This window comes from Ipomoea nil, unplaced genomic scaffold, assembly GCF_001879475.1.
Source record: "Ipomoea nil cultivar Tokyo-kokei standard unplaced genomic scaffold, Asagao_1.1 scaffold2653, whole genome shotgun sequence".
Lineage (NCBI taxonomy): Eukaryota > Viridiplantae > Streptophyta > Magnoliopsida > Solanales > Convolvulaceae > Ipomoea > Ipomoea nil.
The window spans coordinates 4,651,707-4,723,795 of NW_017619081.1; the positions used below are offsets into that span (position 1 = coordinate 4,651,707).

The 72,089-nt window shown below is 36.2% G+C and overlaps 8 protein-coding genes across 9 annotated transcripts; 7 read left to right on the top strand and 1 right to left on the bottom strand.

Annotated features, from left to right (window-relative positions):
• Window positions 1–365: 365 nt before the first annotated feature.
• On the top strand, window positions 366–1,064 carry LOC109154763 (protein FAR1-RELATED SEQUENCE 5-like). Its single transcript, XM_019302491.1, has one exon. The coding sequence runs from the start codon at window positions 366–368 to the stop codon at window positions 1,062–1,064; it is 699 nt and encodes a 232-aa protein (XP_019158036.1).
• An 18,295-nt stretch (window positions 1,065–19,359) lies between these two features.
• LOC109154764 (putative pentatricopeptide repeat-containing protein At1g12700, mitochondrial) lies at window positions 19,360–19,962 on the top strand. The gene has a single exon (XM_019302492.1). The coding sequence runs from the start codon at window positions 19,360–19,362 to the stop codon at window positions 19,960–19,962; it is 603 nt and encodes a 200-aa protein (XP_019158037.1).
• Window positions 19,959–20,672, top strand: LOC109154765 (putative pentatricopeptide repeat-containing protein At3g16710, mitochondrial). Its single transcript, XM_019302493.1, has one exon. The coding sequence runs from the start codon at window positions 19,959–19,961 to the stop codon at window positions 20,670–20,672; it is 714 nt and encodes a 237-aa protein (XP_019158038.1).
• A 446-nt stretch (window positions 20,673–21,118) lies between these two features.
• Window positions 21,119–27,154, bottom strand: LOC109154784 (HIPL1 protein-like). The gene is made up of 8 exons (XM_019302506.1): window positions 27,056–27,154; window positions 26,821–26,987; window positions 26,537–26,694; window positions 24,972–25,760; window positions 23,248–23,464; window positions 22,979–23,157; window positions 22,161–22,402; window positions 21,119–21,622 (listed from the first exon to the last, which is right to left on the bottom strand). The coding sequence occupies exons 2-8, from the start codon at window positions 26,918–26,920 to the stop codon at window positions 21,214–21,216; spliced, it is 2,094 nt and encodes a 697-aa protein (XP_019158051.1). The 5' UTR covers window positions 26,921–26,987; window positions 27,056–27,154; the 3' UTR covers window positions 21,119–21,213.
• A 28,402-nt stretch (window positions 27,155–55,556) lies between these two features.
• On the top strand, window positions 55,557–59,425 carry LOC109154766. Its single transcript, XM_019302494.1, has 4 exons — window positions 55,557–56,358; window positions 56,464–57,681; window positions 57,765–59,125; window positions 59,300–59,425. Exons 1-4 carry the CDS (start codon window positions 55,557–55,559, stop codon window positions 59,423–59,425), a joined length of 3,507 nt encoding a protein of 1,168 aa, XP_019158039.1.
• A 375-nt stretch (window positions 59,426–59,800) lies between these two features.
• On the top strand, window positions 59,801–62,907 carry LOC109154783 (pentatricopeptide repeat-containing protein At3g22470, mitochondrial-like). Its single transcript, XM_019302505.1, has one exon. It carries the CDS (start codon window positions 59,835–59,837, stop codon window positions 62,100–62,102), a length of 2,268 nt encoding a protein of 755 aa, XP_019158050.1. The 5' UTR covers window positions 59,801–59,834; the 3' UTR covers window positions 62,103–62,907.
• A 4,969-nt stretch (window positions 62,908–67,876) lies between these two features.
• LOC109154790 (glutathione S-transferase U17-like) lies at window positions 67,877–69,177 on the top strand. Its single transcript, XM_019302516.1, has 2 exons — window positions 67,877–68,525; window positions 68,631–69,177. Exons 1-2 carry the CDS (start codon window positions 68,208–68,210, stop codon window positions 69,000–69,002), a joined length of 690 nt encoding a protein of 229 aa, XP_019158061.1. The 5' UTR covers window positions 67,877–68,207; the 3' UTR covers window positions 69,003–69,177.
• A 511-nt stretch (window positions 69,178–69,688) lies between these two features.
• LOC109154789 (glutathione S-transferase U17-like) lies at window positions 69,689–71,153 on the top strand. 2 transcript variants are annotated; one of them, XM_019302514.1, is made up of 3 exons: window positions 69,689–69,847; window positions 69,978–70,314; window positions 70,587–71,153. In XM_019302514.1, exons 1-3 carry the CDS (start codon window positions 69,822–69,824, stop codon window positions 70,947–70,949), a joined length of 726 nt encoding a protein of 241 aa, XP_019158059.1. In that variant the 5' UTR covers window positions 69,689–69,821; the 3' UTR covers window positions 70,950–71,153. The 2 variants fall into 2 exon arrangements, with proteins under 2 accessions (XP_019158059.1, XP_019158060.1); XM_019302515.1 differs by lacking the exon at window positions 69,689–69,847 and having other exon boundaries at window positions 69,886–70,314.
• The last annotated feature ends 936 nt before the right edge of the window (window positions 71,154–72,089 follow it).

Sequence of the window (72,089 nt, forward strand, 5' to 3'; positions counted from 1 at the left end):
AGATCCGTAAGCCATAGGGACGAGAGACAAAGAAAAAACCCTAGCTTACTGATACCAGATGAGAACTGATTGTATTGTATTTACTGAACTTGATTACAATGAGATCAGATGATGTGAATATATAGAATAGAGAGTCACAGTGTGACAATGATAAGAAGTAGAGAGTCACAGTGTGACAAGGATAAAAAGTTCTAAACAGACTCATATACATAGAGTCCTAATAGGATGAAACCTTAAGTGCCACCGAATTTGAATTGAAATGGGCAAAGATAATGCAAGATTACCACCTTGTTGAGCACAGGTGGTTTTACTAATTGTACGAGGCACGTGCATCGTGGATACCCGCATATTTCCAAGATGTACTCATGGGAGGACTACTCAAAACAACATCACGTTCAGAATCGGAGAACAATTATTTCGACAAATTCACCAATCACCACTGCAGCCTAGTCGAGTTTATAATGCAATACAACCGCGCCATAGAAGAACAGAGGCATAACCAAGCAAAGTTGAACGCAGACTGTGAAGGTTCAACCCCTGAACCGAAGACCCCGTTGGGCATGGAACGCCAAGCAGCGGCACTGTACACCATCAACATATTCTACGAGTTCCAAAAAGAAATATGGGCCGGAAGTTTCACATGCAAAATCACCAACAAGACGCTTGAGGACGAGAACCGGAGGTACATTGTACATGAAACGGGTGCGAAACTGTTCGAGGTAACACACCAAGAAGCTACCCATAAAACAGAATGCAGTTGCAACAAATTCAACAGAGTAGGAATCTTATGTAAGCATGTGTTGGCAATTTTCAAGGACGAAGGCATCGAAGAAATACCAGGACACTATATTGTTCCCCGATGGACAAGAGACGCATCTGCACGGCCAATGTATGATATTGTGTTGAAAGGTAGCCCTAATACGCAAGGGGGGAATGAACTCAAATCAATTGCGAACCAACTCTGGAATGAATTCTACAACTGCTTAGGATTGGAAAATGGAAGTGAACGAAATGGCTCTAATGACAACAATGCAGCAGCTAAATGGGAAGTTAAAGAGCGCTAAGCAACAAGCCAACCCAAGCACCAGCCACCAATCAGTGATTGAATCAATAGTCAACGCTACTGCACCTACCGAGATCCAAATCAAGCCACCCAATGTTGCAAAGAACAAGGGCAGCGGGAAATGATTAAAGAGCAACAAAGAGAAAGCAATGGAAAAAACGAAGAAAAAGGTGAGGACATGTGCTACTTGTGACCAACCGGGCCACGATAGCTGGAATTGTCCAGAAAGAAAAGACCTATCAGACGAGTAGCCTCCTGTGGTTTAAAATACTACGAATACTATCTCAATTTAAAGTTGAATTAAATACTTGTCAAACTTTAGAATTTTATCCAACACTAGTTTGTTTGTTCAGCTATGCACGCTGACCACCATCATTGTGCACACAGTTTTATTACTAAGCCTACAGTGTAATAGTCAACTACTTAATTCGCTCAGCTATGCACACTGTTTACCATCAACGTGCACACACAGTTTTACCACTACGTCTATGCGCTAATAGTCAACTAGTTAATTTGTTCAGCTATGCACACGGTCCACCATCATTGTGCACCCACAGGTTTTATTACTAAGCCTATAAGTTAACAACCTAATACTCACCACGGTGAAATTTATTAAATTCACACCCATCTTTGCCACGTCTTTAGTTGCGAACGCACAGTATTTAACGCCAAGGTGCATCCACATATTTAACAATAACCGTATATAATTAAATTAAACTAGACTGTTTTTAATTTTACCCATAAAAACCAATGTATTACGAACAGACATGCACACTTAGAACCGCCATTGCGCACACACGTTTTAAATTAGTAAACCCTACAAGCTAATAGAAAACTACTTAGGTGAGTTTAATTTTATACCATTTTTACACATGGCTTGATAATTAAATAGTTGTGCACTAAGCCTATACGCTAATAGTCAACTAGTTAATTTGTTCAGCTATGCACACGGTCTCCCACCATTGTGCACCCACCGGTTCTATTAGTAAGCCTATAAGTTAACAGCGAAATACTCACTACGGTGAAATTTATTAAATTCGCAACACATCTTTGACATGTATTCAGTTGCGAACGCACAGTATTTAACGTCAAGGTGCACCCACATATTTAACAATAACCGTATATAATTAAATTAAACTGGACTGTTTTTAATTTTACCCACGAAAACCAATGTATTACGAACACACATGTCCACTTAGAACCGCCATTGCGCACACGTGTTTCTAATTAGTAAACTCTATAAGCTAATAGTAAACTACTCGTTTGATACCAATGACTTGATAATTAAATAGTTGTGCACGCATAGTAGTACACCCAATACCCAAGAACTAAGCAGGTAAGATAATATAGACCTACTGTCTTCTGTGTAATTTAGATGAATAGAGAATCATGCATAATTCATTAAACTATTAACCACAAATACGCACACTGTTTACCACCACACAATCAAGCCACTGTGCGCACGAAACCACCACCAAACAGTAGAAATTACTATTACCTAAAACACACAGAGTCAGTTTAGAAGTGTAGGGCGGTGCATCATAAGTTATTACACTGTGCATCCAAACACCCACAACCGCAACCCAAAAAAAAGGAGATACCAAAATTTAATTAAACAAGAAGCAATTAATAACATAAATTTGTCACTAATAAACAAACAACCAACTGCGAATAAACAAATGTCAAAGGAACCCCATGAGGGTACACAGGTGCAACCCTTACTTAGCAAAAAGAATGAGAACTCAACAAACTAAATACCGGCTTACTCACCCATGCACAATAACAATGGTAGCTACATAAAAACCCCAAAAAGGTAGGCATACCATTGCAAAACTTGTGAACTAATATCCATTAAACCAAAGACACCAAAGACACGAACCCCACCCCCAGACCTACGAGATCGATGACACAAACTTATACGCCCGAGGAACATTCCTAGACTTTAGTAAATTGAACTCTGATGTTGCAATTTCCTTCATGTAGCGTAACCTTAACTTCTTGAGCTGAGCAATATTACCTTTGCTAAGCCCACACCTCTATCTGGCCACTCCCTGCCCCATGTAAGACTCCATATGACGCATGACATAGACCCCGCAGTCAACCTTATTCTTGCCATCATGCCAACTCATCTGCATACGCTTTGGCTCCAAACACGCACACATCGTAGACCTCCCCGGATGAATAGTGCTAAAGAATTCCATTAGCATGCCCAACTGTAAGAGACCCCCAGATTGCAGACATCAAAATGACGAAAACCGAAAAGCGCAAAGAGGTAAAAAAGTACCAGACTGTGCAAAATATATAACATACCAAATCCTCCGGGCAATCCCCATATTTCAACTTCGTATTAGGCCCCCCAGATTGCAGACATCAAAATGACGAAAACCGAAAAGCGCAAAGAGGTAAAAAAGTACCAGACTGTGCGAAATATATAACATACCAAATCCTCCGGGGAATCCCCATATTTCAACTTCGTATTAGGCCCCCCAGATTGCAGACATCAAAATGACGAAAACCAAAAGCGCAAAGAGGTAAAAAAGTACCAGACTGTGCGAAATATATAACATACCAAATCCTCCGGGCAATCCCCATATTTCAGCTTCGTATTAGGCTGAAGAGTCGAATTGTCAATTATCTCACACCGGAATTTTCGAAAATCAACACATAGAAGGAAGTAATGTTGCTAAAGTAGAATGGGGAACATAAACTGCAAAAAAACAATGACGCACCACCTCGAAAACAAAAATCACTACAAGCAAATAACCTAGCGCAACCCGCGTGCACACAAAACTCAGTCCGTGTGCACACAAAAAATAATGGATGCATCGTCTAGAAGCCAAGTAAAACAAAAACATACATACCAAATCAACTTCAGAAATGTAACGATATGGCGTCATCTGAAACTCCTCGTGTAGCCTATCCTTGAACAAAGCAAACTGCTTATCCCGATCATGGGAGGTATCCACGACAATATGAAGCTTCAAAAAAGAGTGAAATTAGCCCAACCAAAAACACATAAACATGTCAAACTACCATAACACAAAAAGATGCAATTATAAACCGTGGAAAGAGTGGAGGCAAAAAATCGAGAAGGGGCATTCGGTTCCTTATACCGCTCCCGACAATTTAACAGACAGGCCCATGCGTCTACAACACCAACCTCAACCAAAGACCCGGGTGCCAAAGACACCAAGTCCGCCCACCGCGCCACACTACCACCCACATCAACCAAAATCTCCTCCCTACACGAAAGTAATAAAAAAAAACACACCGATCAAACACACATAACCAACACAATATGTCTATTAAAAAATGGTTCTCGAAACTAACATGTCCCCCTCAGCTGCACACAACAACCAGTTGCAAATAACCGACTCTTCTGGATTGTCTAAAGCGGGCAACCCAAGATCCAGATCCGACAGCTGCAAAAACAAAGCATCCGACGGGATAGTAACACCCCTAGAAGGTTTGAAAGGGGCTTGACAAATATGTCCGTCAGACTGAGACCGACTAGGCTCACCCCCATGCATAGATGGCTGCATAGAAAGAAGTGTGAGCATCAACAACCAAGTGCTGAATTGAAATTACAAAATGCCACTTACTTAAACTACGCACACATAAGTTCCAGCAAGTGCATCCATTTATACACATCCACACACACACATCAAAACCATTACATCACACCAAACTATGAATAAATGGCTAAATAGGAGAAGTGGGAGCACCAATACCCAAGTCTTGAATTCAAACTACAAAATGCCACTTACTTAAACTAAGCACACAAAATTTCCAACAAGTGCATCCATTTATACACATCCATGCACACATAAAAAATATTACTTTATAACAAACCTTACAACTACCCAACTCTTAAATTGAACATATAATTGCCACTTAATAAAAATATCCACACATAAATCCTAGCACATGTACCCATCTACCCACATTATGCATACAGAAAACCCATTCCTTTATACCACACCCGTGCAACTAACCAATCCTTGGATTCAAAACACAATTACCACTTAATACAACTATACACACATAAAACCCAGCAAATGCATCCATTAATTTGCAAGAATGCCCACAACTACTATAAAAAAATTAACAGAGCATCTGAATTACGAAAAAAAAAAAAACCTAGGAAAAAAATGCACACATCAAATCCATCATTTTATAACACATCAAATCCACTCCTTTATAACAAACATACCAAGCCAGGCTCAATCGGCGTAGATAGCGGAACATCAATATGCGTAGGTACCTCCGAACCCCCCGGGCAAGCACCCTCAGACCCAATACCACACACCATGGAAACGCCATCAACATGCGTATGTCCCTCCACACACCGCGGGCCACAACCCTCCGAACCCGCACAAGCCCAACCCCATTAGGAACAACCACATCAATACCCGGAGCACCTAAAACACCACCCATGCCATCATCACCATGCTCTTGAATTGGACCACCCTAGCAAATAGGAATAGAGTGAAAAAAGTAATGAGTTATAAACCAACAAAACCAGAAACAGTGTGAACCCACACGACTAACCCAACAAAACTGACCTCAACACCAAAAAAAGGACGACCAGTATTGGCCGGAGTTAAACCACGAACCACATCCCCAATGTCAGCCCCCCCCCCCCCCCCCATGATCAGGAAAATCTTGCGTAATACCTAGACTGAAGGATAGAATATCATTAAAATCAACGGGCTGCTCATCAGAACGCACCTCTCCAACAGCCTTTACAACCTCAAACACCTGTCGAAGCACCCCGCCATCAAAAGCACCAACGGGCCTTGCTTTGCCAACTCTAAAATTTCTCTTGAAAATAACCTTTATATCTCTAATACAACATCTGCGAATGTCTAACCCAATAAAAGAGGATGACACGTTAAATAAAACCAACCCACAAAGAAACATACAGAAACCACTTACTCCATTATGGGGAGCACACATAGCAAACAACGTGTGCACCCCAAGAAAATAAACATAAATGAACGCCTCCCAACAAAACCCATACCTTTGGCCCATAATCAACTGCATCTGAAGACGGATGAACACCTTCGTCCGCCCTGTGACAACCCTGCATGGGGGGGCTCAATCATACCAAGGCCAAACCCGCCACCTCGAATCTCGAAAAATTCCCGTTCACGAAGTAGACGTGAAAACCAACCACACAGGCCAGGAATACACCGGGGGACAGAGCGCGCACCGTACACAACACGATCCACATAAAACAACTGAAAAAAGAACCAAAAATAATAACGACATTAATTGTAACGACATAGTGGGAAAGAACAAAACAGAAAACACCAATCAGAAAAAATAACACCAAGAATATCGTAACAAACTTAGCCGGCCCAAGAAAGAACTTATGCCGACCAGAACGCCAGGTAGTCTGCGTTTCAACCAACGTGTCGACCACAAGCTTGCACCAATTTAAGTCACACACGCTAGACACATCATCAAAATGATGCCAATACATCTGGTTAGTGTAGCCGCTACACATACAAGAAACCAATGTGGAAAGCACCAACATAAGAAAATGGCGCTTAAACCAAACGCCACCATCCACCGCACCAACCATCTTAACACAAATCTCCGAAGGGGTAACCCTGTACCTGGACTTCTGGAATAACCCCCTCTAGTGTTTCAAAGTGTTGCTGATCTTACGTCTATCCCGCTGAACCATATCAATACGACCACGCGGGAACCCCACAATCAACTCTACATCCCTCTCATCTACCACCAACGATCTCCCGCCACCAAAATCAAACAACTTCGATTGGCTATCAAAATTATAGAGCAACCACCGCAGAAGGCGCGGAGGAAGATCCTCAACCTCAAAGTCCAATAAAGCCCCAAACCCGAGCTCCCGAATGTCAGACTTCTGCTGAAAGCTAAAGTCTTTCAGGGCATTAACCAATACCACAGACTGCGCCCTCATCTTCGCTGTAGGATACATAGCATCCTCCTCAGGGGTGAGTTCACAGTCAGGGGCATTCTCCTGTGGCGGCTCTACCGGAATCCTCGGGCGGACTGGCCTAGGCGGTGACACAAAGTCACTATCATCCTCAGATATTTCCGAAGGACCCGCATCTGACTGAGCACGTTTGGGATTTTTAGCTGCACAAACAACAAACACGCACAAGCACGTGAAGTAACCACAAACCCAAGGAAAAAAAATGACATCAAACTAATTACTACACACACATTTGCACGCAAAAGTGCACACATCTGACTATAATAACAAACTAAATAGCCACACCACGGCTCACACCCCGCTAAGAACCTGGGTCACATCGAAACATGTAAAACATAAAATCAAAAAATGCACCCATTTATTCCCAAGCACGCACAAGTGAATCCATTACTTCATATCACACCCACACAGTTAACCAATCCCATAATTGATCTTACAAATGCCATTTAACAACACTATGCACGCATAAAGCCTAGCAAACACACCCATTTAACCACGTACATACAAACAAAAAAACCATCACTTCAAACCACAAACTTGCACCTAACCAACCCTTGAATCCAATAAACATAACCCACTTACTAAAACTACACACACAAAAATACTAGCAAGTGCATCCACTTATTCACACCAACTCACGCATCAAAACCATTGCTTTATAACACGGCAATGCAACTAGCCAACTCTAAATTTGAACATACAAATGACACTCAAATAAAACTGTGCACACATACGCCCCTGCACATGCACCCATTTATGTATTTGCAGGCTGCCAACAATATTAGCACATTATATGCATTTACAAAAGAAACATTTTAACAACACTATGCACGCATAAAGCATAGAAAACACACCCATTTAACCACAAACATACAAACAAAAAAACTACCACTTCAAACCACAAACTTGCACCTAACCAACCCTTGAATTCAATAAACATAACCCACTTACTAACACTACGCACACAAAAATACCAGCAAGTGCATCCACTTATTCACACCAACGCACGCATCAAAACCATTGCTTTATAACACAGCAATGCAACTAGCCAACTCTAAAATTGAACATACAAATGACACTAAAATAAAACTTTGCACACATGCACCCATTTATGTATTTGCAGGCTGCCAACAATATTAGCACATTATATGCATTTACAAAAGAAACATTGGCAAACTATTCATATGCAACGTCTCTACAAGCTACACTTAGGTATGGTATATTGATAAGTCTTGCCCAAGGACTCGGACTCAGTTGAACATATGGGCTTGCAATTTGTTCTTGTGCCTAACAACTCTGGGTTGGAAGGTACGTGGTTACTACTGGAAAAGCTCACGGTGGTGAAATTGTTACTGCACTAATTGCTGTTATCTTAAGTGGCCTGTAAACATCACTTTCACACTTCTTATCACTGTGTTTTCCTTTTTATTTTGACTTTAAACTTCTAAAATGTATAATTCTATTCTCTTACAGTGGGTTAAATCACCCAGCAACAAACTTCTATTCGTTAGAACAAGGGAGAATTGATGCATTGCAACTATAAAACCCTAGACTAATTCCGTCGCCCATGCACGCCGGGAACCACCGTCCGCACCCCCCCCCCCCCCACCCCACTCACACACAACTCACCTAATGATGGAAACAATTACAGAATAAAAATAAAAAAAAAATAGGAGTGAAATTATAAAAACTTATATTTAGCTAAAAATTGAACCATCGGTACAGGAAAATAAAAAAATAAAAAAATAAAAAAATAAAAAAAAACCCCAATAAAACCCTACTCTAATTCCGCCACCCATGCCCGCCATGAACCACCGCCTGCCACCCCCCCCCCCCCCCCCACTCACACACAACTTGCCTGATGATCAGAACACACATGCATAATGACCCTCTATCAACCAACACCGACAAACACCCCACCCGGGATGAGAAACCCTGAAGCCAAACACTGAGAAAGGGGGACAAGACATACCTGGTCCTACAACCCGAGATGGTGGCTTTTTCCGCTTGGCTCCACCGCGGTCCCCCCCTGCGACCATTGTCCAAGTTGTTGATGAAGACCCGAATCGCCGGCGAGAAAAACCCACGCAGACCGACGATCACGGCAGAGAAGGAGAGAGAGTCCGGGAAAATAGTGCAAAACGATGGTGATTGAATACCTCTAGGATTTGAACCGATTAAAAGAAATCCAAACCCCCAAAATACCCCCCTTACTGTAAAATAGCGCACTAATTTATTAAAACCCACCCTAATAATTAAATAAATCCTGGCCATCCAAACCCAAAATCCAACGCCCCTGATGAATCCACACATTTGTATTTTAAGACCCGTTTGTATTTGAATAGAATCATATATATATATATATATATATATATATATATATATATATTGATTAACTTGAGTTTAATTTTTATTAAATGTGTTTTTTGGCATATGATATAATAATTTATAATTTATAATTTATTAAACTCTCAATTATTTGTCATTTTTATAAAATATTTGTTTATAGCATGGATATATTTGAGATTATTAAAAAAAATTGAAGAATTTTAAATGAACCAATTAATTAATTTTCTAAGTAATTTAATGAGTTAATTCCATCAGAGGTCCTTTGTCTTTGGTGTCAATTCTAAATTTAGTCTCAGACTATTATTTTTTGGAAACTTTAAGTCCTTCTTATGAATTTTCCTATTGTTAGTAAGGGCATCGTTGTCTTTTCTTATTATTCTTTTTTTTTTTTTGCGGTTTAATTGGTTTAGGACTTTAGGTAATCTCTGATTTTTAGTAATCATATTTTTCAATCAATTTTTAGTAAAGTCCTAAACCAATTAAACTTGTTGAAACTAGAAAAATAACAAATGAAAAATATGAATAAAAAATATCCTTACTAAAAATAGAAAAAGTCATGAGAATGACTAAAAATGTCCAAAAATAATAGTCTGAGATGTTAAATGGCAAAAACAATAGTTTGTGACTAAATTTAGAATTACCACAAAAAACAAGGGACCTCTACTAGAATTAACTCTAATTTAATTGTTATGTTTCTAAGGTAATATCAAACATGTTAATTAATTTTCGCTGTAAAGCTATTTCAATCAAATATATTCTTTAGAAACATTTTCTCAGATTTTTTTTTTTTCTGAAAGTACCAAACGACCTCTAAGAGATACTTGTAGTAAAAAAGTTCGTGATGTTTCAAATTGTTAGTCGAAATTAATAATGAATATATTAATTGAGTACATGATTTATTTGTTATTGGCATATGTTGGTTGAAAGTAGTAAATGAGCTGGAAGTAGATGGAAGATTATCTCAACAATGTAGGGCTGAAAAGAGATCCGATCCCTATATCTGTGCATGTCTGAACTATTATAAGTCTGTTTGGCAGAGCTTATTTAGAAGCTTATATCTTATTGTAAGTTATTAATAAGCTATAAGATTTGTTTGGTAATGTTCTCAAAATATAAGAGCTTATTTTGGAGGCTACCTTACGCTACCTTAAGGTAGCATTTCAAAATAAGCTAGTAGCTTCCTAACTTTATTTTCATCTTTGTCCTTATTATTTTTAAAAAATGACATCATTTACCCTTCTCAATTAAAATAATTTTCTCTTTTCTTTTATCCGCAACTTTCACCACTATTGTTATTATTATTATTATTATTATTATTATTATTATTATTATTATTATTATTATTATTATTATTATTATTATTATTATTATATGAAGGTGATTCGCAACTAGGAGTGGAAATAGGCCGAGCCGAGTCGAGCTTTAGAAAATAAGGTCTGGGCCTGTTACGAAAATTATGGGATGCTAGATCATGATTATGTTAATAGTTTTATTTCAAAATGTTAATTTTTTTTTGAAGACAAAATGTTAAATTTTAATATGTAAACAAATTAATTTAAATTTTAAAAAGATGTGTTTTTTTTTTTTGTCTTTTACATTTATCAACTTATCAAAAATTTAATTTTACCAAACACTTTCAAGCATAATAGTTAGCTTAACAGCTCTTCAATTTTCAGCTCCTAGCTTATAACTTTTCAGTTTTCAGTTAGGTTTGCCAAACATAGCCTATAAATAGAGGTTGTGTAATAAAGAAAAAAATTGAAGTTTTAGGAATTAAACTACAAAGAATTTATTCAAAAAGGAGTGTGAAGAAACTTCAAGCAAGTGGATAGATTAAAGTACTATTCGAAGAAACTGGTTGACTTGATACTAGTACAAACTGTATGAAAATTCAGGTTTGGTATATAATTTGTATAATTTTTATATTGGTCTTGTTTGGTAAATGGTTGTTAGCTGTTAGTTGATTGAGTTAATTAGATGGTATAACTAGTTGATAACATTAACTGATTGTAGAAATATGTTTGGTAAATTAGTTGTTAGTTGATAGCTCTTTGGTATAATTTCTTTTCTCAAAAAATTAATTGAAAAAGTTGCTTTGAGTAACTTTTTGAATTTTAGCATTTTGGAGTACAAAAAGTTAATTACCAAACACTTATATTAATTTTTAAACCAAGTCAAACAACTAATAGTAGTCAAATAAATCAAAATTAACCTCTGCCTAACTATTTTACCAAACAAGGCCATTAGCTCTAATTGTATTTTGAATCTTCCTTACAAAGTTATTGTTTAAGGTTGATATTAAAAATAGGTGGTAAACTTAGTTTTTGTAAATCATTTGAACCTTTTACTTGTAAAAACATCGGTTGATTTTAGTGGAAAGTTTTAGGCATGGCCCCGCATATTAGAAGGTGTTCCCCAACTGCAATAAAAATATCTTGAGTATTTTTATTTGGCTTGATTATTTTCATTGCATTTTGTCAGGAGTATTACACAGAGTAATGTTGGGTTGGGCTTCCCTCCTATGTTGGTAAATAGTTCATTTGGGACCAAGCCTATTCCACTGCAATATTTGTTAGCTTGATGGAAAAGTTTGCTGACAATTATTTGGGTTGGAGAATGGGTTATTGGGTAGAAGTTAAAGAGTGGATGTTGGGATGAAGTTGTTGGGCAGAAGTTTGCTTGGGATGAACTTGGGAAGAGATTTCCTAAGGGAACTTGGGAAGAGGTTTCCTAAGGTTTATGGAAGGAGATTTTCTAAGGATTATGGGAAGAGGTTTCCTAAGGTTTATGGGAGGAGATTTTCTAAGGATTATGGGAAGAGGTTTCCTAAGGTTTATGGGAGGAGATTTCCTAAGGATTATGGGAAGAGCTTTCCTAAGGTTTATGGGAGGAGATTTCCTAAGGTTTATGGGAGGAAGTTGAGGAATTAATTAGCTTTCTTCATTTCCCAAGGTGGTTGCCTGCATCTATAAAAGGAGGGAGAATTCATTGTTTCCTCACCACTACACTAGACACTTCTACATACTACACATATTCCTTTTGTATTTTTCGGCAGAAGCAGTAGGCCAAAAAGAAAGAAAAATTCAGTTTTCTTTCTTTTCCTTTTCACGGCCGTATGCAGCAGTTGAAGGAGCAACATCTATTTCTTCTTCTTTTTGTGCTACTTTGTCGTGGGTTTGCCTAGCTTCTTTGGTGGCACGGCGGCGGCGTGTGTCGGCAGGTTTTGTCGCACGTCTGATGAATTTGTCGTGAGGTTTGCCGAAGATCTTTGGGGTACTTTTCTTCATCAAATATTTGTAGAGGTCAGTGTTTGTTCCAGGCATCATCGTTTTGGGTAAGCTCGTAATATTTGTATTCTTTTCTCCTTGTTCGTGGTGGTTGAATATTTTTGAGTACGAGTTGGTATCCCTTTTAGGCCTGTGAACGTGATATATTGTATTTGGCCTAGTTGTTGTATTTGATGATTTTTAGGGTGTTTGGCTCGGGTGGTAGCCAGCAACTTTGTACCCAAGATTTGTTATAGTGGAATGTTGTGTTGGTGGTGGTCCGTGGTTTTTCCCCGTGATTTTGGGGTTTTCCACGTAAATCTTGTGTCCCTTCCGTTGTTATTTATTTTGGGCTATTGTGTTATCTCGTATTTGTGGACCGTGTCGGGTTCTGTGATTTTCATTGTCACATGTGGTGGGATTTTTCCCAACAAGTAACTACTCCTGTCGGATTCTGTTTGGGATTTTTACACATAGTAAAAACTCATTATTAAATGTTTAAAGGTTACATTCTTGTCCTATAAACTTTCATGAACCTTGAGACACGACTAGGCATATAGTTTATGAGGTGAGTGACAATAAATAGAAATTCTCTGCAAAAATGTTTAGGCACATGATTTGAAAGAATGATAGATCGAGAGACTTCAAGGAGGTGCCTATTTTTTCTATCAGCCACTCCATTTTGCTAACTGGTGACTAATATGGACAATTCCTTGATCTAGCAAGTATGAGAGAATAATTGTATTCTGCCCCATTATCAATTTTCAAAACTTGAACTTTTTTTTTGAATTGATTTTTAATCATAGAATGAAAAATTATAAGATTGATGTAGTTTTGGATTTTTCTTTCACGAGGAAAATTCACGGGGTGCTAGTGTGGTCATTAATGATGTATACAAATCATCTATAACTACTAACATGTTTCGCTCTTAAAGGTCCACAAATATCACTATGTATTAATGAAAAAGGCTAAGTAGGTTTGTAAAGGTTGCTTGAGTAAATATATTGACTATGTTTTGAAAGTTGACACACTTCGCAATGAAAAATTTTAATTTTTTTTATTGATAAATAAACCTGTAAACAACCTTTGGATAAATTAAAATTTTGATGTCTATGGCAAAAATATCACAACATAACTAGACTCTCACTGGAAACAGAAACAAAATTGAAATATGAACTAAAACTAAAATTGAAAGCATAACTTAACTTGAGAATGAACTTGTTTATCCGAAGGAGTGTTTTTGAGAATATAGATACCACCACAAACTTTAGCACTACTAATCACCTTCCCAGAGCCCACAATTTGAAATCCATTAAGATTTGGGTAGAATTTAGTCACACAATTCATTCAGTCGCGAACCCGAGTTGATTCAGAATAACCTGAAGGATTGTCACTTGACCATATCGTATGCTTTGCTCATGTCCACCTTAAGAGCCACAATCCCCGTTTTCCCTTGAATTTTACGTTTCAAGTAGTAGTGAGCTTGATTCACACCACTTTGTATATAAAATTGCACAAAGCAATGGAACGGAGGTCGCCCATCGCGACTAGATTTTCTTTCTTCGGAATAAGCACAATGAAAGTCTTGTTCACGCCCTTTGGTAGTTGACCCGAGCTCACAAAATTCTTGCAAAAATTCAACACATCCAAACCAACTATATCTCAATATTGCTGGACAAACCCCGAGATTCATGCCATCAAGTCCAAACGAATTATTAGGATGCATGTGACAACTCAAAATTTAATTTTATAAATTCGGTTTTAAGAAATTCCAAAATAGTCGTTTTTCACTCTACCAAAATTTTTGTAATGAAAACGGTGTTTGAATTAATTATTTTGAGCTACGTTTTAAATAAATTCAACACCGGGACTTATTTTATTTCTAAAATCCTAAATTCCCGGGTACATTGCGTACCAAGCTTTTGATCCAAAAGTCAATCTGAGTGAAACCGGGAGAAATCTAAGAAACCTAAACTAAGTTGTTGTCTAGAAAGTATTTTTGGAAAAATGCATTTTGACCCCCATACTATTTAAAACTATCTTTTTAAACTTTGGTTCATGTTGCATAGTGAACCACAAGCTTCCAATACCTTTGCCTGATATTTTGAAGGTTCAAGCCAAAAGACTACTTTACCCTCAACCAATCATTTGCATTTCACCTAGAATTTTGGACCCTATAAAAGCTTCATTATTCTCTTGTTGTCTCCTGATCCCTTCCATATGCTCCACTCAAGCCCTAGGCTGCCAAGAAGGAGAAGAGAAACACAGTAAGGTTTCAAACATTCATCTCCATTCATTTTCCATCCTAAGCCTTCCTTTTCTCTTAGCTTTCCATCTCTGAGGTTTGTTAGGCTTGGCTTGTGTTGTTATTTGAGGTGTCTAGGTGGTGATTGGAGTGGTGTTTGAGTAGAGTGGAGGCTGAGATCCACACAAGAAGAGGTATAACCCTTGGACTCCCACCTCTTTACTTAGGCTCTGTGAAGTCAAGTTTATTTATGAAAATGTGTATAAATGCTAGATTATTGATGTTGTTGAGTTATTAGTGATCTATTGTTGATCTATGATTGTGCTGTTGATGATTCGGAAGTGTTGGATTGCTCAAGAATTATTGCAGGTGGAGAAGAAATCCCTCTGGTGCACACTATCTGTGCACCCGACTAGCTCACGGAGCTAGCCAACGGCCCTAGGCAGGGACCGTTGGCTAGTCCCATGGAGGAACGGCCCTAGGGCACGGCTCTCAGCTAGAACCGTGGCCCTAGGCCGCTGCTTGGCGGAGCCAAGTGGCGGGGCTCCTCAAGCCCCGCCGCGAGCTCCGCCAAGCCAATCCAGTGCTGTAGCCGGGCCCTTTGTGGCTTAGCTACGTGTTGTTCGGTCCTGGACTCGCAGACCCTTGAGGCTCGGACACTCGGGTTCGTTACGACGCACTAGTAGAATTTGACTTCATTGAATTTGGAGTTTAAATGAGTAAATTACAGTAGAATTTGTGTTGATTTATGCTATTGAAGTAATGTGTATTACTTATAGAGAAGGAAAATGTGAAGTATTTGGACTTAGCTATTTGAATGAGAAGCATGATCATTATTTGCTAAATTTGCTTGATTAGCATGTTTAAATAACCATTGTGAGTTATTGAGGATTTTGTTAAGAATATGAATATTTGGTTTATACAGTACATAAGCCTATTTGAGTACAGTGAAGTGAATTACTAAAGTATGAAATATAAGTTGAGTTTAAGAAGTGTATTTCAAGTTTAAAGAGCATGATCAATATTTTCTAAGTGTTTGCTAAGAAGATTACACTAGAATTGATTTATAAGCATGAGTTAATACATTTTTTACCTTGACTTATAGTCAAAGAGAATTTAGGATATTCTTTATAGTACGTAAAAGAGCATGTTTAGTATATCATGAACTAAAGTGCATTAGCGGCTCTACGTAAGCCTAAGTATTCTTTCAAAACCTATATCTATTTTGGAAAATCATTATCTAGTTGCATTGAGAAGTTACATGATATTTGATTTCCAATTTGTAAGAAAAGAAAAGTTGTTGAGAAGATATGTGCATAAGTTTGCATAAGTAAAGTTGTTGCATGAGATTGAAGTAAATGAGTTATATATATATGTATCTAGTGTGAGTAATCTGAGGTTTTGGAGGCCCGTTAGGACTATGTCCTTTCGGAAGAAAAGAGAAAGTAAAGAAAGAAACGGACATTGCGATCCGATGTGAAGTAACGAGGTCGATATTCCCGAGTTACTAGGTAGGATACTACCCACCGGGCTTGGAATCCTGGTCAGGGGGTGTGCATACTGACAAGTACGATATCTGATTCCACAGAGTTTGAGAAAAGAACCAAGATAATGGTTCTGTGAGCAAGATGAGTATTAAGCCAGCTAGATGCCGAGCCCAGATAAGTCCGTTCACATTATGGTGAAGTTCCTACCTCGCCCACGAGTAAAAGTAAAGAAAAAAAAGATCGAAAGCGAGTCTATGTGACTCAAGAGAAAGAAGAGAAAAGCGAGTCTGTGTGACTTAAGTGAAAGAAGAGAAAAGCGAGTCATTATGACTCTAAGAAACCTCCACAGAACAAGTGTTCCTTGTTACAAAAGAAAGAGTGTATATGTATATCTATCTATACTTATATTAAAGTATCATGTTCATTTTATTGCATGATTAAATGATTTGCACGTATTGCATGAAAGAATGAGAAGAAGCATGACTTTATATTGCCATTTATCCATTATATGATAGCTTGAGATTGCTTATTGAGACATGATAATATGAGATTGTTTATTAAGATATATGATAGCATGAGATTGCTATTGAGACATATGATAATATGAGATTGTTTATTAAGATATTTGATAGTATGAGATTGTTTATTGAGACATATGATAATATGTGATTGTTTATTAAGATATATGATAGCATGAGATTGCTTATTGAGACATATGATAATATGAGATTGTTTATTAAGATATATGATAGCTTGAGATTGCTTATGGAGACATATGATAATATGAGATTGTTTATTAAGATATATGATAGCTTGAGATTGCTTATTGAGACATATGATAATATGAGATTGTTTGTTGAGATATATGACAACATGAGATTGCTTGTTAAAGTTTAAGTATAGTATTACCCATTAGCTTGAGCATGATTAGTGTATTTCGCCATGATAAGATATATATGAGAAAGCATGAGATTGATGATGAGTTAAATGCTTGAGGAAGCATGCCTATTTGTTAATTAGGTTGCAAGCATATAGAAATACTGTTAAGTATGTTTAAATGTTGTTTAAAGTGATTGAGAATACTTGATCTAATTGTGTGAAACAAATGTTTTCCAAAAGTATATATATTGTAGTACTTTATAGGGTTGAGTGACATTATACTTAGCTTCGTGCTAACGGGTTGTTTTCTACTTGTTTGTTTGTTAACCCCTTTCAGGTGGGCCCAGAGAGCGATCGAGTTAGACTAGCTAAGCTTAGAGTGCTAGTTGTAGTCTAAACTCTTATCGATTATGTTTAGTTTTTAGACTTGGTTGTAGACCTATCTAGATGTTTTTGATGGTGTTGGACACCGGGATTTTATTCCCCAAGTTTGTTTAAAGTTAGCTAAGATTGACTTTGTTTAGATATTTTCCTTGTCTGTGCAATCTCCGTGTGTGGTGATTGTGGCGATGACACCTCTAAAAGTTTGATTAGTAAGTTTATTATGCTTGTTTAGTATCCCTTTCTAAGTTAAGTATTGTTAATAAAGTTTAAGAAAAGTGGGGTGTTACAATGCATGTCGAACAAAGCTCGTTTAACTTCCTCTGCATCCACTATATGCAGCAACATCCGGCTCTGTAGCTCGGTAATCCTTTGGCTAAGACTTTCAAGCATAGGTTGCATTGATCCATGGTCTGAAATTATATTTATAGAAAAGTGAATAAAATAAAAGATGATGTGCAAAAGTGTAAGATACACAAAAATGAAAAAAAAATGGAGAATGATTTAAGAAAAAAAATATGATAGAAGATTATATGGTGATGTGGTGATTGACCTAAAAATTGAAAGAATATAAGAGCATCCCCAATAGTTGTAGTTTTTGAAAAATTTTTGTATGTGTGACTAGGAAAAAAAATAGAAGAGAAGGGAATTTTTTTTTGAAAGGAAAATGATCAGAATATATTAAACCAAAAGCTCGTGAATGGAGTCAGGGGGTCAAAATCCCAAAATAAAGTGTCTTCCTACAGCGAGGAATTATTCGCATTTCTAGGAACGAAAATAATTGGGCAAGAATCAAAGTCATTCATCAAAAAAATGCAATCCTTAGTAGCTATACCAATATAGGAAAGGAAAAATTATTCATGAAAAAATAAATAAATAAAGATTTACGCGTCCGAAAAGGTGCGTGCAAGCACGACATTGGCGCCTCGCGCAAGGCAACTTTTTAATTGTTGCATTCTTGATGGGGCCACATATCTTACAAAAACTAAGCTCCTTCATGAAAGATCCATTTCGTTCTATCTCTCTTCTAATCCTCTCTCCTCCACATATGCATTCATCCCTTAAAGATCAGAAAAATGTTATGTGTATTCCCATTTTTTTACTCTAAATTTTTATTTTCATACACAATTTTTATATAGATACTCATATGAAAAAAGTAACTTATCAAGTCTGCTATATAATAAAATTTAAAAAAATAAAATTTAAGAATACATATTTTGAACTTTAAAAATCACACCGAAAACTTTTATTAGGGATGACGTGATAGGAGATGACATGGTGATGTGAGTGATATGAACTTCAAAATGGAGAGAAAAGAGAGGATGGTTAACTTCCACAGTAATTTCTTTCCTCAAAGCCCTAACTTTCATTTCATGAAAACAAAGAGAAATGCTAATTTGTCTTTATTCTTCACTAACATGAGTTGGAAGAGAATAAGGAGAGCAAGCTCTACTCCCACTTCGGCCAATATTTCTAAGCCCTCACTGCGTGCGTTTCCTTCTCTCCCACAAACGCTTTCTTCAAATCATAATAACTCGGTTTCTTGGAATCAATCCAAATTCAGAAACAGCTTTAATGATTTAGACGATGCCCTGAATTTATTCCGTCAAATGGCTCATACCCACCCCTTTCCTTCAACAAACTGCTTAGTAGAATTCTGAAATTTGAAGCATTATTCTGTAGTTGTTTCCCTCTTTCAAGAAATGCGCATTAAGGGCATCCCCATCGATGTGTATACCATTAACATTGTGATGGGTGTGTACTGCCGCTCAAGCCGAGTAGATTGCGGGTTTTGTGTACTTGGTGTGGTTTTCAAGTGTGGATTTGAGTTTGATGTGGTCACATTCACCACTCTGATTAAGGGCCTCGTTCTGGATAATAACATTGTGGAGGCTGTAGGGCTATTCAAAAAGTTGGTAAGGGAAAATGTGTGCAAAGTTGATCAAATTACTTACGGTGTTCTTATAAATGGGCTTTGCAAGGCAGGCCATACACAAAATGCTCTTGATTTACTTACAGTAATGCAAGAGGAGGGACCTAAGCCTAATACTATAGTCTACAACACTGTAATTGATTCTCTATGTAAAGACAGAATGGTTGATAAGGCTCTTGGCCTTCTCTCTGAGATGATTGAAAGAGGGATTCCCCCGAATATCATCACATATACTTCACTGATTCAAGGCCTTTGCAATTTTAGCCGATGGAAAGAGGTTACCAAGTTAATGAATGAGATGGTGCTACATAATGTATATCCAGGTGTAAGGAGGGGAAGTTGGAAAGTGCGGAAACTATTATTCAGATCATGATTCAAAGGAAGATTTATCCTAATGTCGTCACATACAGCACTCTTATTGAGGGGTACTGTTTGCAAGGACGGATGGATGAAGCGAGGAAAGCTTTTGGTCAGGTGGTAGAAAGTGGCCTTCAACATAATATTGGGACCTATAACACATTAATTAATGGATACTGTAAAATAAAAGAAATGGATGAGGCCATGGATCTGTTTTGTGAAATTCCTCAAAAAGGGTTTCATCCTGATGTTATTACGTATACCACAATGTTGCAGGGGTTATTTCTGGTGGATAGATGTTCTGCTGCACTGAAACTTTTTCAGAAGATGCTGGTTGCTGGAAATAAACCAGATTATTACACTTCATGTGTCTTACTTGATGGTTTGTGTGATAATGGACTTGTTGAAGAGGCTATGTCAGTCTATCATCAGTTATTAAATAGAAACAGAAATGGTTCTCATGTTTATGGTACCATCATAATTGATAGGCTCTGCAAGTTAGGACGGCTTAATGTTGCACGCGATCTATTCAATGACCTCATCTCTAAAGGGCGACACCCAAATGTGTATACATACACCGCAATCATAAATGGGCTTTGTCGAGAAGGATTAATAGATGAAGCCTTAGAGTTGTTAAGGAAAATAGAGAGAAATGATTGCTTACCAAATACTGTGACTTATAATGTTATTTTGTTAGAGAGAGAAAATGTGATGAGGCAAATCTAGTTTTGAATGAAATGGTTGGTAAGGGTATTTCTCCAAATGATTGCACATTTATCTTCATAAACGACTTACTTGCACTTAAAACTAAAACCGGAGATGAGACAGTACTAAAGGTGATACAGAAATTTGCTGCAAATCATGTAAAGTAACTACATATTTGGAATGTTTTAGCTTCTCTGCTTGTTCATGGATTGCTACTTTTGGAGGAATGTTTTCGGGGATTTCACTCCCAGTTCCATCTTCTGTTCAAATGTGTGCATATTTCTTGAGTCAAGTCTGCTAAACACAGCTCTTTATTGACCAAAAGACTACCCTTGGAAGATTGGATCTGTAGAATAGGCTTTAGTTTTCTTTCCTTGAGTTTGTGCAAGACTAATCTAGTTGTGGTGGTCTTGTGAGAGTTGTTTATATCTAATTGTGATCTTTTGTCGAGCAGATGCATGACTATGTGCTTCATAGTGTAATTTCCCTAATAGATAAAAACTCATCTCATCTATGTTACATCACCATTGTTAATTATACAAGGTAAACAAAACCAAAAGCACTACAACAATATTATTAAGTAGCCAAGCAAAAGCAGCAAAGATGACAGAATGAGCTCCATTGAATAAGCCCGGTGGGCGGTGTCCGGAGCCGGAGCCGGAGAAGGAGGCCGACGACTATCAACCGCCACCTTCTCTTTAGGGCAGGTGTAACCGCAGCGGCTTGGTCTGACAACTCTGTAAACGCCGGTGCTGGTTAAGATGAAAACATCTTTTCTGTTGTCCTGAGCAAATGAGAAAATGTAGCCTAAAGCAGGCAGAGGGGTGTGGGTGTTGGGGACAGTGGTGCAGTTGAGTGGTGAATCATGGGCACACCCAAAAGCCATGTCTGTTTTTGTGAAGTTGCCACTGTCTTTGGGGGTTTCTACACCTGCCCACATGTTCTTTGCATACAAATCCCCATACAAATAACTGCACATCATAGATTCATCATTGTTATTATTAGCAATGTTGTAGAATATGTTAGGCACTAGTCGGATGCCGCCTAACGCTTAGAGCGCCTAGGGGGTGCTGTTATAATCCTCAAACTAGTCATATGTTATATGATCAGTTGAGTACATGACTGGAGAAATATAGGAGAAGAGTAGCCAAGTAGGCAAAAAAAACCACTCGATCGAGTGAGTCTCAACTTAGCCGAGTTAGGCGCTCAACTCAGCCGAGTCGGCACCTTGGATGCCTAATCGGCCGATTTGTCGGTCAACCAACTAAAAGCCGTCTAGGCTGAAATCGCCTTGGCCTAGGGCCCACTAGACCGGTTTTTACACTTGGTCAAGTCAGCGCCTAGGGTATCTAGTCGGCCAATTAGTCGATCAGCTGACTAAAAGTCGTCTAGGTTTAAAATCGCCTCAGCCGGCCCCCTAGTTGGCACCTAGACTGATTTTTATAACACTGGTTATTAGCCACCCATCAAACCATATTTAAAGTTTTAATTAAACTCTTTTGTGCTTACCTTCCATACATGCAGGGATCAGTCTGGGAGCGGTAGAAGAATCCGCCGGATATTGCTGCTGATCCTATCTCTTTATTTATTTCAGAATGGTTGTACCCAAGAACTGGGAAGATTGGATCAAAAGAAGTGGTGGAAGTATTCTCTCCTGCAGTTTCATTAGGCTTGAATGGTATAGGACCTTCAAAATTGCTCCATCCATAGTTTCCTCCCTTTGTAATTATATCCACTTCTTCGTATTGATCCTACATATGCATTTTGTTAACATTCTTTTTTTTTTTCTATTACTCGAGAGTGAAATTTCGCGTTGTAACTTTAGCCAGCAAAGGACCACAACCACAAGGAGGTAAGGTAAGCCATCCTAGGCGGCTCAAACCAAAAAGGCAAAAAGACTACTCCCACTGTAAGTCGAACTTGAAATCTTGTGGTTACCAAGTCAACAGCTCAACCAATTTCACTGGGTGTCCCATTTTATTAACATTCTGACAAGAAAAACCCGTAGTCACTACTCCATTTTATTAACATTCTGACGAGAAAAACCCGTAATCACTACTCGAGATTGTACACACAAGGATAAATCCCGCCTTTGTGATCCTAACCCGTCGGCAAAAGACCACAAGAAGGCAAACTAACATAAGTTGTAGTTGACTCAAACCAAGAAAGCAAATATAGGTCGTTCTTACTAGAAGTTGAACCTGAAATCTTGTGGTTACCAAGCCAACCGTCCGATCAAGGGTTGTCCCATTTTGTTAACATTCTTGATATGCAGTGTACTAAGTATATAACATAATCAATCTATATAAGAAGTGCATGATAAATACCTGGCCAACATCTCCACAGAGGAAATAGTTAGGCCTTTCTGCATCAAAGCTGCAGCGCCAAGGATTTCTGAGACCAAGAGCCCATATTTCGTGCGCCACATCCTTCTCCTCGACGTAAGGATTATCATCAGGAACGGAATAGTTTCCCCAGAGGCCAAGATCAGATATTTGTTGTTCGCCTTCGTGAACGAATCAGAGAAATGAAAGATGAGGATGCTGCAGTAAATGCCTACTTCTTTCTGATCTGATATGTACTGTACTGTACTTACTTGGTATGTTATCTACATCAAGCCTCAGAATTTTGCCCAGCAAAGATTTTTTGTTTTGAGCAAAGTTGTATAGATCACCCTTGCTTCCGCCATCGCCTAACATCACATACATGTATCCATCCTCGGGCCCGAAAAGAATTTGTCCACCATGACTGTCTGCATATGGAAGTCCCAGTGTGAATATTCTTCTCATTTCTGAAGGCTTTGCTTTTTCTGCCTGCAAATTTTATAACATTGTAAACACCACCAGATTTCCATTTTTCTTTGGTTAAAATAAATCCCCAGAAGTTGATGTGAAGCTGTTGGTCTGAGGCCGCCAGGACGGCACTAGGTGGTTAAGGCTGAGGGGTCAAGTTTAGCACCTTACTTCTTAAAAATGTGACAGTATAATGAAATAAAGGAGTTTTTTTTTTGCATTTTTGGTTCCACGAGTATTGCGTTACTAACAATGTTGAATTCACAACTTTCAAAACTTGCGTAATTGGTTCACGAGTATTAATTTTTTTAGTGCAAATGGTCCTTTCGGTGAAATCTCCCTCAATTTTTCACCGGAAAAATTATTTCCCTTTTATAGCAGGGGTATAATGGTCTTTTCATTTTACCACCATGTTTTCTCCCATAAAAGTTCAATTCCAATTTCACACTTTTGATCCCACGAGTATAGTGACACTAAGATGTTTGGTTCATGGAAGGAAAACATTTTCAAAGTGAAGGAAAATGTTGTTTTCTAGTGTTTGGTTCATGGAATTGGAAAATGAATTCCTCAAATTTGAGAAAAACAAAATCCTTGGTTGGACCAAGGATTTTGTTTTCCATGGAAGATGGGAAGAAAAAGTGAATAGATTGCCTATTTTACCTTTGCTTTCTTTTTTAATTATATTACTTTTATTAATTTGTAGGGGCATATATGTCTTTATACTCATTATTCCTTACAATTCCAAATCTAACCAAACAATAGAATTAGTATTCCCAGTAATTTTTTTTCCACCAACCAAACAATGAAATTCATCTTCCTAGTAATTGTTTTTCCATGGAATTTCAATTCCACTTCCCTTAAAATATTTTCCGCGAACAAAACAAGGGCGGGAATTGTAAGGAATAATGAGTATAAAGACCTATATGCCCCTACAAATTAATAAAAGTAATATAATTAAAAAAGAAAGTAAGGGTAAAATAGACAATCTATTCACTTTTTCTTCTCATCTTCCATGGAAAACAAAATCTTTGGCCCAACCAAGGATTTTGTTTTCCTCAAATTTGAGGAATTCATTTTCCAATGGAAAATGAATTCCATGAACCAAACACTAGAAAACAACATTTTCCTTCACTTTAAGGAAACATTTTCCATGAACCAAACATCCCTTAACAATAATATTGATCCACAACTTTCAAAACTTGCATAATAGTATCAACTTCTTAGCACAAATGGTCCTTCTGGTGAAATCTTCGCAAAAGAAAAAGACCATTATACCCCTACTATAAAGGATAAACAATTTTTCAGGTGAAAAATTGACGGAGATTTCACTGAAATGACCATTTGCGCTAAGAAATTGATACTCGTAGACCAATTATGCAATTTTTAAAGTTATGAATTAACATTGTTAGTACTACAATACTCGTTGGATCAAAAATGTGAAAAATTTAAAAATAAAATTATGCCTTCACTACTAATTATAGCTTTTGACTTAATGGTAAGCGTTTGATCCTAACAGAAACATACGTACCAGTGAAGGATTTGGAGCTGTTCCATTAGCACTATACTCTGCAACAACTGTATGAAATTGGCATGGCTGAGAGGCTATCTTTGAAGGATCACAGCCAACATCTGAGTTGCAGGCACACCTTCCGACGCAGCCGGGGGACTTGGACTTATCGCAGTTGAACGATGCGAAGAAGCGCCCGTTCTGTGCAAACTTGGGGTGGAAAGCCATTCCCATCATCCCAAACTTAGCATCCAGATAAACTTGATCTGTCAAGTCAGCAAATGGACTTGATTCATCTAGTCCCATTGCCTGTCCAGAGTCCTGCTCGGGTATCGTAGCCAGCCAAATTTTGCCAGGCTGATCAGAGAAAAACGCCCGGTTTGATCCATCGGGGTGAGGGACCATGTTGAGGTAATTGGTTCCACTGCCAACCTTCTCGAGGCAAATCCCATTCGGGACTGGAAAGCTACCACTGCTGCTGTTCAGCTTAACTGGTTCGCCGCTGAAACAATAGGAGCTGTTTCCCCCAAATGCTTGACAGAAATCATCTTTAGATTGCCAGAGGTCTGCTAGCTTGGAAATGGTGGAGTTTTGTGGCTCTCCCGCCTTGGTTTGCAAAGAGGGAGCAAAGGGAGAGTTGAGTATCGGTATGGTTTCGCAGGCATCCCAAACAGATGAACAAAAGCTATCATCATTGCCTTGCTGCCTTGATAAAGACGGGGTTGATTTAGAACCTGTGTTGCACAAAACTGGTATCGGTCTAGGCCCGGACTTAACCTTGAACAACTCTGCTGAAAATTGATCACAAGCCTGCAAAAAATCATACCAAATTTTCACTTTCACAGTGTATCAGATGAACATCAGCTTCAAAACTGTGCTAGTTACAAAGTCCTTTAACTCATTGTTTTCCTTTGAAATAGTTTCATTTCAAATCGTGCTAGACTTGGCCTTTTACCGGCCTCCGCCTAACAATTCCTTCAGCACCCCTTAATTGCAAAGTTTTTACTCTTGCTCTTATGTCACAGGTTAGGATTAAGCATTTACCAATATGCCAAAAGTTATAATTAGTGGCAAAGGCGCAACTTTATTTTCTTATACCCGTCACGTTTTTGATAGTCAGGGTGATGGACTTGAACTTTCAAGCCTCCACCCAACAATCCCTAGCCACCTTATGGTGGACTTTGTCCTTCAGTCCTCCGCCTAACAATCCCCTAGCCACCTGATGCTGGATTTGGCCCTTCAGGCCACCATCCAACAATCACCTACCCACCTAATAGTGGATTTGGCCCTTCACCGACCTCCGCCCAACAATCCCTGAGGAACCTGATGCTGAATTTGGCCTTTCAAGCCAGCACCCAGCAATCACCTACCCACCTAATACTGGATTTGGTCTTTCAGACAGATTAAAACCTAGACTCTATCTCTCTCTGACAGATTAGATGATATCACAAACTTGAAATTTTGCAAGTTAGAGAGTTACCATAGCTTTAAAACTTTTTCAACATGCCTAAATTTGCAAGTTCACTTATAATACAAAGTAATCTCAATTATAATGATGCTTAAGAAAAATGTGACAAAGAACTTACTGCACAGAGGATTGATTTCACAGCAGAAGCACAAGCAGAATCAGAAATGTTCATGCCTGCAAACTTCTTCTGCAGCTGCAAATCTTTGGAAGAGTCACAGCAAACAGTCCCATTGTATGGGCAGAAACTCAGAGGCTTCTTTGCAGTGGTGGGTGCTCCTAAATATTCCAAAATTTTGAAACAAACAAACCCATCATCATTTCATCAAACTGATATTATATGCTTCAGAAATTAAAGTTGCATGGAAAATGAATTAAAAAGATGAACAAATTAAAGAAACTTACTCAGGTCTGTACACAAAGGGTGTGAAGCAGAAGGGTTAATGAAGCAGAAGAGTAGCAGACAAAAGAATGAGCAAAGCATGGTGGGGAACTTTGCCATCATTTCTGGAAACTTCAAACTCCAAACAGAGAAGGACAAAGATATATACACCAAAGTGGAAACAAAAATTAATGCCTCATGGTGAAAGAGACACAAGTGTTTTCAAGATATATATTGGTTTTCTTCATCACCATTTCTCTACATGAGTGGTTTAGCTTAAAGTGAGTGTCAAGAAAAATTCAAGAATTTCCAGAATATGTTGAACAGTTCATGTGAAAGTTTGAGTGAGAGAGTGAGCAATTCTTTTTTTTTTTTTTTTTTTTTTTTAGTTAGTTAATGTCAAACGGGTCCTCCGAGAATAGTGATTTTGCCACGTTTAGTCCTAAACTTTTAAATCAACCACTGGTCCTTCGACTTTCTAGTTACCATCTGTGGTTCAAGTTAACCGGTCTTTCAACTTTCAAAATTTAACCAGTCTTGGTTCTGTTGGAAGAATCATGAGTGGTTAAAAATTGATAGTTGAAGGACCATAAGTATTAACTTAGACCATGGATACTAACAATTTAAAAGTCAAAAGACCACGGGTGATGAACTTAAAAGTTTAGAACTAAATATGACAAAATCACTATACTCAAAGACCTAAGATGATATTAACTCTTTTTTTTTTTTTCCTTACATTAATTTGAATTGTCCAATACCATGGATGAAGTCCCTTTTTTACCAGAAAGGCCAAGTTGGTGCAAGTAGACAAGGAAAAATGGGCACTGAAAATAAATGTGGGAAGCAATAATTCATCACTTTGGGACCCAATGACCCATAACCATTTTTGACTGAACAAAAACGTCTTGACGTGTAGGTTATGTCAATATTTAAAATTATGTTCTATCGAATACATAACGAGAAAATTAACTTTAGCATATGTTAAAGAAGTTTTCGTTACATATTCGTTGGTTTAAAAAAAAAAAAAAAAAAAAAAAAAGTTTTGGTTAGATATTCGTAAATTTAATCGAGTTTAAGATGTTGATAAACATATATATATAGCGTGTGAAAAAGATTTTAAAAAATAGTAATTTGGGCTGACTTGTAGCTTGAGATATCTCAGTGGATGAGAAGTGGTTGGAAAGTTTAAAGATAGTGCTGTTGTGCAGATAGACATTTATAATTTAGCAGCTGAGCTGGATGAATATGTTGAACGTGATCAGTGCAATGACATCAGAGATATAATGAACATATATTTAAATTTATTATCTTGATTTACACCTCCTTCTTCTCCATCATTTGGTTAAGCGTGTCTGACTTAGCAGTAGTCACAGGATGGATGATCTATTGGGAAGTAAGCATAATGCATTGTTAAGATTGACTATGGCGGACTATCCCATAAATCAAAGTATTTATTGTTAACTAGATAATAATTAATTAATTATTGTAAATTTTTTTTTAATTTCTTTGAATTATTGTTCAATGTTGTATCTTTTGAAAATTATTATAAACTTTTAAAATTATTTCGGTTTTTTTTTTTCAAATTATTGTTGATGGTTTCACTTTTTCTAAATTTTTGTTAATTATTTTGATCTTTTGAATTTTAAATATTATTGCAATTTTTGTTAATTATTTTTATTTGTTTCCAATAATCGGTAATATTTGTGACTTTTTTGTGAATTACCATACATTCATTTATTGTTATTGTTGTTGTTATTATTATTACGGAGTATTATTTTTATACTTAGGTGATCCCAGTTTCGCCGGTCTAATCTTAAACTTACAAGATCTCATCCCTTAGAGCAACTGCAAAGGTAAATCGTATGTCGCTCAGTGGAATTCGAACCCCCACACTGCTGCGTTCAGTCGTGACATCAAATCGAGCAAGTGACGAAGCACTATATGCTAACACTACTGCATTCAGTCGTGACATCAAGTCGAGCAAGTGACAAAACACTATATGCTAAGTCAGGGCTATTATTATTTATTATTATTATTATTATTATTATTAATTAATTATTATTATTATTATTGAATTGTGATGTGTTTGAGAACAGGATTCGATCCCACAATTGTGATTTGAAAGCAGAAGAAGATGGAGCAGTGATGTATGTGTGTTGATCACATGCATGCATGATAGCATCTGTTCTTAATACAATATTAAATTGGCAATATATATTAATAGGATAATCAATGCTATATCCTAATTACATTTTGTTTATGGTGAAATTATATTTCTTCCTTTAAAAAAATATATCTTTGATTTTGATGGATATCTAAAAACATATATAATAAGTGTGAATAAAAGTTATACCCCTGATTTATGTCTGTTTTTTTCGTTAAGTTTTTTTGTACATTATGCTATAAAGGTTGTACATTAAAATATTTTAGACAAACATACCCCTACCGTTATAACTTCTGTTATCTTTTCCACTATTGTTACCATACACATGCATCCACCATATATTTTCTTATCTTCTTCATTAATAATAATATATACACATTAAATATTTGAGTTATATGTTAATTATTACATAAATATAAATATTAAATTTATAAAAATGATTTACATTATTATTATTATTATTATTATTATTATTATTATTATTATTATTATTTAGAAATTAGAATAATTTGAATATCTAAAATCTAAATAAATTTAAAATTTTAATATAATGTATTAATATTGGGCACATATTTTTACGCATCGCGCATAAAAAATACTAGTATTACAATATGATCGGAACAAATCGACCGATGGAGGTGGAGCAAGACACCGGGCCCCCCGGGGTTAAGGCCCGTGCTCGACCCATAGGGCCTCGGCCCATGAGGCCTCGGCCAGGAGTAGGTGCCGACCCCAAAGGGGTCGACCATAAACGGGGTCGGCTATAAACAGGGCCGACCTGGGAACCAGTCAACCGGGCACGGTCAACGCGGATCCAATCACCACCCGCTTTAGGAGGTGGAGGCTAGGGTGGGGTTGTATAAAAAACCCCACACCTTGTCTCTTTAAGACACATTCTCACTATCTTACACACCTTGTCCTAACGGGTCGTTGTAATAGCCTATTTACGGCATTTAATATAATATACGGTCTTCACGGCCTTACGACATCGTTCTATCCTTTTATTATTTGCATTCTTATTGTTTGGGTTTAATAATTCGAGTCACCCCGGATTAATTAAATCCATCAGATTTATATAATTTTTTTTTAGATAAGTGGAAAAGAGACAAGCTAAGCTAAGGATTCTCATTCTTGTGGCACCAACACTATCCTCAAGAAGCATTTGCTAATTAAGGAGACACATGAGGGTAAGAAAACATCTACGACCTCTTTTGCTTCATAATGATAATGTGGTGTTTGGTAAATAACTATCAGATGATAGCTATTCATTAGCTGATTGAGTTAGTGAATTTGACTAGTTAATAATATTAGCTGATTGTATAGTAGAAAAATGTTTGGTAAATTAACTATTAGTTGATAGCTTATTACCGAAATGACTTTCTAAAAAAATTACTTTGAATAACTTTTTGAATTTTAACATTTTGGAGCAATAAGTTGTTACAAAAAACTAAGTAATCAATCAAACACTCATATTGATTTTGTTTAATTAAGTCAAACAGCTAATAGTGGTCAAAGCTAACTATGTTATATAAACCGGCCGGGCCAAACACACTCAACTGAATTTTAATAAAATTGATATACTGACGTTTAAAATTTTTTTTTTAAAAAAAAATTGTATGGAACATTTTCTTCTTTTTTGGTATTCAGTATGTAGAAGTATTATCTTTTTACTTTTTTTTTTTGGTTTTTTTTTTTTTTTTTTTTTTTTTTTTTTTTTTTTTTGGGTTTGAGAATGCCATATCTTTCTAAAACATAAATTAAATTACTTTTTTTTTTAATTAAAAAGAATCAACAAGTAAAAAATGTGGATTATAAAGGTTGTACATTAAAATCAGAACATAATTGTATGGGGTGAACATACAATTATGAACATACTGTTACACGGTAGGGGTGAACATATAATTCTATAATTATGAATATAGAGTTGTGAAAATAATTATGAACATATATTTATGTAATTATGAATATAGAGATTCAATAATTGTTAATATGAAGTTCAAAAATTATGAATATATAGCTTTATAATTATGAACATATAGTTCAGTAATTATGAACATAGATTTCTGTGATTGTGAATATAGAGTTCAATAATTATGAATATGAAGGTCAAAAATTATGAATATATAACTTTATAATTATGAACATATAATTCAGTAATTATGAACATAGAATTGTGTCCACCTTATAAGGTGGACACGGTTCCACAGCATAAGGATTGTAGGTCCGTAGCGGCGTAGCTTTGACGGCTTGAGTTCATTACTGATTTACCGAATACCGACATTACGCAAATCACCAAATCTCACAAACAGCAGCGACAGACAGACGCCAATTTCAACATGCAGCAGTAGCATGCAAATACGCAAATAGCATACGACAGACGCAGCTCGGCAGAATTCTTCAATTCATTCTTGATTATACAAAGTCACGAATTTAAAAGTTCTTCAATTCTCTTAACATGTAATTAAAATTACTAAATATTTCACAATTCTTGGTTTTTTTTTTTTTTTTTTTTTTTTTTTTTTTACATAACTTAATAATCCTGATTTCAGAATAATATATTAAGATTTTGTTTTTTTTGATTAATTATTTATTCATAAAGTTTTAAAATAAATTCTTATTTTTTTTCTTAGGATTTTATAATTATATCTTCTAGAAAATATTCATCTGGGTTTGAGAAGCGTACAAAGAAAAGAAGAATTGTTAGATGCTACTCATGAAGATCAAGATGATTATGAGATTGGAAAAAATTTAAATGATAATGTGCACAACAATGATAGGAAAATGAAATTTTAGAAGAAGTTGATAACAAAAGTTTGGTGGTTGATTTTGAGTCTAAATGTGCACGGCGCATCTCAATTTTTAAAATTAAATTTAGATGTATTTTTTATACAATATTTATATTTTGAATTTTTGATACAACTTTTTGAACAACTATTATTTATATATACAAATTAATTACTTGAAAAAGGGCCTAATTTGAGACATTGCACAGGACCTCAATTTTTATTGGAACGGCCCTGTTAATATTGGGCACCTATTTTTTGCGCATCGCGCATAAAAAAATACTAGTTATGCTAATATATATGGTAGTGTAGGTTATAATTCTATCACGCATACATGATCATCATATAGTCTATTGGTATTATTTCATGCATAACCCACTCAATGTGAAAAAAGGTTTTTCTTATACTAGGGATATGCATATCATCAACCCATGTTAAGTACCTGAATTCGATGAAGACTTTCAAAGACTTCTGAATACTTTAAAATTTTGGTGGTATTCTATTTAAATTTTTAAAGACTCTTTAAATATCTATCGATATTCAATTCAGACTTTTCAAAAATTGCCCGTACGGGCTTAGTTCAATGGTTTCAGTGGGCAGTATTTGGGAGAAGAGATTAAGGTTCGAACCTTGGCGGCGGCTCTTGTGCGCATCGGCATTTGGCCCTGTTCGACTAGTATTCGATTCAGACTTTTATAGAGTCTTTAGAAGTCTACTCGTATTCAAAAAGAGTTAATACCCAAAATGATCCTCGACTATAGTATTTTTTCTCAATTTCGTCCTAAACGACTTTGGTGACCTAATGTAGTCCCGAACTTTTGTGTTTTGCTCAATTTAGTCCTCCATTTGTTATTCCATCAAATTAGTGTTAAATAGAGGGACAATTTAGTAATTTCAATATTGGCTTCTATTTACTCTCAAACCTGCGAAGTGCGAAATCCCCCTTTCTTTTACGAATTACTCTCAGAATTACTCTCAACATTTTATCCATCTATTTAATACTAATTTGACGGAATAACAAACGGATGACTAAATTGAGCAAAAACACAAAAGTCTAGTACTACATTGAGTCACCAAAGTCGTTTAAGACGAAATTGAGAAAAATCACAATAGTCGAGGACTATATTGGGTATTAACTCTATTCGATCAAAAACTTATTAACTTTCATAGACTATATCATAATAGGATTTTGTACACTTTTTCTTCATATAACTAGATGAAATCCACGAAAACAACACATGCAGTAGCAGATCAAATAACCAATAAACATAGTCACTTAAAAATCGTCGGAATCAGTTTGGGTTTATTTTAAAAACCCTAGGTTTTGATGTAAATAGGTAATAAAAATTATTTGAATGTTATTTGTTCATCTAAAACCAATATTGCAAAAATCGCGCCTAGGCGCTAGGCGCCGCCTGGTCACAGACGATTCGGCCGGAATCGGCCTCTTCCGCGGCTAGGCGGCAATTAATCGGCCGAACCGGGCGCCTAACCGGCGTTTTGTAGTTTTTTTTTTTTTTTTTTTTTTTTTTTTTTTTTTTTTGAAAAGTGTAGAAAGTTCGGTAAGACATAACTTTTGACTCGATTGTCCGTTTTGGACAATTTTTTTTTCAAATCACGTATTTTTTCGAGATCTATACACCGCAAACAGCCAAAGGCAGTTTGGTCTTCTAATTTCTCAAAAAAATGCTTCTTTTATTCTTAATTTTAATTTTTTATGTATTTAGATGATTTTAACAATATTCAAAACGATTTTACAACCACTTATGTAAATAATTTGTAAGAAAAAAAATAGATGAACCTTATGTTTTATTAGTGAATTTCACAATTTTTAATTTTAATTTTTTTTTTATTATTTAAAAAATTAAAAAATTAAAAAAATAATTAAAAAATAAATAAATAAATCAGCACCTAACGTTTTTTGCAACTTTGTCTAAAACCATGAAAACAATACATGCAATAGCAGATTTGGTACGCAATAAACATAGTCATAAAAAATTTGCACTTCAAATCTTATCCTTAGATTTTTCAAGAAAATTTAGATCGAACTAGGAGAACAGTAAGAAATAAACCTCGAGCATGAATTATAATCTCTATTTCAAGCTGTATAAGTCATCCACGACTCACCTGAGAAACAAACAGAGTTAGGCAGGGCCGGATTTTGGGCTATGCAAGCAGCCCAACAGCACAGGGCCCCCAATTTTTAGGGGGCCCAAGCCCTAATATTTAATTTTTACTTAAGAAATTAAAAAAAAAAAATTCAATTAATACTAACCGGCTAAATATCTAAAACTAACGCATCAATTCTCTAAACGCCATTAATTAATCATGCAAAACTCTTCCGCTTCCCGAAATCCCCAACGTTATCATTAACCACCGTCCACAAATATAGCATATCATACGAAATAAACAAATAAAAAAAAAAAAAAAAAAAAAAAAAAAAAAAAAAAAAAAAGCTTTAGTTTTCCTTGAATTTCTTTGACCTGAGACTTCTGAGAGCAGTAGAAGTATAGAAGATTTACACTAAAATCTTAAATCTGTAGACAACTAGACATAGCCACATATATAGGTTGATAGATTGATACTTGATAGGAATCAACCGAATGAGTCATGAGTGAATCAAATATTTGATTTTAGAATTTTAGAAATTAGAATTTAGAGCCTCTAATCTAAAGCTTTTGCGGTTTTGCCCTTTGGAGTTTGGAGTTTGGAGCCGATTGAGTTTGGCCCTTTGGGCAGCAGGACGGAGCCGACAGACGAGTCACGAAGCCACGATCGCAGTCTGGGATAATTTTGCAGTCTGGGATAATTCTTTGATTTTGCAGTCTGGGATAATTCTTTGATTTTGCAGTCTGGGATAATTCCGTAGCACTGTACCAGTCTGGCAGTCTAGCAGGTTGTTCCAAAGATTCAAGGATTAATGGCTTTCCAATCAGGTTGTTTCAATCTTTTTACTTTAAATTTTTAATTGTACAGTGTAATGTGTTTGCTCTGTAGTCTGTACCTGTGACTTGTGTGTTGCACTGCTGTGTATTATTATTTGGTAATTTACTAATTTGTTGAAGTCCTACTTACGCTCTACAATGTCACAAGAACGACTTAATGGATTAGCGATGATATCTATAGAAAATGATATTTTGGATAAAGTAGATTATGAAGAGTTGATCGATGAATTTGCATCAAAGAATGCTAGAAGGACATCTCTTTTTAAATAAATGATCTCTATCTAGTTTGCATTATGTTAGAATTTTATTTATAATAAAGAAAGTTGTATTTTTGTTCTTTATATTGAAAAATAATATACAAATAAAAAAATTATATATTTTATGGTGATTTTAAAGATTGCACTTACTACTTAGGGCCTCATTTATTTACAAGAACAGGGCCACCAAAATCAAAAAACCGGCCCTGGAGTTAGGGCATTTTGTATAACAACCTTTGAAAGAAAATCTTCTGAGGTGGATAGTTGCTGAAGAAAAAAGAAGTATTTGATAGTCCTAATGGAGAACGCGAAACCCTAATGGAGAGTCTTCGGCCATTGATGTAGTGGAAGAGAGGAATGAGAAGTTCGCACTGCGCTGTTGGACTCGGTGTGCAGAATGGAGAATGCCAAACGTTTTGACATTTTTATATAATTATTATGTGGGATTATGGTTATGCTATAGACTGGGCATTGGTTTATTTTTGTATTTGGAAATGGATTGTTTTTTGCCCCAAAATATTTGTTTAATTAGTAGGTAGGAATTATACTCTGGAAGCGTGAATGGTGAACACGGGTCCAAACGACACCGTTTTTACGAAGAATAAAAATTTAGTTAATGTGCTGTTACTGGCGCGCGTTTGTTCAGATTATGAATTTTTTGTTATAAGATTATAAATGTACTGTAAATTCATAATCTCATAACAGAAAATTCATAATCGCAGAAAAGAAAAAAATTTATTAAATTATGAATTTTCTGTTATGAGATTATGAATTTACAGTTATGTAATTATGAATTTTCTATAAATTCATAATCTCATAACAGAAAATTCATAATTTTATAACAGAAAATTCATAATCGCATAATAGAAAATTCATAATTTCATACCAGAAAATTCATAATTTCATAACAGAAAATTCATAATCTCATAAAAGAAAATTCATAATTTCATAACTGCACATTCATAAATCCATGCTTGCACATTCATAATTTATGAATGTTGAAGAAACTTGCGCGAAGAGAAAGTGAAACCGTGAAATGTGAAAATTAAGAAGAAAAGTCACGCGATTAAAAAAAAAAAAAAAAAAAAAGATAACGATGCACCGTTACCGTTGAGACCGTGTTCACCATGAATGGTGAACACGGTTCCATGGCATAACGATTGGTATATTTTTAGTTGGGTTAGATTTTATATTGTAAGTGGGCCAAGCTGTTGTATTTTGACTTCAAATTTTATGTATGTATACAAGTTTTGTTGTAATCTTAATTTTTTGTATCTTCTTTATAACTCTGTATTATTTAGTATTTATTGAATGGTGATGGCCGGTGATTATAGTCATTCATATTTGGTATATATATAATAAATATATCATCCCCTTCCAAAACACCAAAAAAAAAAAAAAAAAATCATTTTTGTGGTATATTACGATTACAATATAATAAACTAAAGTAAAGACAAGAAAATTTATAGATTTAAGTTTTAAACTAAAGTGTTGAAGTATGGAGTCAGTATACAACGTTAATAGTTTTTTTTTTTTTTTTTTTTTTTTTTTTTTTAACATAGTATGATTTTAATATTTCAAATCTTTAGTATGTACCGGTTTGGGCATTCGTCAAAGGTCTATTGAAGGGGGAAAGTGGGTGATTATTGATAGTTTTTAATAACATTGTATAATTTAATATTTTAAATTTTTAGTATATGCGTCACACAAATGTCATATTAATAATTATAATATTTGAACATATTTTTCCCACATTTTTACAATAAATATAGAATAATTTTTTTTAATTTTGTGTATCTATTTATATTACTAACTTGAATAAGTTTTAAATAATATATTTATACTTAAAATATAATAAAACTAATAATTATTAATATCATAACACAACAATAACACTTATAATTTTTAATCCGTGAATCGCACGGAAAAAATACTAGTTAGACATAAACTCATTAAACTAGTGCTTCATATTAGATGGATCGGATTGCTCCCTTATGTGGGAGGGCTAGGTTTCGAGCCTCAGTGTAGGCGTAGATTGTATGGGTATCCCCATTCCTTTGTAATAAAAAAATATTAGATGGATCGTACAATGTGATGCAAGATAAAACATTGAATTGTTACGTACCCATAAAAAACAATGAAAGAATCAATAACATAAAACTCCCCTCATCTACTGTTGTGACACCCCGCAATCCGAATTCTATTAAGGGATTAATTAAGTAATTAATCCTAATTCAATTGGTAATTTAATTCCTTAAATTCCTAAAAATACAATAGTCGGGGACTAATAATTGACTAGTCAACCCAAGTCAAGTGTTGTACCTAAAGCTTTGTGAATAGTTCCCTTGTTCCCTTACACATTCCATCTTAGTAAGGGTAAAGAAGACATTTCCTTTATGATTGTATTCCAAGCTAACCTAGAAGATATCTTTCATTTATATCCTTACACTTTCAAAGCAAAAAGTTTTTCCTTCTCTCTAAAAACCTAGCTAGCTTTCTCTCCAAGCTAAGTTTAGACTTTCCAAGATTCCACCTTTCCTACCTTTGAGCATCTAGGAGGGTAAGATCTATGTTCCTTTTGTGTTTTTAGTGTTTTCTAAGGTGTCTTTTCTTAAAGATGAAATCTTTATGATCTTTTGGTGTGTTCTTGAAGTGGGTGTGGAAGGTGAACCTTGCTAGGAGCTTTGAGAAGTGTTAAGTGAAGGTTTTTGTCTACAAGAGGTAACCCATGCTTTACAAAATCTATTTTCCTTACCTATATGATGATTTATTGGATTCTATATGTGATTTTGCTATGAAATGTGAGTGTTGATGCATTGTCTTGTGAAAATGCATATCTAGAGCTTGTTATTAGGGTTCTTGTATGCCATTGCTTGGCTATTCCTTTGATTCAAGTCATTTTGTTGTATTTGGTGAGATTTGGCATGTTTTGGACTTGAATTTGAGCTTGGTGTTGAAAATCCCCGAAGGGAAAATGTTGGACTTGGTGTACAGGGGTTGGTGTACGACAGTCCTCGGAGGGAAAATGTTGGACTTGGTGTACAGGGGTCCTGGAGGTAAAGGTTGGAAATAGACATAAGGTGGGGGGTAGCCATAAGGTTGGAACCGGGCATAAGGAAGGCATCTCAATTCGTGATGGGTGATGTCACGAAGGCATGTGTTGCCATTGTTGTGTAATTCTCTATTTGTGACATGTGTTGTCACAAAGGCATGTGTTGCCAATGTGTGTGTCCTTATTCTCTTGTGTTATGCATGTCGGGTGTTATTCTACTAAGTGATGGTAGAATACGCCTTGAGCCGTTCTTGTGTGTCGTCGTACTTCTTGTTGTTTTGGGATGTGTTCCCTTATGCTTATTGAGAGTGGTATAGAGTCTTGTGGTTGACTTCTATCCTTGGCTTTGAACTTATATATATACTATATTTCATTTCGCAAATGATTTTGTATATATATCCTATCTATGTATGATATTTCACATGTATTGGTGGGTTACCAGCATCATTCGCTGACCGGGCATCGTTCCATATATTTATGTGTTTCTTTCAGGTCCCGAGTAGAGGCGAGCGCGATCTGGTGAAGAATAGAATAGATCCCTCAGACCTTGTAGTATGTTTTGGCCTGTGTGCCCCTATGTTGGACTTTAGACTTGTTGTTGTTTAACCTTGTCCTATGTAGACAGATTATGTTGATGTTGTTTACGCATGTGCGTTCACCATAGCGTGGACGTGGCATAACACTCTTCGTTTTTCATCTGTTATAAAGTTAGACTTCCGCTGTGTATGCTTATTATGGTTAGATTATCTGCATGATTAAGTTTTAAATTGGCATGGAAATCGGGAGTGTTACAACTGTGCCAACTCTGAACCCTCCCTCAAATGAATATTCAATGTGAATAAAGAAAGGGAGCAGGCAGAAATTAGGCACTTCAGTTCATAGTTCATACCTCGAGCCAGTCTCACTTCTTGTGAAGAGGTATTGGCTAATAAAAATGGTATCTCCCTTCTTTACACACAGCCTACAGAAATATATAAATGTGTAGCTTAGAAGAAGCTAAGCAAAATATCTCAATGATTGAATGTACTGACCAGCAATTATAAAGATCCGATCCTGAAGATAAATTTACAATGAAAGTTAGGACTATGAAATGGGACAAAGCTTAGACAATCCAACGAAATTTATAGGCAACACTTCTGAAGACGCTTCTTCACCTTAATTTGTCAGACATCTGCCTTGAGGGAAATAAGCCTTCTCACTTTTGTTAACCACCTTTAATAAAATTATGGACCTACAGTATCGAACATAACCTGAAAAGGTCAAAGACAACAATTAAGCTTTAGTTCTATTTGTTAGCATGCAATGTATGTTAAATGGTAACATAAATTATTACAGAAATATCACAAACACTGGATACAGACAGACCTGCTAGCTAGCTTTCGATTCCTATAAACATATAATGCATTAGATTGCATTAAATAAGCACCATAAGGCTTTATTGATGTTGCTGTTCAAGCGGCTAATATTATTATTTTAGTTCATGCTTTAGGTATCCACGAGTGACAATACAAGGTAAATAAACACAAACTTTTGGCTGAAACAGAAAAACAGAAAATGAAGCAATCTATGTACATACAACATAGAGCTTCTTAGTAAGCTTAATAGCGGTTCTCAAATTCTCCAGAGTTTCCCGGTGAGAATCGGCATCTCCACATGAAAAATCAAATCTCGCCACTGCCAATCAACCACAACACATAAATATTTGCAATGTCTATAACCACGCATGTATCAGACAATATAATGAAGGTGAAATATCATCAAATTACCAGACATCCCAGCTTTAAGACTTGGATGGATGTCGTTGGGGGCTAGGGAATTCTCTTGTGCATAACAGGTAAAACCTCGAAGACTTGGATGTTCACGGGCTAAATTGAGACTGCATCCCGGGATATCTGAAATAGTATTCGTTGTCAACCAGTTTGAACATCTGTAACTAGCATGAAACTCGTAAACTTTCATTTGCATTCCATCACATTTCTGATAATGATAATGATAATGATAATCTTCATTGCAGGATTTGAAGCAAAGTTTGCTGACCTCGGCCACTTCTCATATGCTGCAATTCAGGTTTTTTTGGTCGCTTTTTACAATTTAAAGTTCATGCTGAAAATTTTGTATGGTCCCTGAGGAAGAAGAAGCATTGCTTCTGCGAGGATGAAAAAGCATAGCTTCTGCGTCGAGGAAGAAGAAGCATAGCTAATGAAAAGACTATTTTGCCCCCTAAACTAACGGCTAAGAGATTGCTGGAATTTTAACTCAACATATCCTTATACCCTTCTTCTATATATTAAAGCCATATAGACATGGCCAATCAAATTGTCCCAAATTCCCGCCCAAATGAAACTACGGCGTTTTGGTAATCCGGTTTAACTTTTTTTTTTTTTTAACATTTGGGACTTCGTATACCGATAGAAGTGCTTGTAGTATTCTACATAATGTAGAATACTTAATTAAAATAAAGTGGTTTGCTCTTTCGAAGTTGATCCAGATCAGTAACTTAATAATAGCAGCCGAAAAGTAAATTCAAATTATAAAGTTTCTACATTTCTTAATATAAGCAAACATAATAGAATCAAATTTGAACTCTACTTTATGCCTAATCAGAAAACGTTTCAATCTTCGGTGCAACATAATCATTCAACTTCATTAATATTTCCTCCTTCGAGATGTGCACTGGCAGAATCATCATTCTATAAATACTATAGAATAGCATGTTGGAAAATTAAAAGATGAAGTATGAATATTTGTGTGGCTAATATTGAGAGCACATTTTGCTCTCTTGTTATGGGCAGCGCCTTTGGTGCTTAATTGTGGTCTATATTCTTCCTTCCATTTTTGTGGTTGGGATGGAGGGGGCTGCTTACTATAAATAGCAGCTCCCAACATCGTTTTAGAACACACCTGACTTTAAGTCACATATTATATTCTCCTTCTCTCTCCTTTAGTCTGAGCAATAGTGAGGGTCGCCTACGTGATTGCTAGTGCAAGCTATCCGTAGTAGGTCTGTGTAGCCTGTCGAAAGCATGCCAAGGTTCTAACTACACCATTACCGAGCAAATAACGTTTTTAAGGTAGTGTTATTGTAACACGGCACAGATTTCCTTTCAACCATACACCAATAATGTCCGTGCTTCTTAAAAGGCTTCCAGATCGCGTGTTGACGTTGCGATTTTCCCCAACAGTTAAAAGCGTTAGTCGTGCAACAGTCAACCTTTAACATTATGACACCTTCTGTCATACCGGATCTATCAAAAATCACCGCGCTTGATGGGAAAAATTACAGTAGGTGGGCTCAAAGAATGTGTATTCTCTTTGAACAATTAAAGTTGGTTTACGTGCTATATTCAGTTGCACCTGAACCTACTCCAACAGTGTTCTCTCCCTTTGGTGCTACAAAAGCTAACCATGAATTTGGTTACACTCCGGGTGAAGAATCGAGAGAAAGCAATCCTGAAATAGATTACATTCTGGGTCAAGAACCGGGTGTAACTCTGATGCAGTTTAGAAATGACAATTCTGCAGCCAGAGGATACCTTCTGTCATAAATGAATGACGATTTGTTCGACATTTATGTCAAACAAGACTCGGCAAAAGTCATTTGGGAATCACTGTCAGAAAAGTACGGTGCCAATGAAACTGAAAATCAAAGTGTCAGAACCGTCTACAACAAAAGGAGTAAAAAAATCAAGAAGTTCAAAGGAAGGTGTTTTGCGTGCAGAAAGCAAGGACACCGAGCACACCAATGCTACCATCACAAGGACAAAACTATCAAAAGTCAATCTGACAGAGCAAGATGAGTATTGAGTCTCTTTAAATAAATAGTTATTTTGAGTAACTATATTTGCTCTAGTTCTAATGGTTCGCATGAAGTATGATTGTCTTAGTACTGAGTTCTAGTTGAGTTGTCTAGATTTTGATTACTTAGTAGTACTTACTTCTTTAGTATGTTGAATACTAATGACATTGATTGAAATAATTTATGCATAGATATTGCTCAAACTTTTTACTAAAATTATTTGTATAAAAATAAGAGCATATATCATAGGCTTCAATTGTAATTTAATGAGAACATGGAAACGTCATCATTCTTGAACACTCTGTCTAGGAAGATGGTTTTTAAGTAAACTTCGCTTTCACCACTCGACCTGGGAGTACGTAAGAAGTAGGGTGTTGATCATGCAGGCTAGTTAGAGCGCCACTTGATCTTCACCTGAAATGAGGATGACTTTCATATGTTGTTAAACAATCAAAGCCTTGCAATAGAAGTCGTTGAAGTACTGCAATAGTAATATTGATCTGCATCCTATGAATGCTTTATATGAGTTTTTCCTCAAGGGAATGGAAAATTGTGCCAACTCTGAAGTCTCATTGTTGAGAGATATTTCCGAATAAATATGAGCTCGAACATATTCCTTGTGTATGAGATTAATTTCTTATAAGAATATGATGTGAAATTTGTGATTATGTTGTTTAACTTGATGTAGCATGTGGACAACATTATTTCTATGGCTTACTAACAATGAACATTTTGATATATATTATTTAAACTCTTGGTTGAGTCATATTGAAATACCTATAATTCATAGTTAAAGGGTAATTGTGATCAATTGAGATAACCAAGTTTGTTGAAATATATTCAACTGTTGAGCATGTATCAGGCAGAGTGCGAAGCTTCTATAATGCTCCACAAAGTAAATCAGCAAAACTCAGTCTACAAATGAGCTAATGTTGGGCACCAAAGATCAGTCTGGGTAAGAGATCAAATACATTTGACAAAAATATTTGTAAGTGTTGCATTGTAGGGGTAATAAGCTCCTTATATTTTCATCAAAAGTTTCTCTGTGGTATTGAGAATAATGATGAAAGAGAATGTTTCATGTTAAACATGAAAATCTCAAGGGATTATTTATGAGCAAACGAAGTACTCGTCAAAGTGCATGTACGTTTGGTCAAGAGAATCAACTTACTTGAGGACTAATTATGAGGATTAGTCGCTGACTCATTGGAAGGACTTAAAGTCCAAGTGGTAATGAATTCTTGGTGGATCCCACTTCTGTGGTCAAACAAAGCCATGAAAAGAGTTACAAAATAGTACACTAGTTGGTCATTCTGACAGTGTGTGTACTTGTGAGATTGAGCTACAACTCTTAATGAATTCATAACTCTTTGAGAAAGGGTGGTTTTGTTGAGACAAACCTAATGAATTCACCGCATAATGACATGAGTACAAAATGCTCTTGGTGACTTATACTCAATTGGGACGGTCTATGTTGAGTAGGGATGGCAATTTCAATCCGACCCGTGGATATCCACCCGAATTCACCCCGCATGGATCGGGTTTTTTTGGGTGATGGTGGGTGGTGGGTCGGGGGTGGGTCTTAAAAAAGCAAATCCGCGGTAGGTCGGGTTGGATTCGGGTTCTATGTACAAGACCCGCCTAGAACCCCACCCGACCCACCATGTGTGTTTATATATATATATATATATATATATATATATATATATATATATATATATATATATATATATATATATATATATATATATATATATATATATATATATATATATATATATAATAGTAAATTAAGTACTAGTATGTAGTTATTTATAAAAGTTTATATAACTTCGTGTATCTTTTTACTATTTTTTATATCAAAACTACTAAGTTTATTTTAAAAAATTAACAATTTAGTTATTATATTTAAATATTTCCATTATTTATGTTTTAGTATCACTAATGGATTTTATTTTTTTTATTATGTGTAAATAATTTAAATATTATTTTTTGAAAAACTTAATAAGATGATAAGTGGTGGGTACCCGTAGTGGGCACCCGCACCCGGTGGGGGTGGGGGTGGGTTCTGAAAAAGTCCACCCGATGCGGGTTGGAGGTGGGGGTGGGTGGAGAAAATATAAGGTGGGTCGGGTGATGGATGTAGCCCTCCCCGACCCACACCCGACCCATTGCCATCCCTAATGTTGAGGTAGACCTAAAGAGATCCCTAACTTGAGTAGAAAAGGGCTAACCGCCTTTTATGAAAAATAATGGGGTTATCCCAAGAAGCTGAGTGGCTAAGAAACATGGTGATAACCGTGCAGTTGTGGGGGTGTCCAACACTTTCACCACATTGTGATTCACAAACTGTCGTTGGCGTTGCAAATAACAGTGCCTATGATAGAAAGAAAAGACTTACAACTGATTTATGTCTTTAACTACTCTATAAACCTTTAATGGTAGTCTATACTAAGTTAGACTTGATAGAGTTAAAAGTCTATATCGAGATAGACTTGATAAGACGTAAAAATCTGTAACGCGGTAAGACTTGTCAGAGTTAAAAGTCTATATTGTGATAGACTTTGACAGGGTAGAAGTCTACATTTGAGACAGAAGTAACATTCTTTAATACTAAGGGTGTTCATAAGAAGTCAAAGAGTTTGACTTTTGTAGGACCTGCTTTTTGAGTTGGTGTGTGCATTCGAGTTCAAAATTTATCTAACTGGTGAGTTCAAGATTCACATCACTCCCGGGAAGAAAATTACTCAGTGTCACTACGAGTCAGTTCAAGTTCTCAAACACTGACATTAAGACCAACTCATTTGTATTGCTCAGACATTGTCATTTTTCTTTCATCTTTAAATTTGTGGGGGATTGTTGGAAAATTAAAAGATGAAGTATGAATATTTGTGTGGCTAATATGAGAGCACATTATGCTCTCTTGTTATGGGCAGCGCCTTTGGTGCTTAATTGTGGTCTATATTCTTCCTTCCATTTTTGTGGTTGGGATGGAGGGGGCTGCTTACTATAAATAGTGGCTCCCAACATCGTTTTAGAACACACCTGACTTTAAGTCGCGTATTCTATTCTCTTTCTCTCTCCCTTAGTCTGAGCAATAATGAGGGTCGCCTACGTGATTGCTAGTGCAAGCTATCCGTAGTGGGCCTGTGTAACCTGTCGAAAGCGTGCCAAGGTTCTAACTGCACCGTTACCGGGAAAATTACGCTTTTAAGGTAGTGTTATTGTAACACGGCACAGATTTCCTTTCAACCATACACCAATAGTGTCTGTGCTTCTTAAAAGGCTTCCAGATCGCGCGTTGACGTTGCGATTTTCCCCAACATAGCAAACACCACTCTCACTTTCTGCTTCTTTAATCTGAATCTCCTGTTGTTCTTGGTTAAAATGGGATCTTTGTTTATATTGGCCAAAGATATCAACATAGATACCTACACAAAAGCCATTAGGCTTAGATTAGTTCGAAGTTATGGTGTCCATGAAGGGAGAAATATGAATATAATTAAAAGTCAAGAGATGTTTTTTCACGATTCATAGGTAAGCTTTTGGATGTTGTAATACATATTAGTATTTACAATTTCTACTAATCAGTGTTACATTCATTTTTTATTTTTTATTTTTGGTTTCTATGGAACCTATCTCCATTGCAACATCCCAAATGAATACTTGGATAAGTTTTCAAATCAGTTCACAGTAGGGAAAGTTTATTCTATCAAAAACTTCTTGGTAATCTCTATTTATTATCAATACAAGCTCACTCCTGACAAATACATGATTAAGTTGAACCATTCAACTACTATTGAAAGACACCGTAGGAAAGGGTTTGCTAAGTGTATGTTCAGGCTTAGCAGTTTTGATGATATTCTAGGCAGAATTATTCCGGAAAAGTTATTAATCGGTTAGTAAACAATACTTTTTCTTTATACTATAAACTCCTGATTAGTTTATGTTTAATTCTTCAATCTATACGCTTTTTTTTTTTTAACTCTAAAGTCAATGTTTGTTGTCAAATATTTTCTTCTAGATGTCATTGGCTTTTATCCTCTAAAGTTAATTACTATAGGAGGTTACCCATCAAAGCTGGTGGATTCTATTATTAAAGACTCCAAGTTCAGAAATTTTAAATTCTTGAATGAATACATTAAAAATAATGAACATTTTTTTTAACATGATAATATACACTATTTTAGGAACAATATGATTAAATGCACACTATGCGATTCACATGTGGATGATGTACTGTCCTATTTTACTGCTAATGTTGATGGCCCTATAATTATTCTGTTGCAAATGTGTAGAGCAAAGCACTTAGACAGTAAGTTTCACCTCCCTGTTACAATTATTTTATACACATTGCCGGCCTACCTAACATAAACATCTAACAACTTATCTCTTAATTTCAGCTGAAGTCAGAATATCAAGTTCATATAATGTAACCAAGGTATGGATAAATCATGATTGTCCAGAGTTTGAAGTATTCAATGCTAGGTAAATTTTACTTTTCCATCAATGGTTATTTTATTTTATTTAACTATCTGACCATTGAAACTTTTTCCAATTTGAAGGATAATCAGACTCCTATTAGGAGTATGACCAATGTTTCAACATTTTCATACCCTAACAGTCAGGAATATTCTAGCAAGAGACCTATGATTGTCAGCACCATAGCTGAAATTTATAAAAGGGCTGAGGTAATAATCATTACAATCTCTTAGTTGTATCCAAATAATATTTTTAGATTCCTGTTTGTATCATTTAACTTTCTGTTCTATTTGACTAAAATACAACAGCCAGGCTATTACCGTGTTCCTGGAAAAAAATCACTGCATTGGAGAGTGCCAAAAAATGGTACTACTATTCTTGCAAGGCAGCAGGCTGTTTTAGAAAACTTGACCAGAAAAAGGCATTACTATGGTGTGACACATGCAAAATTTGTTGGCAACTAGGAATTCCTAGGTACAGATTGGGTGTTAGAGTTTCTGACAAGTCTGGGGATGCACCTTTTCTGCTATGGGATAATGAATGTGCCGAGTTATTAGGATTGAGTGCTTATGATCTCAGAAACAAATACTTGGAGGTTGGAGATTTTTTTATCAACCTATATATTGTACTCTAGGCTTTAATAGCTAACACATTCAAAATTCTGGAAAATTTGACTCTGATTATAATTTGCAGGATCCTACTCAGATTCCAACAGAATTTAATTGTCTCAGGAACAAAGCTATAGTTTTTAAAGTATCAGTAAAGAATGAGCACATTAAAAACCCTTTCTTAGTTATTCATGTATTGAACATAACCCAGATGAAGATTTGGTGGCAGCACACTGTACCCTTACAAATGAGAAGGATGAGCTCTCAAAACTAATTGCTCAAGAAGAAGAAGATGATGACCCTAATGTATGTAACTGACCTATTATACAGTTTGTTTTCTGTTGGGTTTGATTGTTTTAAAAATTATTATTATTTTTTAACTCAGGATTATGAATCTGGAGATTCATCTGATGAGGCCAGTAGCCCTGTTGTTCAGCAAATTCAAAAACCTATGAGGGCAGATAATGATGAACAGATATCTCTAGGTTCAACCGGGAGAAATCTGATGGACCAATTCTCATATACTCATGATGCAAAAAGATCAAAAGCTATTGTTATCAAGCATGAGAAAAAATGAACTCAATGACTTTGAAGTTGTAATGGAGTTTACTAAGGGCTATTCTACAAGCTCTGTTTTTGTGACATTGGGCAACTTTTATGGTTTTTTGGGACATGGAGTTTTGGTTGTTTTTTGAACATGGACATTCTGAAACTTTAAGGCAGATGGCCTTTGAACATTCTGGAAGTATTTAATTAAACTCTAAGACCATGACTTAGAGTTCATGTGATATCTTGGTGGTTTTAACTAACTATATTAACCTATGTTTTTTTTTTATTGTCTATTATTTTATGTTTGCTATCTATTGTCTAATGCAGGTTGTATAAATGCTCACGACACATTACACATTGAAGACTGAAGATCACCAAGAAGGTTTAAAGACAATTCTGTGTACACTTTGAATTGAAAATAGATATAGAGCATCAATTTGTAGGAATTTGTAATCTACACTGCTATTTAATATGTAAACATCAATATGAAAATTTTTACCTTTCAAAGCTCTGTCTTCATTTTGACCATCAGATGGTTCATACCTTTCAAAGCTCTGTCTTCATTACACAAGACTTTAACAGTGTTATATAGTTTTAAGATTGCACTTTCCTGACATACAAACAAATAGAACAATATTATCATAAATGGCTAAATTTACTTCAATTCAGCTATATGCAAAAATTTTAAAACTAATTTGAATCAAATTACCTATCAATGGGACTTTGTCTTGATCCATCTTACTATGGCTTCTCATAAAACTTTCAGAGTGGTTAGTAAAGCTTTTAAACAATCAATATAATAGTCATTTGAGATAACTATGTGTTCTTTAACACTCAAGAACTGTCTTACACATAACACAATTTTGACATTAGAAATCACTCAAAATCACAAAATTCTTTCACATGGTAACAATCAAAGGTTCAATATTCATTTGTTTTTAAAAATGAATTAAATAACAAAGGTATTTTTTTAATCCTTCAAAATGTGTCCAGATTAAGTTTTTTAAAGAGGAAAACTGCAATTTGACATAAGTACTAAAAAACAGCCAAATTAAAAAAGTTTACGTACATAACTAATAAATACTTGTGTGAATGAAATTCATTTAAGCAGTCCATTAAAATAACCAAAAGCATGATAAGTTAACATCAATAATTGATCAAAAACATTGCCAGATTGTAGCTAAATGGAAAAATTCATAAATAATACAAGTAAACAGGGAACTATATAAATAACAAAAAGCTATAAATTTGCATCATAATCAGAATTCATCACATGCCATTTTTTTTTTCAAATAACTCCTAGGTATTTGACATAGAATTACATTGAACTATAGCACTGCCATAATGTTGGCCATCAGAATAAGATTTCATCATATGCCAGCTTCGGCAAGTAAATGGTTAGTAAATGCAAGAAAATACGTAATGCATTTTTGTTTTCCTATAAAATGTGTCCAGATGAATTTTTTTAAAGAGGAAAACTGTTATTTGACATAAACACTTTAAAACAGACAAGTGTCACAAGTCCATTCAACAGTACATTCAGTTTCATCAGTCCATTCAAATTACCAAGAATATGCTCAGTTAACAGCATAAATTTATCAACAAAAAAAAAAAAAAAAAAAAAAAAAAAAAAACAGATTGTAGGTAACACACACAAAAAAAAAAAATTAAATAATACAAATCATCAGGGAAATATATAACTAACATAAAGCTACATACATTAGCATCAGAATCAGAATTCATCACATGCCATTTTTTGCAAAGAACTGCTAGGTATTAGATACAGAACTACATTGAACTATAGCACTACCGTAATGTTTTACATGGGCATCAGAATAAGATTTCATCATATACCATTTTCTGCAAGTAAATGGTTAGTATTGGCTACATATTTAAGTAAAATCCTTCTATATATTAAAACCATATAGTCATGGTCAATCAAATTGTCTCAAATTCCCGCCCAAATGTAACTACGGCGTTTTGGTAATCCGGTTTAACTTTTTTTTTTTTTTTTACATTTGGGACTTCGCATACCGATAGAAGTGCTAGTGGTATTCTACATAATGTAGAATACTTAATTAAAATAAAGTGGTTTGCTCCTTGGAAGTTGATCCAGATCAGAAACTTAATAACATCAGCCGAAAAGTAAATTCAAATTATAAAGTTTCTACATTTCTTAATATAAGCAAACATAATAGAATCAAATTTGAACTCTACTTTATGCCTAATTAGAAAACGTTTCAATCTTCGGTGCAACATAATCATTCAGCGTCATTAATGTTTCCTCCTTCGAGATATGCACTGGCAGAATCATCCTTCTATAAATACTATAGAATAGCAAACACCACTCTCACCTTCTGCTTCTTCAATCTGAATCTCCTGTTGTTCTTGGTTAAAATGGGATCTTTGTTTATATTGGCCAAAGATATCAACACAGATACCTACACAAAAGCCATTAGGCTTAGATTAGTTCGAAGTTATGTTGTCCATGAAGGGAGAAATACGAATATAATTAAAAGTCAAGAGATATTTTTTCACGATTCAGAGATAAGCTTTTGGATGTTGTAATACATATTAGTATTTACAGTTTCTACTAATCAGTGTTACATTCATTTTTTATTTTTTATTTTTGGTTTCTAGGGAACATATCTCCATTGCAACGTCCCAAATGAATACTTGGATAAGTTCTCAAATCAGTTCACAATAGGGAAAGTTTATTCTATCAAAAACTTCTTGGTAATCTCTATTTATTATCAGTACAAGCTCACTCCTGACAAATACATGATTGAGTTGAACCATTCAACTACTGTTGAAAGACACCGTAGGAAAGGGTTTGCTAAGTGTATGTTCATGCTTAGCAGTTTTGATGATATTCTAGGCATAATTATTCCTGAGATGTTATTAATCGATTAGTAAACAATACTTTTTCTTTACACTATAAACTCCGGATTAGTTTATGTTTAATTCTTCAATCTATACGTTTTTTTAACTCTAAAGTCAATGTTTGTTGTCAAATATTTTCTTGTAGATGTCATTGGCAGGGTTGTTGAGTTTTATCCTCTAAAGTCAATTACTATAGGAGGTTACCCATCAAAGCTGGTGGATTTTATTATTGAAGACTCCAAGTAAGTTCAGAAATTTTAAATTCTTGTTACATTAAAAATAATGAACATTTTTTTAACATGATAATATACACTATTTTAGGAACAATATGATTAAATGCAGACTATGGGATTCACATGTGGATGATGTACTGCCCTATTTTACAGACAATGTTGATGGCCCTATAATTATTCTGTTGCAAATGTGTAGAGCAAAGCACTTAGACAGTAAGTTTCACCTCCCTGTTACAATTATTTTATACACATTGCCGGCCTACCTAACATAAACATCTAACAACTTATCTCTTAATTTCAGCTGAAGTCAGAATATCAAGTTCATATAATGGAACTAAGGTTTGGATAAATCATGATTGTCCAGAGTTTGAAGTATTCAAGGCTAGGTAAATTTTACTTTTCCATCAATGGATATTTTATTTTATTTAACTATCTGACCATTGAAACTTTTTCCAGTTTGAAGGATAATCAGACTCCTATTAGGAGTATGACCAATGTTTCAACATTTTCATACCCTAACAGTTAGAAATATTCTAGCAAGAGACCTATGATTGTCAGCACCATAGCTGGAATTTATAAAAGGGCTGAGGTAATAATCATTACAGTCTCTTAGTGGTATCCAAATAATATTTTTAGATTCCTATTTGGATCATTTAACTCTCTGTTCTATTTGACTAAAATACAATAGCCAGGCTATTACCATATTCTTGGAAAAAAATCACTAGATTAGAAAGTGCCAGAAAATGGTACTACTATTCTTGTAAGACAGCAGGTTGCTTTAGAAAACTTGACCAGAAAAAGGCATTACTATGGTGTGACACATGCAAAATTAGTTGGCAACTAGGAATTCCTAGGTACAGGTTGGGTGTTAGAGTTTCTGACAAGTCCGGGTGTGCTGAGTTATTAGGATTGAGTGCTTATGATCTCAGAAACAAATTAAGTTTTTTAATCCTTCAAATGTGTCCAAATTAAGTTTTTTAAAGAGAAAACTGCAATTTGACATAAGTACTAAAAAAACAGCCAAATTAAAAAAGTTTACGTACATAACTAATAAATACTTGTGTGAATGAAATTTATTTCAGCAGTCCATTAAAATAACCAAAAAATGGTAAGTTAATATCAATAATTGATCAAAAACATTGCCAGATTGTAGTTATATGGAAAAATTCATAAATAATACAAGTAAACAGTGAACTATATAAATAACAAAAAGCTATAAATTTGCATCATAATCAAAATTCATCACATGTCATTTTTTTTAAATAACTCCTAGGTATTTGACACAGAATTACATTGAACTATAGCACTGCCATAATGTTGGACATGGCCATCAGAATAAGATTTCATCATATGTCAATTTCGGCAAGTAAATGGTTAGTAAATGCAAGAAAATACGTAATGCATTTTTGTTTTCCTATAAAATGTGTCCAGATGAATTTTTTTAAAGACGAAAACTGTTATTTGACATAAACACTTTAAAACAGACAAGTGTCACAAGTCCATTCAACAGTACATTCAGTTTTATCAGTCCATTCAAATTACCAAGAACATGCTCAGTTAACAACATAAATTTATCAAAAAAAAAACAAAAAAAAAAAAAAACAGATTGTAGGTAACACACACAAAAAAAAAATTAAATAATACAAGTCATCAGGGAAATATATAACTAACATAAAGCTACATATATTAGCATCAGAATCAGAATTCATCACATGCAATTTTTTGCAAAGAACTGCTAGGTATTAGATACAGAACTACATTGAACTATAGCACTGCCGTAATATTTTACATGGGCATCAGAATAAGATTTCATCATATATCATTTTCTGCATGTAAATGGTTAGTATTGGCTACATATTTAAGTAAAATCCTTCTATATACTAGAAAGACAAATTAATTGCAAAGCCGGAATACTAAAAGACTTTTCTTATTCCCAATAAGACTAATCATTAATGGGAATCAAATTCTTCTCTATATCAACTGAAAAATTAACTAATTGCAGTCTAATTTACTTACAAACAAATACTTATTCAAGCATGCTCTGCACATAAGCTACCATATTACACACAAAGGAATATTATTACTCACTCAATGAGGAAGATCATTACATCAACAGTCATCCGAGGCAAAAGAAAAAACATAACAACTCAACCAGGTAATATACATTTTGTTACCTATAATGATTTATCTGCATTGTTCTCTTCGACAAAATATCGAGTTAGTTTTTTGCGTACAAAATTTTTAGGAAGAACAAATTAAACACATATTACAGTTAGTTTTAAACACGGATATGAAGTTATAGATTTAAACCTATAAACATGGTTTGTATAAGAACAATTTTTAGATAACAAAAATACCTGTTTAAGCAGATCTGTACATCCTTCTTTGAGATCTGGTGTGTTAAAATCCGGATTTAGCAACAGAGAACTGTAGATCCGTAGACAACTACCAAAGAAGATCTAAAATGTGTACAACCTCCCAATCAAAAAATTTCAGACCACAACAGCTCTAGATCTAGGAAGAGAACACAATTGTGTGGTAGAATAGCAAAATAACGTATGGGTTTAGCGAATTAGACAAGAAAACGAATAGTGTACATTGTCGGAGATCTGAAAGGAAGATAAAACCAAACACTCATTCTACGTTTCCAGATCTGGAAACCTTAGAACTTAATAGTCTGTGTAATTGTGATGCCGAGAAATAGAGTTTACAAGAGTAGATGTTTAAGCTAACGTAGAATCAGTGAAGGAGGATCAAGAATAGTAAATGATTACATACAAGTCTAGATAGCAGTTTACACAGATAGAAAGAAGATCGGAAATGTCGAGAAACCCTTCTTCTCAACATTTCTTCTTTATTTCTTAGAAATGAAGTCTTACACAGCTTGATGGATGATGGAGTACATTACACGTGTTGATATAGGTTGGCATATTTCACTTTTTTTTAAAATAAAAAAACAGAATTGGTTTAAATAATTAAATAATTAAATAATTATTTCTTTAGTCTTTATAACATTTAACTGCTTACACAGTCATTTTTTAAATAAATAATCTCATGTTAAATTGGTACTAAAGAAATTGATGTATTAATCTAATGTTCCTTAACTTAGAGTTCCAATTAATATATATATATATATATATATATATATATATATATATATATATATATATATATATATATATATATATATATATATGTTGATTTATTTAAGTAAACTCAAATTGCGTATTTAATATGGCAGAAGATGAATATTTTCAAAAACAATCTAGCAATCTGCAAAATCATTTGGATAAAGAGAATCATATCAACTTTATAGATCAGGACATTTCAATACCATTACAAGAATTCAACACCCCGTCAAGCACTCAAATGGGTGGTAAGTAATTATTCTTTTCATTGTATTTTTTGAAAATGAAATTTTGTTTTATTTTAATAGAAGGATTGCTTTTTCTTGCTCTTTTGTTCAGGTAATGAAAACAATCATTTGTCAGGCACTTCAAAGTCTATTTTGACATGCAACAACACTTCAACAACGAATAAGATGCGTGTACTTAGACCTCTTCGTAATTCAATGGATATCCCATCTAGCACCGTGACTAATGGTATTGGCGTATTGTTCTTAATTTGTTAAGTCAATTGTTCGTTAAACATTTTATATATTATGTACAATCTTTTTTAGATTTTTAAGACTATATCATTGTTAAATACCGCTACAATGTAATCATTTGTAAAATGTTATGTTTTAAAAATTTGTAATTAATCTTTAAAATTTCTATTTTCCAATAGTCCCAGGTTCTTATACAAATTCAAGAACATGCCGACAGACAATTAGGGAAGTACCGAATGTTAATCAAAATACTATTTGTCAACCGTTTCAAAACAGCATAAACGGTAAATTTCATAAAACTCAATAATTGGATTTTTTAATGATTTTTCTCATTCATGTCATTCATATTCTTTTTTTAATTTTTTTTTATTTCACACATTTTAGATTCATGTGTTGTTAATCCAACCTTAACTCAAGGCAATGTACGGTTGAATCGGTTGTTAATGCCTGAGTTTGACACTGCCACTAAAGAATCAACTTCTGTTACATCTTTGCAGAATGGTTAGTATATTATTTTAAAATTTTTGGAATTAAATATATATGTTGTTTGATTGCTTGATTGTGTATATCCAATTAAACAAAAACTAAAATTCGCAATAATTTATATAGGTACATATTTCGACTTTGGTGATCCAATATATTCATGTGACCATTGTAGTGCGGTGTTTTGGATGGAAGAAAGGATCAAACAAAATTTTGGGAACTTCAAGACCAAAGTATTCGCTTTGTTGTACTCACGGGAAAATAAAGTTGCCTACTAAACCAACTCCGCATGCTGCTATATTTGATTTATTTTTTAAGAATGACAACAAGAGTAATCATTTTTTTTACAAAATATTAGGTCCTACAACAATATGTTTTGCTTCACTTCAATGGGTGGAAAATTTGACAGGACTCTGAATAATGGTACTGCACCACCCGTTTTTCGCTTACAAGGTCAGAATTTTCACCTTTTGGGAAGCCTAATGCCAGAATTCGACTCTAGACCAAAGTTTGCTCAATTGTACATTTATGATACTCAAAACGAAATCCAAAATCGCAACAATGCAATAAGGTACGTCAATTACACTCTCTCTCTCTCTCTCTCTCTCTCTCTCTCTCTCTCTCTCTCTCTCTCTCTCTCTCTCTATATATATATATATATATATATATATATATATATATATATATATATATATATATATATATATATATATATATATATATATATAATCTAATTCATTAGTTTTTACTGCAATATGCTAATTAAATATATTTTGTGACAATATACAGAGAAGATGATGTTCACAATAAACTACATGCGGATATAGTACAAGACATAAAAGCTAGACGCATTAGATCAAAACAATGTCTTAGTAAAAAGTTTTCGCATGGGAAGAACAGAGATTGAAACAAATCCAATGGCAGAGATTAAGATCAAACTAATAGGAAAGAGGAATAAGGATGCACAAACATATAATTTACCGCAATTTAGTGAAGTTGCGGCTTTGATAGTGGGAGACTTAGATCCAAATATGGGAGAACGTGATATCTTGGTGGAATCAAGATCTGGTATTTTTAAAAGGATTAGTGAATTAAACCCAGCCTATCTACCACTACAGTATCCATTGTTATTTCCATTTGGTGAAGACGGATATAGAGAGGACATTAAATTCTCAGGTGTTGAACAACAAAGCCGACCTGGTTGTATTAGGATTAGTCCTAGAAAATACTTCTCATATTATATTCAAGATAGGAAAAATGAGATGTCAACATTGTTGTTCGCAAGAAGGTTGTTACAGCAATTCCTGGTAGATGCATACACTATGATTGAATCTGGACGTTTAGTATATGTTAGGACCCACCAAAGATCATTGAGATGTGAGTCTTATAAATGCTTGACAGATGCTCTGACCCGTGGTGAACTTGATCCGTCTGCTCAAGGTCGTAGAATTATTTTGCCTTCAACTTTTACAGGTGGTGCAAGATATATGGTGCAAAATTACCAGGATGCGATGACAATATGCCGATGGATTGAATATCCAAATCTGTTTATTACATTCACATGTAACCCAAAATGGCCTGAAATTGTAAGGTTTTTAGAAGAAAGGAGATTAAAGGCCGAAGATCGGCCAGATATAATATGTCGTGTCTTTAACATGAAGTTAAATGCTCTAATCAAGGAGATTCGTAAAGCAAACATCTTTGGTTCTATTCTAGCAGGTAAATATTCTATATGGTAAAGTTTTAATAATTATTTGTTTATTAGCAAGTACTTTGATCTATATTTCAAAATACTAAATTTATTAAAGATTTTTTTTTTTTTAGTGATTTATACCATTGAATTTCAGAAAAGAGGTTTACCGCATGCGCACATATTGCTGTTTCTAGCAAATCATCGTGGGTCTGTTGCTGCAACAGATTTAGACAAATTCATTTCAGTAGATATTCCAAGTGAGTTGTGCGATCCAGAGTATCACAAAGCAGTAGAAGAATTTATGATGCACGGACCGTGTGGTACGTGTAGGAAGAATTCACCATGCATGGTTAATGGTAGATGCTCCAAATACTATCCAAAGAAATTTGTGGAGAAATCAACAATGGATGAAGATGGTTATCCTGTGTACCGTAGGAGTGACAACGGTAGGACCATAAAGAAAAATGGTATTGATCTAGATAGCAGATATGTCGTTCCACACAATAGACATTTATTGGTGAAGTATAGGGCTCATATAAATGTGGAGTGGTGCAATCAATCCAAATCAATTAAGTACTTATTTAAGTATGTGAACAAGGGGAATGATCGTGTTACTGCTGAATTCTACAATAGTGTTGCTGATGAAGCTACTGGAAAGGTAATCGATGAGATCAAAATGTATTATGATTGTAGGTATATTTCACATTGTGAGGCAGCATGGAGGATGTTCGCCTTTGATATACAGATGAGGGATCCGTCGGTAGAGCGCTTAAGCTTTCATCTACCAAATGAGCAATCAATCATATTTAATGATGATGATGTTGTCAATGACGTTGTTAACCGTTCAACTGTGAGACAAAGTATGTTCACTGCATGGTTTGATGCTAACAGCAAATACAACGAGGCAAGAAACTTGACTTACGCAGAAATGCCAACAAAATTTGTATGGAAAAAAGATAAGAGAGAGTGGCATCCAAGGCAAATGAAGTTTGCAATTGGTCGTATTTTTTATGTTCCGCCAAATAGCGGAGAAATCTTCTATCTTAGATGTTTACTAAATATTGTGCGTGGACCAAGATCCTTTGATGAAATTAAATATTTTGAGGGGGTGCAGTATACTTCATTTAGAGATGCCTGTTATGCACATGGTTTAATCGAGGATGATAAAGAGTATGTTGACGCGATCAGTGAAGCAGCGATATGGTCCTCAACACATTCTTTACGTAAATTGTTGGTCACTTTATTGACATCAAATTCAATGGCAAATCCAGAAAAAGTGTGGGATATTGTTTGGCAATACCTAGCTGATGATGTTGAGTTCAATGCTAAAAGAAATACAAGTAATCCAGGTAAGCAATTCTTCTTCAAAACACTTACTTAAATGTACTTTTTTCCGATATATATTAAACTAATTTGTTTATAAATTATATAGATTTGATGCTCAATGACCAACAGAAGAAAAATGGGGCACTCATGGAAGTGGAGAAGTTGTTGAATGCTTGGAACAAGTCTCTAAGTGATTATCCACCAATGTCGATGCCTGTGGAAAGTCAAGAATACTATTTCGGTAATCGGTTATTGTACGAAGAATTGGCGTACGACAAAGAAGCTTTGAAGCTAAAACATGAATCACTGTTTTCTAAACTAACTGATGAACAATTACTCATATACAACAAAGTGATGGTGGATGTTGAATCTAATAAAGGTGGTTTGTTCTTTGTTTATGGATATGGTGGAACCGGCAAGACATTTTTATGGAGGACAATGTCGGCTGCTTTAAGGTCAAAGGGAGAAGTTGTTTTGAATGTAGCATCAAGCGGTATAGCCTCACTACTTTTACCGGGTGGAAGGACTGCACACTCAAGGTTTTCTATCCACATTGCAGTGAATGAAGACTCAACTTGCAACATTAGCCAAGGTAGTCCACTTGCTGAATTGATTATAAAAGCTAAGTTAATCATATGGGATGAAGCTCCGATGATGCACAAACATTGTTTTGAAGCATTAGATCGGACAATGAGATACATATTGGGTTTCACCAATCCAAAAAGCTTAGAAATGTCTTTTGGTGAAAAAACAGTTGTACTTGGAGGTGATTTTAGACAAATACTACCAGTTATACCAAAAGGCAGCAGACAAGATATAGTACAGGCAAGTATAAACTCATCATACTTGTGGAGTAATTGCGAAGTACTACGCTTAACAAAGAATTTGCGGTTGCGTGGTATTTCAAGTGCAAAAGAAGTTGAAAAGTTAAACAGTTTTGCAAAATGGATTGCTGATCTAGGAGATGGAAATTTAGGAGAAGAGAAGAATGATATCTTCAATATAAGGATTCCCGATAATTTTGTTCTAAGAAATGAAGTTGACCCCATAGCAGAAATTGTCCAAAGCACATTTCCTTCGTACGATCAGGGTCAACTAGATCATAAACATTTGGAGTCTCGAGCTATATTAGCTCCAACATTAGATGTTGTGGACAAGGTGAATGAATACATGAACAGCATGAATGAGGCAACTTCCAAGACATATTTGAGTTGTGATTCGGTTTGCAAGTCAGATACAAATGCTGATATGTTATCAGAGGTTCACACTACAGAGTTCCTTAACAGTTTGAGATGCTCTGGTGTTCCAAACCATTCTTTAACATTAAAGGTTGGATCGCTAATTATGCTGCTTAGAAATATAGATCACTCCTTGGGATTGTGCAATGGTACAAGGTTGATCATTACACAATTAGGAAACCATGTGATTGAAGCTCAAATTCTGTGTGGAAACAATGTAGGCACCAGGGTACTAATACCACGATTGAGATTGACTCCTTCTGACCCAAAACTACCGTTTAAATTTCAGAGGAAGCAACTTTCAATAATGTTGTCATATGCTATGTCAATAAACAAGAGTCAATGACAAACTTTATCTCATGTGAGACTACTATTAAAGAAACTCGTGTTTAACCATGGATAGTTGTATGTAGCAGCATATCGAGTTAGTAATCCAAATGGGCTAAAAATCTTAATATGTGGAGACTCTGCTGTGGGTTTGAACACTACAGAAAATGTAGTGTACAAAGAAATTTTCAATAATTTGTAATTTTTTACTGATATTCAATGTCATATCATAATGCTATCATTGTTTTGTATATATGTAACAGTTTTTTTAAATTTAGAAACGCTGCCAATTTTGAAAAATTGTTTATATTGCCACTATAATAATAAATAAAATTATTTTCAATTTATTAACATAAATGCAATATTTTCAAATTTATGTCCGTGCATCGCACGGGTGAAATACTAGTATTTATAAAATTATGAACATATAACTCTATAATTATGAATGTATAGAAATTATAGAAATTATGAATATGAAACCGTGTCCACCTTACAAGGTGGGCACGTTTAGTTGTGGGCTAAGCCTAATTAAGTAGGCCCATAACCTTTTCTTCATTCAAACCCAATAACTTTTGGGCATGCCGCCATGTCTTCTTCTCCGATAGCCGAAAATGGAAACCAAGAGAAGTGCCTTGTCTTCTGCGTTTTCATTTTTCAGTAACTTTAGTTCGAGAAGAACGAGGAGAGGAATTGCAGCGGCAATAGGTACTTCTTCTTCCTTGCGTTCATTTCACTCTTGCCCTGAAAATGTTTCTTCTTCGTCAAATCAAAGTTACTCACCTTATTCCAACCTACCCGAGTCCGGAATAAACTTCAATCACGTAAGCAATGTAGACGATGCCCTGAATTTGTTCCGTGAAATGGCTCATACCCGGCCCTTGCCTTCCACTATCCAGTTCACTAAACTGCTTAGTAGAGTTATGAAAATGAAGCATTATTCGATTGTTGTTTCCTTCTTTCAAGAAATGCGCATTAGGGGTATCCCCATCGGCGTGTATACCCTCAACATCCTGATCGATGCATTCCGCTGCTCGAATCGAGTGGATTGCGGGTTTTGTGTGCTGGGTCTGTTCTTCAAGTGTGGGATTGAGTTTGATGTGATCACATTCAACACCCTACTCAAGGGTCTCTGTCAAGATCACAAGATTGTGGAGGTTGTGGAGCTATTCAGGAAGTCGATGAGGGACAACTTGTATACCCTTAACACCTTTAACATTGTAATTGATGCCTGCTGCCGATCGAATCGAGTGGATTGTGGATTTTGTGTACTCGGGATGCTCGTCAAGTGTGGAATCGAGTTTGATGTGATCACATTCAACACTCTGATCAATGGTCTCTGTCTAGATAACAAGATTGCCGAGGCTGTAGAGCTATTCAAGAAGTTGGTGAGGGAGAACACGTGTGAAATCGATCATATTACCTATGGAACTCTTATATCTGGACTTTGCAACGCGGGTTATGCACAAACTGCTCTCGATTTACTCATGCAAATGCCAAAGGAGGGACCTAAGCCTAACACTATAGGCTATAATACTCTGATCAAGGGTCTGTGTCTCGATAATAAGTTTGTGGAAGCAGTGCAGCTATTCAGGGAGTTGGTAAGGGACGATGTGTGCAAGATTGATGGAGTTACATATGGTACTCTTATAAGCATGCTTTGCAGGGCAGGTTATACACAAACTGCCCTTGATTTACTCAGAGTGCTGCAAAAGGAGGGTCCTAAGCCTAATACTATAGCCTATAACACTGTAATTGATGCTCTATGTAAAGAGGGAATGGTTGATGAAGCTCTCAACCTTCTCCCTGAGATGAATGGAAGTGGGGTTCCCCCGGATATCTTCACATACACTTCATTAATCCTAGGGCTTTGCAATTTTAGTCGATGGAAAGAGGTTAGTAAGTTAATGAACGAGATGGTTCTTCATAATGTATATCCCGGTGTCTATATCTTCAATATATTAGTGGATGCCTTTTCCAAGGAGGGGAAGTTGAAAGATGCAGAGAGTATAATTCAAATCATGATTCAAAGAAACACTTATCCTGATGTGGTTACATACAACACTCTTATTGAGGGATATTGTCTGCAAGGACAGATGGATGAAGCAAGGAAAGCTTTTGGTAAAATGGTGGATAGAGGCATCCAACCTAATGTTAGGAGCTATAACACTTTGATTAATGGATACTTTAAAAGAAAAGAAATGGATGATGCCATGCATCTTTTTCATGAAATGCCTCAGAAAGGGATATGTCCTGATGACGTTACATATACCACAATCTTGCAGGGGTTATTTCTGGTGGGTAGATGTTCTACTGCAATAAAACTTTTTCAGGATATGCAGGTTTCTGGACATAACCTTACTTTTCACACTTTCTGTGTCTTACTTAAAGGTTTATGCGATAATGGACACATTGAAGAAGGAATGTCTGTCTATCATAAGTTAGATAGAAATGTAAATTGCCCTCTTGTTTTTAGTAACATCATGATAGATGGATTGTGCAACACTGGACGGCTACATATTGCACGTGGTATATTCAATAATCTCCTTTCTAAAGGACCACACCCCGATGTTCAGACATACAATACAATGATAAATGGACTTTGTAGAGAAGGATTGACAGATGAAGCCTTATGCTTGTTCAGGAAAATGGAGGAGAATGGTTGCCTACCAAATACTGTAACTTATACTATTATTTTGCAAGAATTTGTGAGAACGAAAAAATGTTATGAGGCGAATGTTCTTTTTGATGAAATGATTGGTAAGGGTATTTCTCCAGATGGTTATACATTGTCCTTCATGAACGACTTGCTTGCACTTGGTACTGGACAGGAGTCGGTACTAAAGATGATCCAGAAATTTGCAGCAAATGATGTAAAGTAACTACATTTGTAGAAGTTTTTTGCTTGCTGTGCTTGCTCATAAGTTCATCTAGCACCTTGAGGAGGACACAGAACCAGCTGTACGCTGAGGAGGACACCCTACCGGCTGTACCCAACAGATTCCACAAGCTTGCATCTGCATATATACTTTTAACAAGAATATAAGATAATACTTTTCGGTGGAGAAAGATAAAATGCCAATGCCTCTTATGCACTCACTTACCAGGGTTTTCTTGAAGTTAAAAGAGTACAATTGAGTGAAAAAAAAAAAAATTATTTAATTCTTGCAAAGTAAGATCCATCTGACATTCTAGTGATGCCAGCTGCACAAGTATTCCTTGCACGATCGATGTAATTGACTGATTGTTGATTTGATTCCTGTTACTGCTGGAGCTAAGGAAAGCACAAGGAGGTTAGGAAAACGCGGCTGGGATTGGTGGAGATAATGGCTTGAGTCGAAATTTTGAAGGAAACACAGAATACGGGTCTTGCAAGATGCTCTGAGGTGTTTTCTTCTGCTAAAGATGCCTTGCCTGAGCCTCAGAAACTTGTGGAGTTTCACAAGGATTTTTCAAGCCAAAGCAAAATCCATTTCAAGCCATTTAGCCTTATGAGCCAGTAATTTCTCTGTTTATGCAAGGGACACATCATTTCTAGTTGTGATGGTCCCTTCAGTTTCATATTCTTACTTTTTATTATTTGGTGATCTGTGTTACTTTGTTTTACTCTTGTGGATTGTTGTTCAATCTGTTGATTTTAAGAAAACAAAATGAGAGTCAGGTTTTGCAGTAGCAGATCTCTGCATATTATTGCAATCTACAATTTTTCAAAATACTAATGTAACGAAAGTGATAAAATTGCTGTGTGTGTGTGCTTTTTTAAAAATAATTTTTCTATGACTAGAAGGTGAGTGATAACTACTAACTCTGCCATTCATCAATTTAACCGATCCTTGTAATGTGTTGAAACCCTAGGCCCGTTACAGTGGGCCCATTAGGTTGTAGCTAGTTTTCAGTATAAATTATTGTAATCTGTACAGTTCTACGTTGAGAAATAGATGAAACCCTTCACACTTTCACATGGTATCAGAGCCTAAACCCTAAATAGTTTTTCCCCTCTCTTCCCCGCCGCCGCGCCGCCGCCGCCACCGGAGTTTCACTGCCGCCGCGACTGGTCTTCTCTCTCCGTCCTCTGCCTGGTGGTTCTTCTCCCAAACCGAGACCACAGGCCTCACCGGAGCTCCGTCGCGAGTCTGTGCCCAGAGTCCGATCGCCATCCGCCGCCGTACGCGCCGCCACGCGCCGTCGCCGTCGCCGGGAACCGCCGCTGTTTTCCGGCCATATCTCTCTCCTCCGATCTCCGATCGAGACGCCGTCACCACCATTGGACTCGTCTCGACGAGACGCTTCCGGGAGTGTTGGCCGTTTTCCTCACCACCGCCCGCCGCCGCCGTTCTCCGGCCACCGCCGCCGCCGCCGCCGGTCACCGCCGGTCAGAGAGAAACAGACAGTGTGTTTTTTCTTTTTGGGTAATCTCTATGGCTTCCTTTACCTCTTATCCCACCATTACTATGGACAAATTGGTTGGGAGTGAAAACTACACTTCGTGGGCCGCTTCTGTGACACTCTGGTTCAAAAGCCAGGGGATGTCTGATCATCTAACCAAAAAGGTTGGGGAAATTGAAGAGTCGAAGAAATCAGATTGGGAGAAGTCAGACGCGTTATTGTGCAATATGTTGTGGCAATCCATTGACCCTAAATTATATCTTATTTACAAGTCTTATGACACTTGTTATGATGTGTGGAATAAAGCTAAGTCATTGTATACTAATGATATCCAAAGGCTATATTCCCTTGTATCTAATATGCTTAATTTCCGTTCCACTGATGATATGAGTACACAGGATTTCTTGGGTCGGATGGAAGCTTTACAGCAGGAGTATCATAATTTACTTCCATATCAGGAGACGTCAGAAAGTCATATGAAGCAGTATGATAAGTTCTTTATGGTGATGACCTTGGCTACCCTTCGGCCTGACCAGGTTCACATTCGTGATCAGATTTTATCTAGTCCTAGTGTGCCTACCTACACTGACGCTGCTGCCAGACTGCTTCGTATTGCCTCAACTCCCTCAGTTGAACCTATTGGAGAGTCATCAGTTCTAGCTACTCGGGCTGTGGATAGAGGACCTTCTGGACCATCTAGTGGTGGTGGTGGTCGTTGTGGCAAACGTCCTCGGTGTGAATACTGCCACAAAGATGGTCATACCAAAGATCGTTGTTGGAAGTTACATGGTCGGCCTCCCCGTTCTGTTAATCTGGCCCAGGCTACTGCATCCGAGAGTCAGACTCATGAGCCAACCTCTACCCCAGTTGAGATGACCTCTAGGGAATATGAAGAGTATCTCCAACTTAAAGCAGCATCCCGCCTTGAATCTTCCACACCTAATGCTGGTACTTCCTCTTTGGTTTGTCTTTCACACGCCAATACTCCAAACTCTTGGATATTGGACTCAGGTGCTTCAGATCATATTTCTGGTAACCTTTCTCTTTTGCATAATGTGTCTAAGTCTAAGACTTTACCCATGGTCACCTTAGCTAATGGTCATCAAACACCAGCAATTGGTGTTGGTCAGGCTTCCCCTATATCGTCTTTTTCCTTGGAGTCTGTTTTATATGTCCCTAACAGTCCCTTCAACCTTATCTCTGTGAGTAAAATTACCCGTATTCTCAATTGTTCCATAACCTTTTGTGCTGATTCGGTTGTTGTGCAGGATCGCAGTACGGGGAGGGTGATTGGCACCGGCAATGAGTCACAGGGCCTCTATTACATGCGGGGTGGTGATGTTGCTACTTCTGCCTCTACAGAGTCTCCTTTACTTATTCATAGTCGTTTGGGTCATCCTAGTCTCTCTAAACTAAAACGGATGGTCCCAGGTCTGTCTGTTGAGTCTTTTGATTGTGAGTCGTGTCATCTTGGAAAGCAATCACGTCAGTCTTTTCCGAGAAGAGTCAATAATCGGGCTACGTCCCTCTTTGATTTAGTTCATTCAGATATATGGGGTCCTTGTCGTGTCAACTCTATTTTGGGTTTTCGTTATTTCGTAACCTTTATTGATGATTATTCAAGGTGCACTTGGGTTTTCCTTATGAAAGATCGTTCTGAATTGTTTCAGATTTTTCAAACTTTTTGTGCTGAAATACAAACTCAATTTGGCAAACTCATTCGTGTTTTGCGTAGTGATAATGCTAAAGAATATCTCTCTCATCCTTTTCAGTCATATATGACATCTCGTGGTATATTGCATCAAAGGTCATGTGTTTACACACCTCAGCAGAATGGGGTGGCTGAGCGTAAGAATAGACATCTAGTAGAAATTGCCCGTACTATGTTGTTACACTCCCATGTTCATTCTCAATTCTGGGCTGATGCTATCCTTACTGCTTGTTACCTGATCAATCGCATGCCATCTTCTGCTCTTAACAATGACACCCCATATTCCATTGTGTGTCCTTCTGTTGATCCTTTCCCTATTCAACCTCGTGTTTTTGGGTGTGTTTGTTTTGTTCATGACATGACTCCAGGTCGATCCAAATTAGATCCTAAAGCAGTCAAGTGTGTCTTTTTGGGTTATTCCCGTGTCCAAAAGGGTTATAGGTGTTATTCTCCAGCACTAAAGCGTCACTTTGTATCCGCAGATGTCACCTTTATTGAGTCCACACCATTTTTCCAGTCCTCATCAGGAGACACGATCCCTGTCTCTGAGGTGCTCCCCATACCTTATCTTGGTCCACTTCCTCTTGTCCAGTCCACTGTTCCTCCAGCTCAACCGACTCCTCTTAACCCGCCCCTTCAGGTTTATCACCGGCGTCCTCGCCCTGCAGTTCCTGAGGTTCCTAGTGACTTGCCAGTGCTGTCCGATCCTCCGGCTGCGGTTCCACCACTTCCACTGCAATCTGACACTGATCTCACTGAGGCACCTATTGCTGTTCGAAAAGGTACACGTTCTACTCGTAACCCCCATCCTATATATACCTTTCTGAGTTATCACCGTGTCTCGTCCCCTTACTTTGCATTTCTTTCTCACCTATCTTCTGTGTCTATACCCAAATCAACTCGTGAGGCTCTCTCGGATCCAGGTTGGCGTCAAGCCATGTTAACAGAAATGGAGGCCCTCCAGTCTAGTGGCACGTGGGAGTTGGTTCCTCTTCCTCCTGGTAAAACTGTGGTTGGTTGTAGATGGATTTATACGGTGAAAGTGGGTCCTGATGGCGCAATTGATCGTCTTAAGGCTCGTCTGGTGGCAAAAGGCTATACTCAGATTTTTGGTTTGGATTATACTGATACTTTTTCCCCGGTTGCTAAAATTGCTTCAGTTCGTTTACTTTTGTCTTTGGCAGCCATTCATCATTGGGACTTACACCAGCTGGATATCAAGAATGCCTTTCTTCATGGTGATCTTCACGAGGAGGTTTATATGGAGCAACCACCTGGGTTTGTTGCTCAGGGGGAGTCTGGTATGGTATGTAAACTTCGCCGTTCTTTATATGGTTTAAAGCAATCTCCACAAGCTTGGTTTGGAAGGTTTAGTTCTGTGGTGTGTGAGTTTGGTATGACAAGAAGTGCAGTTGATCATTCTGTTTTCTATCGTCATTCTAATGAGAAATGCATATACCTTGTAGTATATGTGGATGACATTGTTATTACAGGGAGTGATCAAGAGGGCATATTTCAGTTGAAGGAGTATCTCTTTAGTCGGTTCCAGACTAAGGACTTGGGTAAGCTAAAATACTTTCTTGGAATTGAAGTGGCTCAATCTAGCAGTGGTGTTGTTATTTCTCAAAGGAAGTATGCCTTGGATATCTTAGAAGAAACTGGCATGCTGGACAGTAGACCGGTTGATAATCCAATGGATCCGAATGTTAAACTCCTACCAGGACAGGGGGAGCCATTGCCTGACCGAGAGCGATATAGGAGATTGATTGGAAAACTGAATTATCTCACGATCACACGACCGGATATCTCCTTCGCAGTTAGTGTGTTGAGTCAGCTTCTTGAGACACCTTGTGATTCTCATTGGGATGCTGCTGTTCGTGTTCTAAGGTATATCAAGAGAGCACCAGGACAAGGCTTAGTATACGAAGATAGAGGACATTCACAAGTTGTTGGGTATTGTGATGCAGATTGGGCTGGTTGCCCGTTTGACAGACGCTCTACTTCAGGTTATTGTATTCTCATTGGAGGTAATCTCATATCTTGGAAAAGTAAGAAGCAGGATGTGGTTGCTAGGTCCAGTGCTGAAGCAGAATATCGAGCCATGGCGCTTGCCACATGTGAGCTTATGTGGCTTAAACACCTACTACAAGAATTGCAATGTGGCAATGTTGCCCAAATGACGTTGATATGTGACAATCAAGCAGCTCTACACATCGCGTCAAATCCTGTTTATCATGAGAGGACTAAACACATTGAGGTTGACTGTCACTTCATTAGAGAGAAGATTGTGTCAGGGTGTATTAAAACTAGCTTTGTTAATTCTGCAGATCAGTTAGCTGATATCTTGACGAAATCCCTTAGAGCTCCTAGAGTTGAATATATTTGTAACAAGCTGGGAGCTTATGATCTATACTCTCCAGCTTGAGGGGGAGTGTTGAAACCCTAGGTCCGTTACAGTGGGCCCATTAGGTTATAGCTAGTTTTCAGTATAAATTATTGTAATCTGTACAGTTCTACGTTGAGAAATAGATGAAACCCTTCACACTTTCACATAATGCAACATATGATATCTATTGAAGGATTTATTTAATCCAGATAAATTGAATGGAAATCTAGGTGTAATATTGTCATAATTGCATTGGAAACTATGTAAATGTTTGTTTGTTTTTTCTTGTCTTTTTATGAGAATCTAAAGTTATGTTGATTGATTCACCAAGACAAATGCCTCCTTGTTCTGCAAATATGTACTAATTTCCGTTACCTTTAAAGAATGTTTCTTTATTTTATCATACCATACAAAACCATAGCCATTATAAGGCCTCTCTGCCCTGTGTTATATTACATTGAATCAGCCCCTACCCCCATCCCAAGTAGTTGTTGATATCAGGCCATGGCTACAAGCGGGGTTAAGCTTCTAGGAGTGCCACCAAGTCCTTTTGTTAACAGGGTGCAGATATCCCTCAACCTCAAGTCAGTTGACTATGAATTCATACCAGAAAATCCACACTGCAAAAGCGAGCTCCTCCTCAAATACAACCCTGTTAACAAGAAAATCCCAGTTCTTGTCCATGACGATAAACCTATTTGTGAGTCACTTGTCATTGTCCAATACATAGATGACCGCTGGACCAGTAGCCCTTCCATTCTCCCATCTGACCCCCATGATCGCGCCATAGCTCGCTTTTGGGCCAGCTATATAGATGACAAAGTATTTCAAGAATTCTTTCATACAACATATTTTGAAATTTGGGAACATTTATTTCGTATGTTGTGATTTCTTTGGAAACTAAGAGAATGATTTGCTTGATTTCAGTGGTTTCCTCTGCTACATCAGTTGCAGAACACAGAAGGAGAGGAGGCAAAGGCTGCAATAGTGGAGAAAGTAACCGAGGGGGTGGTGCTGCTTGAGGAGGCTTTTGCCAAATGTAGCAAAGGGAAAGCTTTCTTCGGCGGAGATAGCATTGGTTATGTTGACATTGCACTTGGATCCTACTTGGGATGGGCAAAAGCCATAGAGAAAATTGGCAACTTCAAAATTCTTGACGAAACCAAAACACCTGCCCTGTGTCAATGGGCAGGCACGTTTTTGGCAGACAAAGCTGTTAAGGATGTTATCTTGGCGCCCGAGAAACTCATAGAGCTATTTATGACGATGCAAGCCCAACAGAAACCAGCTTCAAACTAATGAGTTTTCTCCTTCATCGTCGAGTAATAAGTATTCTCAGGCCAATCAATCTGTATTTTTTTTTTTGTTTGATGAATAATAACATGCACATGTAATAGTACACTCACAGAGTGAGTGAAAGTGTGCTTTTTTCTTCCCTGCATAATAAATGAAAATCAATATTTCACATTTTGACGAGTTATCTTGACAGCAAATTCATTGTTCCATTCTAGTTGAATCCTAAAGTCTTTTAGCTAGGATGTCTGAAACAACCTTGTGGTTTTGATGTAACTAACCATACCAGACACCAATGATTTCAATTATTATTTGCCATCACTGATCTGACCCGAAAGCACGCACATGTTCAATACTGATGAACTCGGTTTTTGTTTAAAGGTGCCTGTAAACCTATCTAATGCTCGAATTTGAGAGGATTTTAGTTTCTGTTAGAATCCCCTGTGACCCAAAACTCAATGGCAAAATCAGGCATTTGGTCAGCCTAAAATGATGAAAATGCTAAATTGAACCTCTTTCTGTGGATCTAGCAGCAAGGAATATTCTTAATTCCCTCTTGTCTGTGTTGTTTGCAGGTGGTTGATTAAGGAAACTTGTTGAGCGGAGGACTGAAGGGCCCGGTACAGCACCCTGCCTCTCGAAAATATGGCAGTATAAGGAAATAAAGTTGCGTCTTCACTACTAGCTAAAGCTTTTGGCGTAGTGGTAAGCGTTTGATCCTAGCAAAACTCTCGTTATTGCATCTTTCTTGACGTTTCCAACAGTTTATGCATCTGTCATTTGAAGGTCGGGCAAAACAAGAACAAGCTGTCAGCCTCTGCATTGATGTTTGGGAAACAGACATCTTCTGAGTAATCAAAGAAGTCTGTCTTTTTCACAATGATAAAAAGAATGGTTATGCTGCTATCAAACACCATATCACATCAGCTTAAATATATATATATATATATATATAACTAATCTTGTGCATTGTTTTTCAAGAAATTCTGCAGGTGAAGCCATGGCTGGAAGTGATGTCAAGCTTGTAGGTATAAGGCCTTGCCCTTATGTGAACCGGGCGCAAATCGCCCTCAACCTGAAGTCTGTAGAACATGAATTTATCGAGCTGAATCCATACACAGACAGAGACATGCTTGTGAAGTTGAACCCGGTTCACAAGAAAATCCCGGTTTTGATCCATGAAGAAAAGCCGGTCTGTGAATCCTTGATTGTTGTTCAATACATTGATGAGGTCTGGACTAATGGCACCGCCATTCTCCCTTACGATCCCTATGATCGTGCCATTGCACTTTTCTGGGCATCCTATATTGAGGAAAAGGTATGCATATCAGCACTTCACTACTTCATTCACCTAACCCGAATGTTGAGGACTAATTTGTTACATGTAGTATCTGTTCATATATACTTTCTCAATCTACTGAAGCCCACCGAGTCAATACCGCCCCCACCGAGGCTCAAACACATGATCTCCCATTTGAGAGAGTCACTTCATGCTGTTTGACCAGAAAGCTGTTTCTTCATTTCTTGTAGTTATATATGGTGTAGTGATTATGCTGTGATCTTATAACATGAATGGTTTTTACTTTTTAGTGGTCTCCATTACTGGGAGAGCTTAGGAAGGCTGAAGGGGAAGAAGAAAAGGCAGCATTAATGGAGAAAATATGGCAAGGGATGGCATTATTGGAAGAGGCTTTCCTAAAATGCAGCAAAGGGAAAGCTTTCTTTGGAGGGGATAGCATTGGCTATGTTGACATTGCTCTAGGAGGGTTCTTGGGGTGGATAAAGGCGACGGAGATATTGGCCGGCCGGAAAATACTCGACGGAGAAAAAACCGCCGGCCTCGTGGGATGGTCTGAGAGGTTCTTGTTGGACAAAGCTGTTAAGGATGTGATCATGGAGCCTGAGAAACTTGCAGAGATTTATCAGAGGTATCAAGCATCTAAGGCAAACTAGCCACAACTTCATGGATCTTCTGGCTTGTTGCTTTTTACTTTTTACCATTCATCTCGGGACTCATCAAATCTTGACTGAATTAATTATATCTAGTCCTATTATATCACCTTGTATCTCGAAGCATTAAAATATAACAAATTTCTCATGTTATTGTAATTCTCTTTTGTGGTAATTATTCAAGTTAGGTCGGTCAATTTATAGTAATACTAAATTTTAAGAGGTATAATACTTATCACTAGTGATATCGTTTTAGACCAAATTTGAACACTTTGTAGTATGTACACATGATTTGAAATAAGAAACATTGATATACATTCTCTTAACCGGATAACTTAATATTGACAAAGACATTTTCAATATGATGGGATTTAAACTTTCTTGACGTAAAATTAGATGACCGATTCAATTTTATTTATTCCTTAAATTATCTATGGATTAATGATATTGTAATCGTCAAATATACTATAAACACGCCACACATCTAACGTGTGTAGTACCTTGCAAGTCCTAGTGGAGAAGCCTCTATACTAGTAAAGGTGGATGTTTTAGCACCTCCATAATCTTGATGCACCATATAATTAACGATTGTGTTTTGTGCTCTCTCTCTATATATATGTTTTATGTATGAGGTATAATCCCCGTAGGTCTGGTTGTATTAGGTATTTTGAGGATAAAAGGTTGATAATGTAAATACATTCAAATAACATACATAATTATACTTGATATAAAAGACATTAGGATCAATATATGTCATTGAAACCAAACGTACATTCTACTATCAAATGACCACAAGGGGCTCAAACAAAGAAATAGACACTTTACACGGATGAGAGTTAAATTTGAGACCTTATAATTATCGGTCAACTATTCAACATTCTTTGAGTATTTATAGTACATAATAATATAACTACATTTTAAAAATATTATTTTTCTGTACTAAAATCATTCTTCACGGGACAATTTATTATTTTAATCAACTAGTATTTACGCTTGTGCGATGCACGGAATGGATTTGTTGTAATATATTAATAATATTTGGATCGATATATAATTATTTAAATTAGAACATCAAATATTATATAGTGCAATTGGATGTATGGTTTGTACCGTTTATGTGTGTTTATGTTATTAATTGCTCAA

Bases quoted from the DNA above. Each gene is read 5' to 3' on its own strand.
- LOC109154763 (XM_019302491.1), top strand. From the start codon at position 366: ATGGGAGGACTACTCAAAACAACATCACGTTCAGAATCGGAGAACAAT.
- LOC109154764 (XM_019302492.1), top strand. From the start codon at position 19,360: ATGCGCATTAAGGGCATCCCCATCGATGTGTATACCATTAACATTGTG.
- LOC109154765 (XM_019302493.1), top strand. From the start codon at position 19,959: ATGATTCAAAGGAAGATTTATCCTAATGTCGTCACATACAGCACTCTT.
- LOC109154784 (XM_019302506.1), bottom strand. From the start codon at position 26,920: ATGATGGCAAAGTTCCCCACCATGCTTTGCTCATTCTTTTGTCTGCTA. The intron at 26,695-26,820 runs GTAAGTTTCTTT...TGGAATATTTAG, and splicing joins CCCTTTGTGTACAGACCTGA to GAGCACCCACCACTGCAAAG. The intron at 25,761-26,536 runs GTAAGTTCTTTG...GATTTTTTGCAG, and splicing joins TGAAATCAATCCTCTGTGCA to GCTTGTGATCAATTTTCAGC.
- LOC109154766 (XM_019302494.1), top strand. From the start codon at position 55,557: ATGGCAGAGATTAAGATCAAACTAATAGGAAAGAGGAATAAGGATGCA. The intron at 56,359-56,463 runs GTAAATATTCTA...TTTTTTTTTTAG, and splicing joins CTTTGGTTCTATTCTAGCAG to TGATTTATACCATTGAATTT. The intron at 59,126-59,299 runs GTACTAATACCA...AACCATGGATAG, and splicing joins GAAACAATGTAGGCACCAGG to TTGTATGTAGCAGCATATCG.
- LOC109154783 (XM_019302505.1), top strand. From the start codon at position 59,835: ATGGAAACCAAGAGAAGTGCCTTGTCTTCTGCGTTTTCATTTTTCAGT.
- LOC109154790 (XM_019302516.1), top strand. From the start codon at position 68,208: ATGGCTACAAGCGGGGTTAAGCTTCTAGGAGTGCCACCAAGTCCTTTT. The intron at 68,526-68,630 runs GTATTTCAAGAA...GCTTGATTTCAG, and splicing joins CCAGCTATATAGATGACAAA to TGGTTTCCTCTGCTACATCA.
- LOC109154789 (XM_019302514.1), top strand. From the start codon at position 69,822: ATGTTTGGGAAACAGACATCTTCTGA. The intron at 69,848-69,977 runs GTAATCAAAGAA...TTGTTTTTCAAG, and splicing joins GGGAAACAGACATCTTCTGA to AAATTCTGCAGGTGAAGCCA. The intron at 70,315-70,586 runs GTATGCATATCA...TTTACTTTTTAG, and splicing joins CATCCTATATTGAGGAAAAG to TGGTCTCCATTACTGGGAGA.